At 47.7% G+C, this 63,154-nt stretch overlaps 1 long non-coding RNA gene across 1 annotated transcript; it reads left to right on the top strand.

Moving 5' to 3' along the window:
• The first annotated feature begins 39,641 nt into the window (after window positions 1-39,641).
• LOC103888834 (uncharacterized) lies at window positions 39,642-53,358 on the top strand. The gene is made up of 3 exons (XR_653202.3): window positions 39,642-39,875; window positions 50,246-50,326; window positions 52,030-53,358. It is a non-coding gene; the product is annotated as an uncharacterized LOC103888834 (long non-coding RNA).
• Window positions 53,359-63,154: the final 9,796 nt, after the last annotated feature.

The raw sequence follows: 63,154 nt of genomic DNA, 5'->3' as shown, positions 1-63,154 counted from the left end.
TGTCTCTTTGGGGTCCTTGGGGCAGGGTGTGGGAGTCAGGGGTAAGGTGGGCTGGCATAATGGAAATTAGCCTCCGGTTGTTGTTTTGATTATTGGCCCTTCCACAAATTTCCTAGTTCCACATGGTGTGCGTGAGAACACCTTTGGCTTAAAAGAACTAAGATGGTTTTTATTTCCACACTGAGCTCCAACCAATGCAGTAGGGGTCAATAAATGTGCATTCACTCATTCATCCCGTCTATCAGCCATTTATTGAGTGCCTAGTGTGTGCCAGACATACTTCAAGGCACTGGGGATGCATCATTGAACCAGACAGAACCTCCTACCCTCGTGGAGTTTACCTTGAATGGAGAAAACAGTAAGTAACCGAATAAAACAAACAACCACTTAAATAAAATAGGATCAGATTTCCAAAGCTATTATGGAGGAAGCAAAAGGCTCAGTGGTAGAAATTTCCAGGAGAAATCTTTAGATGGGGTGATTAGAGAGCGTTTTTTGTTATAAAACCTTTTTTTTTTTTTTTTGAGATGGAGCCTCGCTCTGTCACCCAGGCTGGAGTGCAGTGGCATGATCTTGGCTTACTGCAACCTCTGCTCCCAGGTTCAAACAATTCTCCTGCCTCAGCCTCCCGAGTAGCTGAGACTACAGGTGCCTGCCATCACACCCAGCTAATTTTTGTATTTTTAGTAGAAATGAGGTTTCACCATATTGGTCTCGAACTCCTGGCCTCAGGTGATCCACCTGTCTCAGCTTCCCAAAGTGCTGGGATTACAGGCATGAACCACTGCGCCCGGGCCATACGTTTTTGTGTTTGTTTTTGAGACAAGGTTTCTCTCTGTTGCCCAGGCTGAATTGTAGTGGTGCGATCTTGGCTCACTGCAACCTCCACTTCCCAGGCTCAAGTAATCCTCCTGACCCAGCCTCCTGAGTAGCTAGGATCACAGATGCATGCCACCACACCTGACTAATTTTTATATTTTTTGTAGAGATGGGATTTTGCCATGTTGTCCAGGCTAGTCTCAAACTCCTGGTCTCAAGCACTCCACCTGCTTCAGCCTCCCAAAGTGCTGGGATTACAGGCATGAGCCACCACACCTGGCCAAAATTCTTACTTTGCATTAGAGTTCACTTTATGGTGCACATCTTATGGGTTTGGATAAACATATAATGACATGTGTCCACCGTTATAGTATCATACAGAGTAGATTCACTGCTGTAAAAAGCTCCTGGATGTCAACGTATTCCCCCTCCCATCCCCCCATTGCCCCAAGTCCTGGCAACCACAGATCTTCTGTCTCTATACTTTTACTTCTTCTAAAATCTCATAGAGTTGGATTCCCACAGCATGTAACCTTTTCAGACTGAATTCTCTCACTTAGCCATATACATGTAAGTTTCCTCCGTGTCTTCTCATGGCTCGATAGCTCATTTCTTCTTTGTGCTGGATATTCCATTGTCAGATGGTACCAGAGTTTGTTCATCCATTGGGTCTTTTTATAAAGAGCCCATGCAACTGTGTGAGAAGTAGGCAGTCCGCTACCCATTGGCTGATTGTGGATCCGCACTTCCTGAGAAGGAGGAGGGCAGGTCGCAGAGCAGCAGAATGAGTCCATACCATGCTGTGCTCTTGCCCTCTGTGCCACTGTCCCCATCCCCCAACACAGCTCCATTCCCCAAAGCCATCACTACTGGGCGCAGCCAGGGACCCATAGGAGTCAGCCTGCAAATCCTCACAGCCTGACCGAGGAGGCTGGAGGCCTGACTTCACATGAGCCCCTGTGGAATGGCAACACAATGAGAAATAAAATCACAGAAGCGGCTCTTCAGGAGGAAATTGTCCTCGAAACCATTGCCACATTTTACAATAACACCCAGTCAATTTTTCCATGCTGGTGCCCAGCCCACAATCGTGTCCTGCTGGAAACCCGGCAGACCGGCCTTTGAAGATGCCTGTTCGGCTCTGGAGTGTGATTCAGAGTCGGGCTTGGTGGCTCTGTGTGTGAGCATGTTCTCAGACAGGCTGCCAGAAGCTCCGCATTGTTTTAGGATCCCTTCAAACGCGGCCAATAAATTAGACTCATTCAAAATGTACACTGGGGAGAAGCTTGGCCTAACAGGGATGGTGCTGAGCAGCTCTCATCACCACATTTCAGATCGAGGGCGGCCCAGCCTCCCCCTGCTTTTCCATTTTGCTAAACTCAATTTTGAGAGCTCGGGTGTTTGCCACCCAAGGTGGGAAGTAGGGCAGGAATAGGCTGGTTTGCAGACCAGGCTCAGAATACGCAGAAAGTGGGGAAGACACAGCCCCAGATGCCAGGGCTTTAGGTTTCCGACTGCAAAGAACCCACTCCTGGGTTGACAGCATAGCAGAGCTTAGCAGGGGCTGATGGAGAGGCGGGGACATGGAGGGGATCAGAGGGAAGCCCCCCAGCCAGGTACTAGGCTGAGGACCCCAGTCCACTGCATGTGACAGTGACCTTAGGGAAGTGGCTGACCCTCTCTGGGTCTAGTTCTCTGGTCTGTGAAATTGAATAATAACCATGGTACCCACCTCCTAGGGGTTGCTTGTTTTTTAGGGGGTGGATTTTGTCCTTCCTACCTTTAAGAAAAAAACAGCTTTATTGAGGTGTGATTAGGATATCATAAAAGTCATCCATTTCAAGTATGTAGTTCAATGAGCATCAGTTTGTGTGTGTGTGTGTGTGTGTGCGTGTGTGTGTGTGTATGTGTTTTTGTAGATGGGGTCTTGCTATATTGTCCAGGCTGGTCTTGAACTCTTGGCCCCAAGCAGTCCTTCCACCTTGGCTTCCTAAAGTGCTGGGATTACAGGTGTGAGCCACTGCACCTGGCCGAGCTTCAATTCAGACAGTTGTGCAGTCACCTCTCCAGTCCCATGTAGAACACCGCCATCCCCTGTCAAGTTCCTCCAAGCCTCTTTGCAGTCAATGGCTCTTCCCACTCCAACCTGAAGCAGCCACTCTGGTTTGTGTTCAGAAGGTGAAGCGTGGAGTGCCTTGCTCAGCCAAGTTGTCTGTGAATGTGTGTAGATACATTTTAAAGGCACCTAGAATCAGCAGGATCTTTTCTCAGGTAGAACCATTCACACTATCACCTAGGTTTGTGGAGTACACAACCTACACAATCATCCAGGGCAGCCTTGTTTTTTTGCTTCAGTCACTGTCAATGATTTTTCTCTAAAAATCATATTTCCTGGGGAACATGCCCCAATACAACAGAAATTGAAATGGGACTGAAAATTCTGAAAAAGTATGACCCTAATTTGCTCAAAAATGTGTATATATATCCCCACAAATAAAAAATAAAAGATTTGAAGAAAATGTACCAAACTTTTTACGGTAGGGTGACAGATTTAGGTATGATATTAACTTTTTTTCCTTCCTGCATTTACCACATGTTCTATAAGATACACGCAATATTTAGAATGGAATGTGTTATTTGGTTGAAAATGGCAATAATGCATTCATTCTTTTCTTCCATTTTCAATATGGGTGGATTAATTCCTATGGCAACATCATAAAAAATATTTGGAATCCTCAATTAATTTTGCTTTTGGAGCAAAGCAAGAAATAATAAACAAAATGGTCCATGCCTCTGTTCTGCATGTCAGCATGAGTGTGTGTGAACACATACACACACACACACGCATGCATGCACGATACTAGATAAGGCTTTTCCACAAGATGATTTTTTGAGCTTGGCCAAGTGAGATGCTGCAAGACAAATCTTAATTGTCAAATTGGATTAAATGTCCTTTCACTTCTGGCTTCTCCTTGACAAGTTCAAATATAAAAATTTCCTACTTCTTCAAAGGAGATCACCCCTCCATTTATAAGGAATTAGACATTTCCCTACTATAAATTCTCTGCATATGTCAGGCACTCGTAAAAATCAGTTTGATTGAATAAAATACTTATTTTTGAACTGTCTTAAAAGCAGTCTCTATTTCTGGTAGGGCATCCCCATCTGTGATTATTCTGGAACAGTTCTTCTTAGAGAGCTATTTTTGATTCATCAGCAAACATTCTTCAGGTCTGTTGGAAGGGCTTTCTTTATACCTGACATGCAAGAGTATCCTTCAGCAGGAAACTGATCATTGGATGAAAAAATAAAAACCCTAAATTTTTCAAAAGCATTTTTTAGTTAAATACAATTGGCAACATGGTATTAAATGTAATGCAATGCTAATTCTAATTAAGTGTAATGGATATTAAGAGGTAAGTACACACACAGTCTCCAACTACAAGGAATACAACATTAGTTGTATTATTATTGCTAGTCCTCTTGCTTGATTAGCTATTTTCTTAAAAAAAAAAAAAAAACACCATTATGTGTCCAATCTCATAAAGTATAGTTTGAGTTCTGTTTATGCTTGAGGGGATGTAGGGATCCTTCTCCCTCCCTGGGACTTTCTGGGACAGTAATTTCTCCTCAGGTGCTGATTTGTCCCCTAGGAGACATTTGTCCTGAGATATCTTTTGGGGAGAAGGGAACCAGGGACAGAGGAGGAGAGGTTTCTGCTGGGATCCAGGGGGTAGAGGTCAGGGAGGCTGCTGCGGCTTCTACAATGCACAAAAAAATCCCCGCCACAAAGTATGATCCAGCCCAAATGTTATTATGCCCAAGTTGAGAAACCCTGTGTTAAACCAAATGACAATTAATATTACAAAACCCATTAAAATCATAATTTTACTACCAACATGAGCATTTCCTGGAAGACAAAAGCATGTACTCTTGAAAAACTCAAAAATGACAACTGGTTTGTCTTGGGGGAGGGTCAAATATGCTTTTGGGGACTCAGTCCTAGCGCTATCCATTGATCTCATTAGAACTTCAACTTCATCCAAGTTCTCAAAAGACAAACAATCAAAAGCCCTCTGTTCCCTTCATACCTCATCTTTCTTTGCCCAACCAAACCAGGACCCCAAAGTGGGGGTCAAAATTCTGGGGTAAGACCCCAACAATCCACAAGAAACTTTGAGCTGCAGATGAACCCCATGGATGAGCTTATAACTCGGTTCAGGGGAACCTCCAAGAGTCTCTCGTCGTATCTGGACAGTAGGCGATGGAGGGTGTGGATTTTCTCCTTTCTAATTATCTGCATTTCCTAAACTGCCTGCCACAAACATGTACTACTTTGCTAAAAAGAGGAAAAGGCCGTCAGCCTAAACCCCTCTTTCCATTTCCCAGCCAACTCAAGAAAGAAGGAAACTCCATAAAATATTGCCCCAGGCTGGTAGCAGAAGGGTTAATTTCCTTCCAGTAGGCAACAGGGTCAGCGCTGGCACATTCAAGTTCATCCTGCCAGAAGAGACTGGGCAGTAACACAGGCTTAGCCATTCAGGTCACCAGCTACGGAAAATCCACAAGCTACAGGGAGCTCTGCTGGTGTTTGGTTATCGTGGAAATAACGTGTAGGGAGCAGTCACTCACAGGCCTCAGACACGGTGCTGCTGCTTCACTGAGGTGTTCCCGGGGCCTTTCGTAAGACCCTGCACAGCAGGAGTCAGGCACTCCACTTTACAGCCAGAGGCATCAGGCTCAGGACAGAAATGATGTCTCTTGCTGAAGGTCAAACTGTTTCTGCAAATGCCTGGCACAATGTACAAATCTCAGCAATAAGTTTTGAGGAAAAAGAGCCCTTTCTGAATACACTCCACATGTTGAACACTGAGACAGCCCATGACGGGTTCCCCATCTCCAACCCTCCTAGAAGGCTGCTCTGTCAAGCCAGAGTTTCTCACGTGGCCCAGCCCCATGAACATGGCCTGGATGGCACGCCCCGGGGTGGGCTGAGGTGTACATCAAAGCAACGAGCTGTGTGGGTGACTCTGATGTGGCTGAAAGCCGAGGACCCCTGGAATATGTCGAGGTCTTTCCTTTTCAGCCCAGATTTCATAAGCTGGTGACATATCCGTGTCTCTGTGTCCTCATCTGTCAAATGAGGACAATAACAGCATCTACCTTAGAGAACTGCTGTGGGAACACAGCACATGAATACACATCAACCCTTTAGAACAGGACCTGGTTCACAGTAAGTGTCCAAGCAATACAACCACTTTAATAATGATTATTATTCTGATAATCTCTTACAGGGAATCCACTGCCAGTTTCAAAGGGGGTCCTCTGGGCCCCTCATTTCCTCTCACCACTCTTCTTTCCTCCAGCACATTCTGTTCCTCCTTGTCTCTTTTTAACCAGGACTCCAGCTGCCCCTCTCCTAGGGCATCTAGATGCCCTTGTCTATCTCAGCTTTGGTGCCCAGGAAGGGGAAAAATAAAAAACCTTCCCCATGCAAGCAACCCAAAGGTCCACTGAAGGGTAGATGGAAGAACAAAATGCGCCCACTAATGCAATGAAACATTACTTAGCCTTAGAAGGGAAGGGAATTCTGACACATGCTAAACATGAATGAGCCTTGAGGACATTATATTAAGTGAATAAGCCCAACACAAAAGGACAAATGCTGTATGATTCCACTTACCTAGGGTTTTCGAATTCACAGAGACAGACAGGAGAATGGGGGTTGCCAGGGGAGCGGGAGGGAGGATGAGAAGTTAGTGTTTAATGGGTTTGCAGTTTCAGTTTTCCAAGATGAAAACAGTTCTGGAGATGGGTTGCACAACAATGGGAGTGTGCTTAACACTGTGGAACTGTACTGTTCAGAAGTGGCTAATGGTCAATTTCATGTTTTGTGTATTTTACAACAAATACAAATAAAATGAAGAAAAAAAGAACAAAACAAACTTCCCCACCAGATGCAAACCCCTGACTGTCAGCAAAGGGCCACAGTGCTCCTGAGAGCTTTATATGCATGTATTTGGGGGTTCTGGGGTAGAGGCTGCCACGCACAGGCACAGACACCCCCAGTCTCCTCTGGGCAGCCTCAGGCCTGGACCTGCTCTAAGGGGAATGAGGACACACTGACGTTTGCAGGGGGCAAAGGAGGGCCCTGTGCAGGTGGGTGTGGAAATCTGGCTGAAGCTGCTCCCCACGAGGAGGGGGATGGGGACGGGAAGGCGAGGGGGACGGGGAAGGGCTGGGAGGGGAGGGACTGGGAGAGAGCCGGCCTCTCCAGGTGTGCTCCAGGGATCAGCAATGTGAGGTGGAGCCTGTTCCAACCCTTTTTAGGGTTTGCCTGGGACTGAGGGGTTCCCAGAACCTGGAACTTGTGATGCAGAATCCAGAGGAGTCCCAGGCAAACAGGGACGAGTTGGTCATTTTCCTTGCTCAAGGCCACAACACTTTTCCCAGACAGCGGTGACTTGAAACCGGTTCCCACCCACTTCCCTTCACCGTTCCCCCTCTCTCCCGCCCCCAACCCGAGGGGAATTCCAGTGTGAGAAGCTTGGGGTGGGTGAGGGGGAGTGAGCTGCATTTCCTAATTCCTGTTGTGTTGAGAACAGCCCCTGTGGTCCTGGTTCAGCCTGTGCCCAAGCCATTCACTTCCTAATATGGTCCTTTTACATCTACTCGCTTCTGAAACTTTAATAAACTTAGCCCTGCCCATTAAAAAAAATAGATAATTGTTCGGTGAAAAAATAAGCATCCGGGGACACTAGCGAAAGGTCCCGTGCCAGCAGCCCCCAGTGGCAGGGCCCAGAGAAGGGGCGAAGGAAACTGTGATCATCAGGAGGCAGCTTTGAAACTGATGAGATAAAAGGGAGTCCCGGGGCAATGAAGCTTGAAGGGTAGAAAAAGGGTTCGGGGAGTATGGGGTAGGAGGAGCTGCAAGAAGGAGCAAAGGGGAGGGAAGAAGGAAGGTCCAGGGTCCTGGGTGTCACTGTGGCTGGGGCTCCCTGCAGGAGCTCAGAACAAGTCCAGGAATTGGGGGTGCACCCCTGAGCAGGGAGTCTCTTCCTTCACCACCTGCTCCCGCTGGAGCTCAGAGCTGGGGCTCAACACCCCACCTCCCCCAGGGGACGCAGGAATATGGGACATGCTTGGCTGGGGAAATGGAATCAGTTTCTTGACCAAGACAGGAGCTTCCGTGTGTGGGGGGCACATGGGCTTCGTCCTCAAGGAAGGAAGGCCCTTGCCCTCCCCGTGCTCACTGCGTGGTGAGGGAGGATAAAGAGTGAGCAAGGAAACCGATCAGGCGTTTCCCAACAGCGCTGCACAGGGATGAGCTACATGCTTGCTGCGGTCGCTGGTGGAGGACAGAAAGGTCTTTCTGAGGGGTGACATCTGAGCTGAGAGCTGAAGGATGAACAGGTCCCTCTGAAGGAAGAGGGGAGAAACCCTACAGAGAAACTGTTTCTTGGTCAAACACTGACATTCACTCAGGGCTTAGGGTCCAGTCAGCACAGAGGCAGAAGAGCAAAAAGGACAGAGAGAGGGAAAGGTCAGCGCCAAACGTGCGCTAGGGTTGTGGCAGGATTGGCTACGTGATTTGCAGAGCCTCTCAGGCAAACTTAGAAAGAATTTCAAGACGAGACAAGATAGCATTAAATCAAGCATGGAGTCCCTCTGTGCAACTGCCCAGGTTGCTTGTCCATGAAGCTGCCTCTGGGTGCAGACCCTGCAGACCCTTGCAAGCTCAGGAATGTGGATTTCATTTTAAGGACAAGGGGAGCCCTTAGAGGGACTGAGAAGGCAGGGTCAGGTCCTGACCAGGCCCTTCTGGGTAAAAGGACGCTTATGGGTAAAAGAAGGCAGAAAGCAGGCAGGAGAGGGTGAGCTCTCTGGAATCTATGGCCTTTTCAGAGGGTCCGACATGGTGACTTTGACCCTAATGGTATGCCCTTGTGAATCTGCAGTTGTGGATTCTGTAGCCATGCTCAAGGGTGTTTAAGGAAGGAGCCCTTCTAGACAGCACCCATGGGACCAGGGCCCCACAGGACATGCTGTGGGAAACCCTAACTTGGTGTAACAGTACTAGGAACCCCCATAAAGAACGTGTCATACGGGAGAAACCAAGGCCCACAGAGGGGCCAGAGGTCACCCAAAGGCACCCTGCAAGTGTTTGACAGAGGCAGGACCTGGGTGGCAGCCTTGGGATTCCCCACGTGGTATTCTTCACTGAGTCCAGGGCCAATACCCACGGAGCATGTGCAGGAACAGGGCCTGGAAACTGGCCAGGTGGCCCCAAATGTCACACTATATAGGCCACACGCTCAAATGGGGGCAGGAAGGCGGTGATCAGAACATCTGAGCATCAGGACTTTTGAGAACAAACAGATGCCGTTCAGAAAGAGGCTCCAGCCCGCTGCCTCTGAGCGAACTTGGGTGTGTAATTTAAATCTTATTAAATAATGAATCTGAATCTGGGTCAGTGGTAATTTATAGATTACCTTCATTAACTGGATAAAAATAATCACCAACTCAACAGTGAGTCATAACAGCAATTAAAAAAAAAAGCTACAGTTTAGCACTAGTTGGGGTGTGAGGACATGTCTCCAATTATTTCCCAAAGATCCTGGAGATTGGCAAAAATCAACATGAATTCGGCTGGAGACAACTCCCTTTTTTTCCCTTTAACTTTTAAGCCCTTCAGGAGAAATGTAATCCATATGTTTCAGATTTGTTTACATTTAAACCATCAAAACAGTGTTTGTAAGAAACATTTGATGTCCAGGAACCCTTTCTCCTTTCTTTTTTAAGGACTTTGGTCTTTGAACCAGGAAGTTGTCTTGTGCCAAGATGAAATGAGGCTGCCCCCGGTGGGAACACTGAACGGGTGCCGTCTCCCACCTTCTCATCTGCCCTCTGGCCATGGAGGTCTGTGGGATACCAGGGGATCTTCTCAACCCTTGAGTCTCTCCAGAGGACGAGAAGACAGCCCTAAGGAGTTGGCCTTGCCAGCGATGACCCACCAGGCTCGTGTCCCATATGAAATAACAGCAGCTTGAGATTATTGAGCACCTACTATGTGCCAGGCCCAGGTCTGAGATATTATCAACAACTCAGTGAGGTAGTGCTTTTAACATCCCCATTTTATAGATTGGAAAACAGAGGCCAATAGAAATGAGGGAGATTGCCCATGAGCACAAAGTGGAGTGCAGCTGGGTTTGCAGGTAGCATTTTAGATAAGCGAACTGAAGCTCAGAGAGTTTATTAAAACTGCCAAATGGGTTGGAATAAAGGACGGGAAAGATTCCGGAAGATCCTAATTGCGATACACACATATGATGGCTTAATGTTACTGCAGCAATAAGGAGTACTGGCTACTCCTCCATCTCTTGTGGGCCTCCCTCCTTCCCGCTCCCTTCTCCTTTCCCTTCCTTTTTCCTTCCTTTCTCCCTCCCTCCTCCCCATATGTACAGATTTAAATTGCTTCCCTGTGACTTTTTTGTGCATTTTCTCTCAATAGAAACATGGTATTTATTTTTGCATAATTGTAATCATTCTGCACATACAATTTTCCATACCTCTTTTAGCCACTTAATGTTATTACCAAGAATGTTTCTGTATTACCAAAAAAAATTTCTTTTTTTTGAGATGAAGTTTCGCTTTTGTTCCCCATGCTGGAGTGCAGTGGCATGATCTTGGCTCACTGCAAACTCTGCCTCCCAGGTTCAAGTAATTCTCCTGCAACAGCCTCCCAAGTAGCCGAGATTACAGGTGCACGCCACCACACTCGGCTAATTTTGTATTTTTAGTAGAGACAGGGTTTCACCATATTGGCCAGGCTGATCTCAAAGTCCTCACCTCAAGTGATCCGCCTGCCTTGACTTCCCAAAGTGCTGGGATTACAGGAGTGAGCCTCCTCGCCGGGCAAAAATGTTTTCTAAATGTCCCTTCAGTGGCTGCACGTGATTCCCTTGCACCATAAGGTCAGTGACCCACCCGTAGGGGTGAGCATTGGGTGGTTTCCATGTTTTTGTTGTTGTGCTGGAACCTGACGGCCCAAAAACCTCACTGTGCACAGAACCAAATGGAGAATGTGCTTTGACCTTGGTTTCGATTCTAACTCAGGATCTCTGGGGACACATTCCAGATTGGTTTAAAAAAAAGTAGCTAATATTCATGGAGCACTTACCAGGTGGCAGGCTCCCAGCTGAGTCCGTGTAGTTACTACCTCATTTAATCTTCACCACGACAGCACACAGGTATGGCTAAAGTCCCATTTCTCACATGGGAAGACTGAGGCTGAGGGGTAGAAGTAACCTGCCTAAGTGCAAGCCAAATTGCCCCAAATTGCCAAAGCTGGTACGTGGAGGTGGGCATGCCATATTTATTTCTTCGAGTGGCCATAACAAATCTGGTGGCTTGAAAAAAAAAATTGTTTTCTCGCCGTTCTGGAGGACAGAAGTTGGAAATCAAAATGTCAACAGGACGGGTTTCCTCCAGAGGTGGTGAGAGAGAGTCTGATCTATGTTTCCCCCTAGCCACTGCTGGCTGCTGGCTTTCCTGACTTACAGATGCACTGCTCCAGCCTCTGCCTCTGCGGCCCCACGGCCTTTTCCTCATGCCTCTCTGATTCTTCTCCTTTTCCATCTCTTATAAAGACACTCGCCATTGGACTCAGGGCCACCACGCTCCAAGATGATCTCATCTCAAGAACCTTGCCATTTGCAAAGATTCTTATTCCAAATGGGCTCACATTCTGAGGTTTGGGGTGGTCGTGTCTCCTGGGGGAACCCTTCAACCCACTGCAGATGCATGGTTTCAAAGTGGGCTTCTTGGAGGAGGGAGCAGTCTAGCCATGACCTGGAGGGTGAGAAAGGTCGGTCCTGGGAAGGCAAGGGGAGACGTTCTGGGCAGAAGGCCTGGTGTGATGCTGCTGTCCCCTCTCCTCCCTTGCTCAGTGGCTGGACAAACAGCAGCAGCAGCAGCCCCGCCCTTAGGTGGCCACTCTCAGCTCTGACAGTGACACTGAAAACCAGTGGGCAGATGAGCACGCTGTGGCCACCAACGAGCCAGGCAGCTCAGAGTGCTATCAGTCTGAATTGGGGCCATTGTCCTGGGGTAGGGGGATGCTTGGGTTCCAAGAGCAAACCAGGACAAGCATCCCTAAGTGGGGAGCCTAGCCTGGCGACAACCCCCTCCTGTCCCTCAGAGCTCAGAGTCCCTGTGCTCTATCTACAAACTCTCAACAAGAACATCATGTCAGCCAGGCACGGTGGCTCACACCTGTAGTCCCAGCACTTTGGGAGGCCAAGGTGGGCGGATCACTTGAGGCCAGGAGTTTGAAACCAGCCTGGCCAACATAGTGAAACTACGTTTCTTTTAAAAATACAAAAAATTAGCCTGGCGTGGTGGCGCACGTCTGTGGTCCCAGCTACTCAAGAGGCCGAGGCAGGAGAATCGCTGGAACCTAGGAGGCAGAGGTTGCAGTGGGCCGAAATCGTGCCACTGCACTCCAGCCTGGGCAACAGAGTGAGACTCCGTATCAAATAATAATAATAAAAATAAAGAACACCATGTTATTGTGTGTTGGTGTTCTCGTGTCTCTTCTACCAAAATGCATTCAGGACACTGCTGGAGGAAGTGCAAATAGAGGAGGCCTTCAGGGAAAGCTCTTAAGCAGTGTACTCAAAATTTAAAATGCACGTCTCTTTCACCCCCAACACGCAGAAAGTATCCAGTGGCTTTTCTCCCACCAGTGTGCAAGGACCTGTGGGATCCTGAATGTTCATCTCAGCAGCGTTTGAAGAACAAATCCTGCTCAGCTACCTAGAAAGATGTGACCTTGGCCAGCTACACCATAACCTTTTTGGTCTCAGTTTCCCCATCTGTAAACCAGGGTAATAATGGAATCCACTTCCCAGAAGTTTCAGGGGAATTACATGAGTTCATGGGTGTAAAGCGTTTAAAGCGAGCCTGGCGCACAGCAGGGCCTTGAAGATGCTGGCTCGGCACAGAGGTATTTTCTCATTCAATACACACTTGCTGAGCGCCTACAGTGAATGGAGCACTGTCCTCAGCCAGGAAATATACAGAAGGGAACAAGACAAGGCACTTGCCCTTGGGGAGCTTCCAATCCAGTGCAGCAGACAGAAAATAAATAGGGCTATGTGCTGCGGGCTATCAGGGAAGGCCCAGAGGATAAGGGACAGAGAGTGCTGGCATGGAAGGAAGGGCGCTGTTTCAGCACAGCAGTCCAGGAATTGCCTCTTAGGAGATAACATTTGATCAGAAACTGGAAGGAAGAAAAGAAAGAAGGAGGGAGGGAGGGAGAGAGGAGACAAGGAGGAAGTTCTAACCCAGTAGTTTTCTTTTCTTTTCTTTTCTTTTTTTGAGATAGAGTCTTGCTCTGTCACCTGGGCTGGAGTGTGGTGGCACCATCTCGGCTCACTGCAACCTCCTCCTCCCAGGTTCAAGCAATTCTCCTGCCTCAGCCTCCCAAGTAGCTGGGATTACAGGTGCCTGCTGCCACGCCCAGCTAATTTTTGTTTTTGTTTTTGTTTTTTTTAGCAGAGACGGGGTTTCACTATGTTGACCAGGCTGGTCTCAAACTCCTGACCTCAAGTGATCCACTGGTCTCGGCCTCCCAAAGTGCTGGAATTACAGGCATGAGCCACCACGCCCGGCTCTAAACCAGTAGTTTTCAACTGGGTGACATTGTCCCCGAGGGGACATTTGCCAATGACTGGAGACATTTTTTGTTGTCACAACTAGGGCCCCCAGTAGTGAGAAATGTTGCTGGCAACTAGTGGATAGAGTCCAGGGATGCTGCTAAACATGCCACACAAGACATACCCCCATAACGAAAAGCTGTCCAGCCTAAAATGTCACTAGTGCTGAGGCCGGTAAGGCCAGCTCCAACTTCCATTTTTTTTCTATGCCTATATATTTTTTAGTAACAAAAATGACGTCATACCATATGTTATAATTTGTAAACTGCAATGATATATTGGAATTGTATGTATCAAAAAAGCATATTGATTTTATAACTCTTTAAAAACTGCATCACAGTCCAGGATATGCAATGCTATGTAGTAGAATTTACTGATTTACTATTGATGGGCTTTTAGGTTAATTCCAATTTTTCACTGTTGAAAACAACCCTGGCCAGGCACCGTGGCTCATGCCTGTAATCCTAGCACTTTGGGAGACCAAGATGGGTGGATCGCTTGAGCCCAGAAGTTTGAGACCAGCCTGGGCAACATGGCAAAACCTTGTCTCTACAAAAAAACAAAAACAAAAACTTAACTGAGCATGGTGGCACATGCCTTGGCTCCAGCTACCTCAGAGGCTGAGATGGGAGGATCGCTTGAGCCCGGGAGGCAGAGGTTGCGGTGAGCTGTGATCATGCCATTGCACTACAGCCTGGGTGGCAGAGTGAGACCTCGTCTCAAAAACAAAATCAAAAAACAACCCTCTGATACACAGCCTCATCCCAAATCTGCTTACCCATCCATAGCTCTTTCCCTAGGATCAATTCCTATAGAGAGAATTGTTGGGTTGAAAGTAAGCAGGACTTGAAGGCTGTTGCTGCAAACCCGGCAAGGCTGTAGTGTAGACCCCAAGCAGCCTGGGTTTGTATTTACCAGATACTTGACCTTGGGCAGGTTACTTCATTGTGCCTTAGTGACCTTATCTGTGAAATGGACTTAAAGATAGTTCCTACCTCTTAACGGTGATTTGGAGGCCTAGTGAATGAATGTAAGGCCCACAGCACAGTGATCAGTGCCCAGCCTGGGTGTCGCTCTGCAGAGAACCCCCTAGCTCCACCTACCTTACCTCCACTTTACACATTCAAAATAGTGAGGATCAAGATGGCCCTTTTCCCTCCGTAGCTGCCACAGCAGGAGTTATTGACCTCTTTCATCTTTGCCAATCAGATCACCAAAACTGATATCACATTTTAAAAACTGGTAATGTACCAAGGGGCCCCCACCAGGCATGTGAATAAAGGGGTAATTTGACAGGTGGCAAGGTGAGGTGGGGGGAGTTTGTGCAGGAGCAGCTGTGTAATGGGCAAATGTCCTGTCTGGAGTATCTGTATCTCCTCCAAGCAAATGCCTAAAAAAGCATCATCTGTCAAAAATCCAGAGTCTAACGTGATCACATCCACTGGTTACATGATTAAGATACACAGCATGCTATCTCTCAGTCACTGAAGGGCAAGTAGGTTTATGAGCTGATCTGCTCAACTGTATGTTGTAACATTTATGGCTGCCTACTTTAGTCAAAGCAATGAGTTTTTCTTCGGAGTGTAAAAGTAGACCTATTGAATAAATAAACTGAGATCCTTGCCTCACCTCATGTGGCAAAATGTATTCCCGGTGGACCAAAGATTAAAATGTTAAATAAGCAAGTAAATAAATAATGTAAATAGTGAAACTAAAAGGAATAGAAAAATAAGTATGAATGAATATTTTATAATCTTGGGGACAAAAAGAGTCTCAAAGCATGGAACTAAGGACTAAAACCATAAAAAATATTTTTAAGTACCTAAAAATTAAACTCTGAATAGCAAATAAAAAATTATAAGCAAGTTGAAAAATAACTAAATTGGGGAAATATGAAAAAGGTGACAAATATATGGTGTAGAGCCTTAATATGTAAAGAGTAATTGCTAATCAATGACAGAAAGTCAAATATACTAATAGGGTGTAAACAAGCAAATACCTAAACGAGAAATACAAATGACAAAGGTACATGAAAATATAACCACTTCAATTAATTCAGTGCCCACCACATTGTAGATGTTCGGTAAAATACTTGTTTGTATGTGAATCTGTCCTGAGTCACATAATATAAGCTCAGTGAGCCCTTATCTGGAGATCCAGAGAGTTAGGACAAGCACAAAGCTCAGCTCTGTTCCCAGGCCTGCAGAAAGTCACTGTGGCAGCCACTGAAGAAGTCCTTGCCACTTACTAGCTGTGTGACTTTGGCAAGTTCCTTAACTTCTCTTTGCCTAAGAAGTTGAGTCAATGAGAATAAACAAGGATAGTAATAATGCCTACCTCATAAGACTGTTGCAAAGATCAGCAAGTTAATACACGTAAAGTACTTAGAACAGTACCTAGCTCATCAAAAAGACTCAACTGCAAAGTTCAGAAATAAAGCTAACTGGGAAGCAAGGACACACCCATCCATTCATTGATCCGCTCATTCAACAGTTAGTCAGTGCCTAGCGTGTGCCAGGTATTAGCATGGCCATGATGGGTGCTCATGCCACAATAAGACAGAAACTGAAGCAATCACAGTAAATGAGAAATGATCTCTGATAGGGAAAACACCTTGTTGGTGAAGGAACACCAGACTGGGTGCTTGACCTAGTCCCTCCTCTGGGGGAAACGTTCAGGAGAAGGAGCTTTTAGAACTGAGCCCTGAAAGTTAAGTAGGTGTTTTCCAAGAGAAGAATGTTCCAGGCATAGAAAGCAGTCAAGCAAACTCTCAGATGTGCAAGAGAATGCAAAGCAGTTTCAGTCCATGTCTTCTCACAGTGTAGCCCTGTCATTAAGGGGGTGGGTTTGGAGTCAGACTGTCCAAAGTACATCCAGGCTCTACCAACTTTCCTGTGTGGTGTGTGTGTATGTGTGTGTGTGACCACAGACTCTTGCTCGATTTTTCTCTGTCTCAGTATTCTCACCTGTAAAATGGGGATAAAAGTGGTTTGTCTCCTGGGAGTTGAGAGGTTTGCTGATTTCAGACATGTGACACACTTATCATGGGGCTGGCATGTCAGGAAGGCACCTGGACAGTCCACTAGGCTGGAAAGATGACCTTTGGAGGGCATTTTAAATCAGGCATAAACTGACTCCTAAAGGCCACTGCTCATGAGTGAGGAATTTCCACAGCCAGAAGCTGGCCTTCTCAAATCACCCTCGGGATGATTCTGATTCAAGTTTTCTCAGCTACCTCACTGTTGACATTCAGAGCCAGATTATTCTTTTTTTTTTTCTTTTGAGATAGAGTCTCACTCTTGTTGCCCAGGCTAGAGTTCAATGGCATGATCTTTGCTCACTGCAACCTCCGCCTCCCGGGTTCAAGCGATTCTCCTGTCTCAGCCTCCCGAGTAGCTGAGATTACAGGTGCCTGCCACCAAGCCTGGCTAATTTTTATATTTTCAGTAGAGGCGTGGTTTCGCCATGTTGGCCAGGCTAGTCTCAAACTCCTGACCTCAAGTGATCCACCCACCTCAGCCTCCCAAAGTGCTGGGATAATGGGCGTGAACCACTGTGCCTGGACAAGCCAGATTATTCTTTAACTTGGGGTAGGCTAGGGGTTGTCCTGGGCACTGTAGGATGTTCAGCAGCATCTCTGGCTTTACCCCAGCTGCGAGTATTGAGCGCACCACCACCACCACCAACAACGACGACCCACTTTTGATCACCAAAACTGTCTCCAGGCATTGCCAAATGCCTCCTGTGGGCAAAACCACCCCATTGGGATCCACTCCTCCAAGCCAGTGCAGGATCTTCTGGGAAAAGCCCAGCTTGGTAGGGTAGTCCCTTCTGCATCAGAAAGAAATGACTACAGTGGCGATCGACTGCTCACTGGATGTCCACAGGCCAAATTCAAGCCTCACGTGTTTTGTTTGACCCAGGAGACATTTAACAATCTCCTTCAATGAGCTGACAATAGATTCTTAAAAATCAAGCCATTTCACATAAAAATCCAGCTTTCTGGCTTCTCTTGAAAAATGAGGATTCCTGGTAACACTGGATCAGCATTCCTCATGCAGCAGGAACGAGGTTGCATCTGCTGCACTCAGGGGCACAGGCTTTCTGTTTGCCACAGTCCTCGGCACTCTCTACTATATGCGCACTATATTTGAAGGACCAGATTCACTTTCTTTCTATCCCATCCCATTTTCATATTTATACAACCTTGCTGGCCGCTGAACATGTTTGAATTGAGATCTCCTGATCTAATGTGCTTGCCTGCACACACACACATTTGCACACATTACATATACACACCCACACAACCATATAAATATATAAACACATACACACACGCACACATGCACATGCGTATACATATAACAACACATACACACATATGCATACATGCATAGACACATAAACACACATACACACCTACATACATACACATGCACACATGCACACACATATATACATGTGCACACATGCATACATGCATGTACACACATATACATATACACACGTGAACACAACCTACACATATGCACACACATACATATACACACAAACGAATATACACATACATACACACATGCATATGTGCACACACCTATGTGTATAGACACATCTATATGTACACACACATGCATGCACACAGACTCACACCCACGCAGACACCATGGCTCACCTCTGCCGTCCACTGCAGCCCAGGACACACAGCATCCCCGATGCACACACACCTGGATGTCAGGCTCTGACCTTTGAAGTCACGACTCCCACCACGGGGGCTCTTTGCATGTCACGCTGGATTGATGGATGGGACAGCTCAGCTCTCAGAAACTACCGCGTGTGTTTATTATGGCCATGAGTGTGGGCCGGGCCTGCTTCTGGCTTGTGTAAGTGTCAACTGGTGACAACATGTGCTCTACAGAAGGCAGATGTCAAGGGGCTGGGGGCAGTGGAGTCACCGCCCGCACTGTGGAGACCACCCAGAGGCAGCACTCACACTGGCCCTGGCTTCCCCGGCCTCTGGCGAGAGAACTAAAGGATAGAGAGGGAGACGCGGTGCCACCAGGACAGGCCTGCCACGAAGGCTGCAGCCCGCCGTGAGCCAGGCCAGGAGCAGCCAGACATTGCCCCCGAGAGCTGCTTCTGCCTGGAAGACTCCACCGGCTCCAGGCAATAATTCACTTCCATTCTCTCCAGAAGATTCCCAGGCCCTGCTCCTGTCCCCCTTGAGGCCACATTTTCAATCAGAAGGACAGTTCCTCACCTCTGCTTGAATAATGGTGACAATGTACTGAGGTCTGATAGGTACCAGGCACTTTCTGTTCACTTCAAATACATGATCTTGAGTTTTCACCATAACCTATGAAGAAGGTGACTTATTATCCTGATTTTGTTGAAGCCTAAAGAGTTGTCAGTAACTAGGATCTATTGAACACTTAGTATGTGCTGAGCACAATATTAAGCACTTAGCAGACATCATATCAATTCATCTTTTCTACAACCTTTTGAAAGATGATCTGTTATTATTCCCATTTTATTTTTTCTACTTATTATTTTGTTTTGTTTTGTTTTTTGAGGCACAGTCTCGCTCTGTCATCCAGTCTGGAGTGTAGTGATGTCATCCCATCTCATTGCAACCTCCCCCTCCCAATGTCAAGTGACTCTCATGCCTCAGCCTCTTGAGTAGCTGGGATTGCAGACGTGCACCACCACGCCCAGATAATTTTTGTATTTTTAGTAGAGATGGGGTTTCACCATGTTGGCCAGGCTGGTCTCTAACTTCTGGCCTCAAGTGATCCACCTGTCTCAGCCTGCCAAAGTTCTGGGATTACAGGTGTGAGCTACGGCGCCCAGCCTTATTCCCACTTTATAGTCAAAGAAATTGAGCAATGATCTCAGATGATCTCTCTTTTTGTTGTTCTTTGTTTTGTTTTGTTTTGTTGAGACAGGGCCTCACTCTTTCACCCAGGCTGGAGTGCAATGGTGTGATCATGGCTCATTGCAGCCTCAGACTCCTGGGGTTAAGGAATCCTCCTGCCTCAGCCTCCCAAATAGCTGGGACAACTGGTGTGCAACAACATGTCCAGCTAATTTTTAAAATTTTTGTAGAGATCTGGGTTGCCCAGGCTGGTCTCGAACTCCTGGCCTTAAGCAACCCTCCCACCTTAGCCTCTCAAAGTGCTGGGATTACAGGTGGGAGCCACTGACCCGACCAGATGATCTCTTTCTTTTTATCTCCCCCTCATTTCCCCTTTTTTTCTTCCTCCTTTTCCTTATTCTCTTCCTCTTCCTCCTCTTTCTCTTCCTCATCCTCTTCCCTATCACCATTATGAAGGCTGAGACTTATGGAGCCTTCCATATAACAAGCACTGTATCATATAGAAGATGGTGCCAGACACTTGACTGGTACCATCTCAATTAATCCTCCCAACAGCCCTGTGAGGCAGATGCTCTTGTCACCTAATTCTTAGATGAAGGAACCAAGGCTCAGCATCACACTTGGAAACCCCCGTTCCAGCTGGGACTCAGGGGTCAGTGGAGACTCTGTGTGTCACTAGCCTCAGGAGCTATGGGGTTCTCAATAAGCATGATCAACAGAGCATCCTCTGGACCCAATCTAACCCCAGGCACTCCCTCAACCAACGCCCAAAGACCAAGAGCACCTAGAAAGAGTGCAGAGTGGTGCTGAAGCAGGCATCAGGCCTCCAGGAGGCATCTCCACTGCAACTTAGACCAGGATTTCAGGAGCCTCTCCTGGGAAATCACCAGGGGTCTCCTTAAAAGATGCTAAACCTTACATTGCAACTTCTAGAGTCTGTGAATTTGGCCTTGGAGAACGGCCATGGTTGCAGAGAGACCAGATACCAAGCACTCTAGAGAAAGAAATAGAAACAACAAGAAACACAAAGACATTTGTTATTTTAACACCATGGGGCATTTTTCAGGGTCCAGGGCGTTGGGAAGACCTACGCATTGCCAGAAGCTACAAACTGCCTTCCACATTCCACTCTGAGGATGTAGCTGGGATGGATCTGGCCAGGGCTGGGGGGCTGTATATGTGCCTCTCCTTTGGCCAAACCCAGATCTTTCCAGGAGGCAGGATACCATAACCAGGCTCCGGAGTCAGCCAGATGAGGGTGTAAACCCAAGCTTCACCATTGACTTCCTAGTGGTATGGACTTGGCAAATTATTTAGCCTCTAGAAGCTTACGTACCCCCAGGTGTAAAATGGAGCATAGTGTGGTCACGAAGATGCAGCGAGCCGAAGATATCACTCAGCCCAGTGTCTGACGCAAGAGGCAGCTGATCATTGCTGGTCATTGTTCATGCTGGCTGAGGTTTCTCTCTGTCCACCCCTTTCCTGGGCTAAGAGGCCCCTGGTAGCATTCACAATTGATTAGAAGACATTTATGTTATTCCAAAGATGGGTGTTTTCCATTTCCCACTTCCTACCTCTTTCCTTCAAATCTGCAGCTTTTGTAAAAACTCAATGTTATTATAATGAACACTGCCAACTAGAGTTTTAGGATCTAAAAAAACGGAACTAAGTGAATGTGGGCAAAGGAGGGAAACTTCTCCCTGAAAGACAGAACTGTTCAGAGAAAATTTTGGAAGCTTAACTTTATTCCTAATTGAGGCAGAATTTTCTCAGCTTCGCAGATATTTATCAAATAATTATAGCTCAACTGCTATAATTCAGCACCTGGACTATGGTGAAATTATTTTTTAATGCATCACTTGAGCTGTTTGATGTTTGATTTATGCCTGGATGTCATGGCACTAAACAGAGATCTAACACTGCATCCCTAAGGCAGCTGCTGTTGCCAAGTTGAGGGGGGTTGGTGTGTTAGAGACTAGAGATCACTTACCAGTGGCATGACCAATCACATCAACTATCCTAGTTGCCTGGAACCAAGGAGTTTCCTGGGATGCAGGACTTTCAGTACTAAAACTGGAGAAGTTCCAGGTAAACCACAATGAATCTGTCACCCAACTTACCAAATATGTAGTCTGGCCTTTTTTGAAACAAGCAAAACCATATTTTAATCAGGGTAACAATGCACCCTACTAAAAAGCTAGATTTCCCAGCTTATCTTGCTGCTAGAAATGGTCATGTGATACAGTTCTGGCCAGAGATATGAGTAGATGTCCCAAAAGGGGCTCCTGAGGAAGCTCTTTAAAGGGGGATAATTCAGCAGGTACCTGTCCTCTTTGACCTTCCACTTCCTTGTGTTCTCACCTAGAATGAGGATATGATGACTGGAGTTGCTGCTGCCATCTTGGCATGATGAGGTGACCTTGAGTGTGGGTACTATGCCTCTAGGATAGCAGAACAGAAAGCAAGGAGCTCAGGTCCTTGATAATATTAAGAAGCCACCTTCCAGTCCTGGCCTTTTCCTTTTACGTAATTTCTTTAAGCCACTCTTTTACAGGCTTCTATTCACAGCAGCCAAATCTGTAAAGTGACAAACTATCCTCGTTTGCCTGGGATTGTCCCAGTTTTAGCACCGAAACCCCTCAACCCCTGGCAAACCAGGACAGTTGGTCAACCCAGAATGCAATTCCTAACACATACAGTTAGGATTTGAGGACTGGGTGGATTCATGTGGGAGGAAGTTTCTAAGGAAAAGCTGATCCTGATGAGGCCCATGGATGTGACAGGATGGGATGCCACCTCTCCTGCCCTCACCAAAGGGGCTACAGGCCAGGCCATAGAGAACACACATTGCTCTGTGCTGGCGTAAAAATAAACATCATGAGCAAGTGCAGCCCCTGACAGGTAGACAGCACTTACTCAGCACAAAGCACCTGGAAAGCAGGGTGCAAGACCGTCAGTCTCCTTCCCTCCCTGAATAAATGGTTTTCGAACACCTGCTATGTGCCAAGCATGGTACTTAGCTCTGGAAACAGAGTGGGATGTGAAGAAATCAATGCTTCTTACTCTTCTTAGGGAGACAGACAATGAAAGATCAATAAGTAAATATATACATAATTGCAACTAGAATAATGGTTGTAAAGAAAAAGATGTAGAGGTATGTAGAAGAAGCAGGGGATCAGAGCACCCACTTAGATGAGAACAGGGAAGACTCCTCTCTACCTAATGAGTGAGTAGAGATTGAAGAGCATGAGTCAGTCTGAACAGTGCTCCAAGCAGAGGGACTGGCACAGGCAGAGGCCTGGAGGCCAGAAAGGGCTCTCTGAGTTGAAGACACAGAAAGGAACCGTGGCTGACACTAGTGAGGGAGAGGACAGGGAGGGATGAGCTTGGAGAGGGAAGTGGCCACATCCTGCCAACTTGAAGGTCTAATTTTCGATTCCCCCACTTGTCAGCTGTGTGACCCTCAGTAGTTAGTTAACCATGCTGAACCTCAGTTTTCTCACCTGTAAAATGAGATCATCATGAGGTGGTTTGAGGTGAAGAAACTAAAATACAAAGTACAGGAGCCACAGAGAAAATGGTAGCTATCATTACTGTCTATCCCCAAAAGGGAACAGTTTCCTCAGAGGAACGTTATTCAGTCAATGATATAGAGGAATAAAATGAACACGGCCTTGCCAAAGCAAGACTTCCTACAGGGAACCTCCTGGAAGCTGAGCTCATCTTTACGGTCCTGGCAAGGGCCTCCCCCAGTTCCTTCCACTGTGCTCTGCCCCCAAGTCATGGGAGGCAACCCCTAAACACATAATTATAGCTGTGAACAAAAAGGAAGGCCTATACTTCCCTTTTTCTTTATTTCTGGATTATTCCCCATCCCCTACAATTAGCCTCCCTGGGAGCAAACGGGTGGAGTCTCTACCAATTGTCAAATGGACACTGGGAAAGGCAGGGTGGAGGCCAGGATGTCCTTTTGATGACAACTCTGCTGGCTTAGGGGTCACAGGATCCTTAGGGGTCACTTTCTCAGCTTGAAATCTCTGTGGCCCGTGGCTCCTTTGCCTCAGTTTTGCTCAGGCCTGCTGGGCTTGTTCCACCCATTCAGACTGGCAGGCTGCTCTCTGCTCCTGCTGCTAGCCCAGATGCCACGCGAGCCAGGCATGGAGTGGTGAGGGTTGTGTGAGTGAGCATGGAGTCCAGCCAGGCATGCTTGCTGCAGCAAGGCAGGTGCCCCGGGCACCAGCTCCCTGCAAGGCTGCAGCTGGACCAGGCATACTGCAAGCAGCTTCCACTGTGGGCACTGGGGAACGTGGTGGTGCCTGGAAACTTGGAGACGCCAGGAACCATAGAGACTCAAAGACAGTGTCACAGCCCTGGCTTGAGTAGTTCCTATGTCTGGGATCCCCAAAGAGTCACAGCTCTTTTCTTTTTCTCATTGCCTGCAACGTGGCAAGTGGGGGGCATGTTTCAGTCCTGTTTGTGTTACAGATTTTTCAGTCCTGCCATTCCTCAGGTCCCAAGTGCTTATCCCACGTCCAGGGAGAATGAGGTATGTGGACAACCGCAGAGTGAGCAAAGCAGAGAGGAGCTTCACTGAGTGACAGAACAGCAGCTCTCAGGAGACCCAAAGTGGGTAGCTCCTATCCTCAGGCAGGTTGTCCTGATGTGTGTCCAACTCTCAGCAGAGAGGAGACCCATAGTGGGAAGCTCCTTTCCACAGGCAGGTGTTCTGACAGGTCAAGGAAACCCAGAGCGGGTAGCTCCTTCCGGCAGCTGGTAGCCCCAAGTCTCTCTGAGTCCGGCTGAGTCTGGGGTTTTTATGGGCTCAGAGGGGAGGATGTGCATGCTGATTGGTCCATAGGTAGCCACGGGCAGGCCCGGAAAAGCACCATAAGTTTTCTCTCCAGACCGCAGACTCCACCTGGAGCTGGCAGCTTGGCCTCCAGGCTTCACGCAGTCCCTGGCTTGGAGGTTTCACTGGGACCCACCCCTTTCCACCCAGGAATGTGTCTGCCTCTTGCCATCAACATGCCATCCACAACACCCAGGCTATTTGCACTGAGGGGTGCCTGCAGGCCTATGCTGAGCTACCCTCAGCCCCACACCAGCCTCCCTTCTGTGCTCATCGACACCCAAAGTCTGGAGGGGGCCGAGGTGGTGTGAGGGGCTGGCATGTCAGTGCCACCCCAAGCATGTGCACACCCAGCTGGGTTGTAACAGCACTCAGGTTCGGCCACAACTTTGCTCTGAAATTGGAGTGGGCACTAGGAGCAGGGAGACACCAGGGAGTAACAGCAGGCACTTCCGAGCCTGCAGGGGCAGGGGTGAAGGCGGGGGCATGGCAGGGTGCTTCACAGGTCCCCAAGAGAACAGGAATGCCTGGGTCTGGAGCTATGGCTGGGCAGCTGCAATTGCACCTGGGAACTGCCAACACGGTAGTGAGTGGGGCTCCCACCTATTCCAGGCTGCTGTTGGCTCTGTGGAGCACGCGGCCCCAGCTGCACCTCCGTTGCTGCAGCTGGCATCCCCACAGTGACTGCTCCAGACAGGCCATGGCTGTCATCAGCTCTAATACTCAAGCCAGCCCTGCCCTGCACAGGACCTGCTAGTTTTCCCAGACACAGGATGGCATTAGCCCAGCTTCTCTGCAGAAACAGCTCAAGCAGCAGCAAGAGCTCACAGCTTCACTCTAGCGTTTTTCTTGTAGTCTCTACTGAACCAAGTGCAACCATGAAAAGTTTCTGAAATAAATTATAAGCCCAAACTTCTCTCACTTTTTCTCCATACAGGACTTTATGAAATCTCTCTAAATGTGCCTGGCTTGCCTTTGCACCTCAGAGGCTGGATTTTGCTTTCTGTGGAAGAAGAAGCCTGGATGGAGATCTCGCTTTGGTAGTTACTCACCCGCAATGACTCCATGACTCTCGGAGCCCATGGTCAGCTGGACCCCTCACTATCCTGACTCTGCATGCCTCTGCCTCCTCCTCCAGACACCTGTCTCTGGCTTTTCTCTTCATTCCATCGTGTCTGCCTCTGAACTCCTGTACATGGCTTTTGTCCTAGGCTGGGTTCCCCAGAAGCAGACTCTGACACCAAGACTCAGAGGCAAGTGATCTATTAAGGACACTTAATAGATCTCTCAGGGGAGACCCCTGGAAAGTGAGGGCAGCAGGCTAGGAGTGAGAAGAAGCCAAGCAAAGGCAGCCCAGGGAGAGTGGCTGCAGCCTGACCCCTCAGGGAACTCTGGGCCATAATTCACACCAGGGAGCTTTCCTGACCAGGCGCCGGGAGTCAAGCTCTCCTAAGCCCTACCAGTTATTCTCTGGGTAAGGACCACCCTGAGGGTGTAGACTCCCAGGTACTTCTGGATCTCTGGACCTGCCCCATGTAGTTCTGATAGCCTGAATTAGTTCTCCAAGGACTAGTCATTGGAAAGAGAAGCGCAGAGGCAGTGATGCAGGACAGGTGAGCCCTAAATTTAGGCTTAGCCCACCAGGATTCTTGGCTTCAGCCAGGAAAGTATTCAATGGTGAGCCAGTGGTAGGATAGAAGAAAACAGCTTTATTGAAGCAGCTGTGTTACAGCTCTGTGCCTGCTCCTATAGAGCAGGGCTATTCCATAGACAGAGAGTAGCATCTCAGGGCAGTTCTATAGTCAGATTCATACCTACTTTTAGTTGCATGCAGGTTAAGGGGTGGTTTACACAGACATTTCTAGGAAAAGGATAATAACTTCTGGGTCGTCAGGTCATTGCCATGAAAAGAGGCAGTAACTCCCGAGTGTTGCCGTGGTAAAGGTAAACTGATGTGGTGCACTGGTGGGCATGTCTCACAGAAAGCTGCTTCCACCCCCGTCTTTGTTTTAGCTAGTCCTCAATTCAGTCTGGTTTCCAGCCCTATCTCTGGAGTCCAGTCCAGCCTCCTACCTCAGCGGAAGCATGTGGAAACAGTAAAAGGGATCTGTAGTGATCTGGGTGGAGCACCACTCCCCTCCAGCTTCCTCCCACCTGGACATTTCATGAGTGAATATTTGCCCTCACCTCATGCAGATTGCAGGCTGTGAGCTCCATACTTACATCAGACCATTTTATCTTCTCCATTCCAGAGCCCAGCTGACCCTCAGTCAGTAGTGAATGAGGAAATAAATTTGTCAGAGAGGGTGCTCCTGAGACCTGGGACTGGCTGGGGTCAAGGGCCCATGTTTTTGGGGGTGCTCCTAGCCCAGGCCTGCCTTATTCCAACTGAGCTCTCCTCCCTACCTTCCCATTCTTTGTGTGTTTCACAGCTGGACCATGAGGGCTGTGGGAGAGCACCAGTGAGGTAGGAGGCAGGACTTTACTCCAAATCAGATTGGAGACTGGCTGAAACAGGGAAAATGCAAAAGCCCCTCTCCATAAGACACGCCACCAGTGCCATGTCAGTTTACCATTGTTACAGCAACACCTGGAAGTTACTGCCTCTTTTGATGGCAACAACCCAGAAGTTACCACCCTTTTTCTAGAAATTCCTGCATAAACTGCCCCTTAATTTGCATTTCATTAAAAGTGGGTATAACTATAACTGCAGAACTGCCCCTGAGCTCCCCACACACTGCCTAGGGGGTAGCCCTGCTCTGCGGGAGCAGTCACAGAGCTGTAACACTGTTGCCTCAATAAAACTGTTTTCTTCTAGTACCCACTCACTCTTGAATTCTTTCCTGAGCAAAGCCAAGAACCCGCCCAGGCTAAGCGCCAACTCTGGGGCTTGCCTGCTCTGCATCACCAGGTCTCATATTCCTCTAGCACTGTGGTTTGCTAAGTGGGGTGCCCAGATCAGCAGCACTAACATCATCTGGGAACTTGTCAGAAATGCAATATTTTAGCCCCACCCCCAACAAGGAATCAGAGATGCTGTGGGTGGGCCCAGAAGTCTAAACTTTAACCAGTCCCCAGGTGATTAAGGACCATGGCTCCAGCACAGTGTCAGGGCCCCAACAGGGATAAGGGGGTCTCAGTTAAGATTGTTGCAGCTGAAGTATCTGCAGTGGTGGGTGTTAGGGGCATCTGATCCCACGTCAGACCCTGCCTTTCCACATCCTCTCCAAAGCCCACCCATGCATCCACCCATCCACTCACCATCCATTCATCCATCTTACCCATCCATTCATCCATCTTACCCATCCATTCATCCACCCATCCATCTCACCTACCCATTCATCCACCCATCCATCTCACCTACCCATTCATCCATTTATTCATCTATCTATATCACCCAGCCACCCATTCATCTTTATCCTTCCCTTCATCCACCCGTTCAAGCACCCATCCATCTTACTCATCTCCCTACCCACCTATTCGTCCATCTTACTCATCTACCCATTCATCCATCCATACATACATACACACATCTCACCCATCCATTCATCTCACCCATCCGTTCATTTATTTATCCATCCATCTCACTCACCCACCCATCCATCCATCTATCCATCCATTTTACTCATCTATCCACCCATCTATCTATCCATCTCACCCACCCATCCATTCATCCACCTATCCATCCATCTGCCCATCTACCCATCTATCCATCCATCCATTTCACCCACCCACTCATCTATCCATCCTTTGTATACTTATGTGCCAGGCACCATCCTAGATGCTGGGGACACAGTGATGAACAACACAAGGGCTGGTTCCAGGTGTTCTGCTCACACCAATTTTGAAGAAGGAGCAGAAGCCCACTCAATCCAGCTCAAGCTAAAGGGACATTGTTGGGGAATGCACAGATTCTGAAGGCAAGAAATACACTGCACCCTCTTGAACTGGGACTGGAGGCCAGGAGCCAACCTACTCTCTATGTGTCTTAGGAGTAACATGTTCTCTCAACTCTGACTCTGTCCCTCCTGGATTCCTTCTTCATCTCTCTCTCTGTTTCTCTTTCTACTCTGCTTATCTCTGCCTACCTGCTTCATTCTCTCTTTTCCCAACCAATTTCCTCAACGTATGTATCTTCAGCTTGATCCAGCCTTGACTTCCTAGACTTATAACAACCTCATCTTTCAGCACAAGGGTCTACCCTACATGGAATCTCTTCTCTGAGTCTCTTAGTTCAAGTTTCCATGAGAGGAAATTTTATTGGCTTGGCCAGACTTATGAACAGGCGGTCTCGAGGTCAGATGTTCACCCCTTGACCAGCTAGGTTGGAATGTGGGATTATTCAGACTAGTTGATGCCCACTCAGCAAGGACTGTCTCTGCTTCTAAGCTTTTTCTCTTACACCCACAATCAGTATCTCTGTCACGAGGCCTTTGGGCACAAGTTTCAGGAACCCCTAACTTAAATAAAGGAATGTTATTATCTCCATGGCATGAAGTTGAGAGATAGGGTGTTTCCAAGTGCAGAAGGAACATCTCAGGGATGACATCAGACCCTGGTTCTTTCTGTTTCTCTGCTCTGCCAGCCTCAGGGTCTTGGCTTTGCCTTGGGCAGTCTTCCTTGAAAGCTGGAGTGAATTTGCCACCGACCTCTGGGTGGTCGTGAGATGGCATTTCATGGGTGGTCAAGAGATGGGAATTTCAGGTTCAGATCTAGACAACCATATTCAGGGAAAGGACTAGAACTCTGCAGGCTGACCCTCACAACTCATAGCAAAAATGGTTTAGATGCACTTCCTTCATCACACCTTGGAGGAGGCAACAGGGCCACCACAGCAAACCTGCCACAAGACCTAACTTGTTTCTCTCAGTGTTTTCCAAAGAAGCACCCTACTTCCTCAGCCGTCCCCTTCTTGTCATTGTTTGTGATAATGGCACAGTTCTAAGCAATCCTTCCTGCCTTCTGTCTCCCATCCTGCAAGAGGCAGTCAGACCAGTCTTCCAAGGTTATTGTTCTATATGCCACTTTCCTGCTCAAGAACCAACTATGACTTGCTGTTACCTACTGCATCCAACTGCAACACCCCTGTTGAACTTTCAAGACCCTTCAAGACCAGTGACCCTCAAACACAACCTGTCTATTGGCAATTATTTCTGGCATATCCTTAGTTCTACTATTTGATCAAAGCAGACTATTCCCGGATAGTGACTAAACACTGTGCCAATTTCTACTTCCTTGGACTTTTCTCAATCTTTTCCCTCCACCTGAAACACCTTCTCCTCTTTTCTATCTACTAAAGACCTATACTCATCCTTTAAATATGGTTATAAGAGGTGCTGGACACAGGACCAGCATCCAGGAGATCACACAGGGGGAATGGAAAAGACTTTGAGGCACCATGACTTGGGTTTGAGTCTCGTTTTTACCAGGACTGCGTGATCAAGGCATGTCAAAAACCTGAGCATAAGTTTTCTCATTTTTAAGATAGTGACACCATGACATATTTCATGGTGCTACCTTGAGGGTTAAAAAAGCAAAACACATAATTAAGGAGTGTGCAGCACATATTAAACACTCAATAAACAGCAAATATGATAAGAAAGCTCCCAAAGAAGCAAACTTTGTCATGATTGTCTCTGTTGCTATTTCTATTGGGAGCTCTCTTTTTCCCAGCCCAGTTCCTGATTTCTTATTTCATCTGCCTTGGAAGCTGGAGTGAATTTGCCATGCCTCTGGGTGGCTTTGTTCTTGGGTGTGAAGCAAAGAAGTTGCTGCCTAACAGATGCACCAGACCTGTATTCACACTTGGGCTTACCTGAGAGCCTGGCTAAGGCATGGGGTCTCCAAGGCTGTTTGACAAGTGAGATGTGTACCCAGCTTGGAAAGACCCAGCTTCTCCACACTTCCTGGCAATTTGCTCCCCTCATATGATTGTCTCTGGATGTCCTTTGCCCATGGTCTGCCTCCCAGGTCTGCTCAACCGGGTGACAATTGCAGGCACCAGCTCTGAAATTCACTACGAATAGCAACAAGGAAAGACTCCTCCCTGGGAAGCAACACTGAGCAAGAGCCCTGCTCAGCAAGGCGGGGTTCTTGGTTCAGGTGGCACTGCCAGCCCTGACCATGCTCGACCCTCTGCAAAGGAAGACAGAAGCTGCCCATCTCTGGGACATCCCGGGGTGGAACAAAGGCTTCCGGTTCTCACTTCTCTCACTACTGCCCACAGCCCACCTCAAACTCAGAGGCCAATGAAGACAAGCATTTTGGTGCCATTAGCCCTTAACATCAAAAGCTAAACATTACTACTAGAGATCTTGCCTAAATGGGAAGATTCAAGACTTATGAAAATGCCCTCAAACCTAAAGATCTCCTTGGGGATCTTCCTGGCCTCAGCATCCTAAGCCCATGCTGAGAGCCTTTCAGTGTGGTTGGAAAGGAGGTAAGATGGGCTGAGGAGGCACAGTTGATACAGGGGTGATCCAGAACACAGCCCAAGGCTTCTAGCTCTCTGGGAGACCATGGGCTCATTGTTTCAGCTGGCAGAGTCTGCATGGTTGGATCACAGCAGGAATGGCAAGCAGATTCCACCTCCCCTTCCAGCTCGGATTCAATAGTGACTGTCTGGTGCTCTGGGCTGAGATTTCTGTAGCTGAATCTTGGGTTGGCAGCACTGCTGCCATTGCTGCTAGCTACCACACATGGAGCTGTGCTAGATACCAGACAATATCAAGTGCTTTACACATATTCCATTTTACTCTCACAACAACTCTGTGAGATAGCATTATGTATGTCTGTTTTGTAGATAAGGGAATGGAAGCTCAGCCAGCTTAAACAACCTGCCTTAGGACACATAGCTTGAAAGTGAAAGATCCTAGATTCAAAGCCATGCGGTCAGGTTTTGGAGCAGAAACTTTGTAACCTCTGTACCCTGTGGAGTGCTAGAATTGATTAGTGATGTCTGCCACAAGTGCCTACACGGCAGTAGTAGAACATATGCTGTGAATTTGGCATATCTAGATTTTTCAGTCTCTGATTCAGGATTCAAAGGCCCTAAGACTTTGCATCACCCTTAGATCTGAGCCACCATTTCCATCATCAGCTATTTCTTCAGTAACTCCATTTATATTCAATCCAAATGTCATTTTTAGCATTACTGCTTTACATTTCTTAGCTGCACTTTCATCTTTGTCCGTGATTCTCTCTTTGGATTCCACACTTTTATAAAATGCATGTGGGCTTATCACGGAGAAACAAGGAGGCAATGCAACTTCAAGCTTTGCTGTCTGTGTATGAACTGAATACAGATGGGCAGTGACCAGTCTTTGACAGACTTTGAAGCGGTGACACGATTGGTCACGGATCGCGATGTTCACCTGTTATTACATAGTAATTTGTGGGCTGTCAAGCTAGCAGAGAAGTTTGTAATTTATGCAATTATGCACAGTTAACATACTGTGGTAACTTAAAATTGAACCGTGTTGTTGGAGAACTGGAGTTATTTAACTAAAACGTGGTGACCGACATCTGTGCACGTTGGAACTTCACAAAACGAGGACCTTCCCAAAAGGAGCCCATGGAAAAAGACCAGCTCCCAGAAACAAATCTGACAAGGAAGGCTTGCCTTGCCTCTCTCTGCCTGTCCACACTCTGCCCTGACTCCAAGATCACCTAAGCCCTGCCTCCTTCAGGAAGGCTTCCTGGCTTTCTCTATGATCTTTCCTTTTTCACAGCCCTGCAACTACTTCCATTCAGAAGCACTTGGTGTTCTCAAGAGCAGCCTCATTGTCTTCTGCCTCCTTAGATCAAGGCACACCTTCACCTGGCACAGAGGGTGGTATTCACACCAATGGGCACATGAGTTAATTTCTAGGTGTACCCTGATTAACAACTTGTTTTTCTTTTAACAATTTTTCAAATTTATTTTTATGACTATCTTATATTTGTGGGAACTGACGATGGTTTTCCATCTATGGTGGTGATAGAGTAGTTCTTTTGAAAGAAATGCATTTATCTGAGAAAGGTGAGTCAATTATTAGACTAGGTTGTATGAGGAAACCGAGAAATTCCTGAAATTCTAAGTGGATGGTAGAGGTGGGGAAATATGGCTCTTGACTGATTATGGAGGGGAAGCAGTTTGTCTCATGCAGGATTTAGGATCAGTTCCTTTCATCATCAAGCTCTCTACGACCTCCTGGCTCAGTGCTACCCACCCCCGCAACAGGCCCAGCTGGAGCCCCTGCTAGGATGACCAACTCATCCACGTTTGCCCAGGACTTTTCTGGCTTTAGAACCGAACAGCCAGCCACAGCCCAGAAAAGCTCTGAGCCCTGAGCCAGCAGGGATGGACGGCCACCTGAGCCTTTGGCTTTGACCCTCCTTTTCCATCAGTTTCTCGAAGCAGCTGGGAGGCTGACCTCGCAGTGGTGAAGAGTGGAGGCTGAGGAGTCCCATCATCTCAGTCTCATCCAAGTGCCCTGTGTGATCTCGGTAGGGTTACCAGATTTAGCAAACAAAAACTCAAGAAGCCCAGTTAAATGTGAGTTTCAGATAAACACGAATAATTTTGCAGTATAATGATTTTATAAATTGTATTTGTCCTATATTTTATCTGGCAACTCTAGGAGTGTGTGATCTCACAAAGCTTCCTCTCCGTGATCTAGAAATGTAAATTAAGTAAGTGAATTCCTAATCTGGTGAAAAGTAAGTGATGTGACCCTCTAATCTGGCAAACAGTAAATTCCTGGAAAACAGTAGATGCTCAATAAGTTATTGACTTTGATAGTTCTGCCACTCCCTGAAGGTGTGAATAAGCGCCTACAGGTTGTGAGTGGGTTTTATCACCCTTCCAGGCACAAACAAAAAGTTCATGCAGGCTTTATTGGTTGACTCACTGAGTGGTTTGCAGCAGGGTTGGGGATCACAGCCTTTTGCCTGGCTAGAATTTAAGGAGACTGAAATAAATTATAGTTGAAGAGCTACCAAGACATTTTTCTCATTACATGCATAGAAACGCGTCTTCCTAGGACCCGGCCAATGACCACATGACCAAAATGATCACTTCGCAGGGCATGATAAGGTCGGGGAAGATGTTGTGGGAGAAAGCACCTGATTATTAGCTCTCTCGCCTTGGGCAAATCATTTCAACTTCTACAGACTTGTTTTCTTATCTGTCAAATGGGGATAAAGGAGGGTTGCCCAGCCTGCCTTGTAGCTTAGATGAGCATGATGAGGACTGCCCTAGAGGGAAGAAGTGAAAGCACTTTGCAAAATAAATGTTCTGACAAACACCACTTCCCTCCTGAGAGAGGCAGGCAGAAAGCACGTGGCTTCAGAGGGCCGATCACTCCTATCTGCTTTGTGAATATCTATTCTTGCGCACGTAAGACTCAGAACTTAACAAAGGTCACTGCTGTTTGTTCTGGAGCCTTGCACTGTTTCTGGCACTGTTGAACAAATGAATGAAATCTAGAATCAAAGATTCAGTGGCAGCACAGAGAGATCCACCCAGGGCCTTTGAGGTCATCTGTTCCCAGGCACTGGCTCTGCACTGGGAGAAACCAACACCTGGAGCAAGTGGCCTGCCCACTCAAGAGGACCCGTCTAGGTAACAGAGAGCCCCTGGCAGCATCCTGGTGCACAGGAGGGTGTGGCTTTAGAATCAGGCAAATAGTAACAGCAGGAATTCCCCGGGGTGTGCAATACTGGGGAGCCAGCCCGCTGTGAAGTGCTTGACATAGATGACCTCACTGGAGCCTCATAACCCCACAGTGAGGAAGGAACTGTTATTATCCTCATTTTGCAGTGAGGAAACTGAGGCACAGAGAGGTTAAGTCATTGCCTGAGGTTGTCCAGCTGGGACATGGAGCCTCACTTACTGGAGATGCCCAGCCCCCTGGGGCTCCTATTCTCCACTGCATTTTTGTGCCTCCTCCTTCCTGGAGCTGGGGGCCCATTCTGTATGAAGGTTCTGTCAGAGGCATGTAAATAAGAGCAACTCCATGTTGAATAGGAGCTGGGTAAAATGAGGCTGAGACCTACTGGGCTGCATTCCCAGACAGTTAAGGCATTCTAAGTCACAGGATGAGATAGGAGGTCAGCACAAGATACAGCTCATACACACTTGCTGATAAAACAGGTTGCAGTAAAGAAGCCAGCCAAAACCCACCAAAACCAAGATGGCGATGAGAGTGACATCCTGTCGTCCTCACTGCTACACTCCCACCAGTGCCATGACAGTTTACAGATGCCATGGCAACGTCAGGAAGTTACCTTATATAGTCTAAAAAGGGGAGGCAGCCGGGCACGGTGACTCATGCCTGTAATCCCAGCACTTTGGGTGGCGGAGGTGGGCAGATCACAAGGTCAGGAGATCGAGACCATACTGGCTAACACAGTGAAACCCCGTCTCTACTAAAAATACTAAAAATTAGCCAGGCGTGGTGGCAGGCGCCTGTAGTCCCAGCTACTCGGGAGGCTGAGGCAGGAGAACGGTGTAAAACTGGGAGGAGGAGCTTGCAGTGAGCCGAGATTGAGCCACTGCACTCCAGCCTGGGCAACGGAGCGAGACTCCATCTCAAAAAGAAAAAAATGAGGGGTGAGGCATGAATAATCCACCTCTTGTTTAGCATATCATCAAGAAATAATCATAAAAATGGGCAACCAGCAGCCCTCAGTTTCTCTTACTCCTTTACTTTCTTAATAAACTTGCTTTCACTTTACTCTGTGGATGCCCCCTGAATTCTTTCTTGCCTGAGATCCAAGAATCCTCTTGTGAGGTCTGGATCGGGACCCCTTTCCTGTAGCAGCTCCACTCCTTCTTGCTGCACGGCCTCCAACTGGGATGGGATGCTCTGAGTCTCCCTGTCCTTGCCTGTACAATTGGGCAATAATAATGCTCACATAGCAAGAGGACCCAGGATCGAAGCCAAAAACATGAGCACTGGCTGGGATCCAACCCTCTACTGTCCTACACCGGAGCCTGGAAGGGATCAAATCCTGCTGTATGACTTTAGGCACATTACTTAACCTCTCTGAGCCTTACTTTTCTCCTTTATAGAAATCAGAACAATCATAATGTTACAGGAAATGGGTCCCAATCCAGACCCCAAGAGAGGGTTCTTGGATCTTGTGCAAGAAAGAGTTCAGGATGAGTTTACAGAGTAAGGTGAAAGCAAGTTTATTAGGAAAGTAAAGGAACGAAATAATGGCTACTCCATAGACAGAGCATCCAAGGGCTGCTGGTTGCCCATTTTTAATGGTTATTTCTTGATGATATGCTAAACAAGGGGGGGGAATTATTCATGCCTTTCCATTTTAGACCATATAGGGTAGCATCCTGATGCTGCCATGGCATTTGTTATCTGTCATGGCGCTGGTGGGAGTGTAGCAGTGAGAATGACCAGAAGTCTCTCTCATCGCCATCTTGTTTTGGTGGGTTTTGGCCGAATTCTTTACTGCGGACTGTTTTATCAGCAAGGTCTTTATGAGCTGTATCTTGTGCTAACCTCCTATCTCATCCTGTGACTTAGAATCCTTAACCATCTGGGAATGCAGCCCAGTAGGTCTCACCCTCTTTTTACCTGCTCCTATTCAAGATGGGGTTGCTCTGGTTCAAACACCTCTGACAATAAGTGTGCACCCCATGGGCAGACGTGAGGATTCAGTAAAACACTGCCACATCCAGCAGCAGTGTTGGGGCCAGAATGCAGCTTGGACAGGGCAACAGGCACACAGTGGACTCTGGAGGAAAAAAATGTCCATTGCATCCCCCACCTTTTTGTTTTGTCAGATGGAGTTTCACTCCTGTCACCCAGACTGGAGTGCAGTGTCATGATCTTGGCTCACTGCAACCTCCACCTCCCGACTTCAAGCGATTCTCCTGCCTCAGCCTCCCAAGTAGCTGGGATCACAGCCGTGCTCCACCACGCCCAGCTAATTTTGTATCTTTAGTAGAGATGGGGTTTTGCCATGTTGGTCAGGCTGCTCTCGAACTCCTCACCTCATAATCGGCCCTCCTTGGCCTCCTAAAGTGCTGGGATTACAGGTATGGGCCACGGCACCCGGCACCCCCCTTTCCCTTTTCAGGCTTCTCAGCTAAAGCCCTTTCCTTCTAGCACCCTGTCTCCCCACACAAAGGAGGAGACTCCCCTCTACCCCTTCTGCTCAGTCTGTGGACACAGATGTGTCTTTCCGTAGATCAAACACTCGTTCCCTCTGCATCTTCATTACAATTGCTATAGAAGAAACAGTCAGATACCTTTAAGTACTCTAACAAAAATGTTTAGAAGATTATTTTCTAACAAATTTTAATATGTCTATGGTATTCTATTGACCAGGTAATTTTAAGAGCAAAACAAAATATTTTGTTGGAAATGCAGCACCCAGGAATGAGAGAGGTTTTTAAATCTGAACGCGTTTTCATTCGAATGGGAAGAATAAGTGACTCTTTGGAAACTGTTCTCCATCCCAGCGCTCAGCTCTCTTCTAATTAGCACCGAATAACAAAAGTATAACAGTAGCACCTCTCCTCCCAACTTTTCTAACAGCCTGTCAGAGACGGGACAGTGTGAAAAACAGCTCGGTTTATGAGCGACTTTGTCATTTTTTTCTGTTTAAAATAAAATGTGCCCACCCTGGGGGAAAGAAAAAAGTCCCTGAGGATTTAACTGCAGAAAAATGAGCCCGGGGTGGAAACTGGGAGGTGTGGGGGTGGGGAGGGAGGTGTCAGGCAAGGGGCAGGGGGCGGGTCACCTCCTGGATGTGCTGAGAAAATTCTCACTGGCTGTGTGACCTTGGACGGGTACCTTCCTTCGTGGAGGAAGCTCCCTCCTCTGGAGTGATAGGAGGATGGATGCAGGGATGTGTGGAGAAATGGAAACCTATCTATCACGCCTGTCTGTGGCAGGCATGATGGGACAGTTCTAAGCGTGTTACCTGCTTTGCTCCAGTTAACGCTCATGCCGCCCTATGAGGGAGGCCCTGGTGTGTTCCCCGCCTTAATCACAATGTCAACAGCAGACCTGAGGCTCCGACCCTGCCTGTAATCCTGCCGTCGATGCTGCTGAGACAGGAGGTCACTTCAGCAGTGGCAGATGTCCTGGGGAGGCTGAGAGACACAGCCCCACACTGAGCTTTCTGTTGCTTTGGGTTCTTCAGAAACTAACATCATCTTAAATATTATTCATTCATTCAACACTCATGTACTAAAGTCTTATTTGATTTTTATTTTACTTATTTGCATTAAGTAGAAACCTGGGGGTTCAAAACAGGTAAGACAAGGTGCCTGCCCTCCAGGGACGGAAGCCAGATGTGTAAATAACTCATTCATTCGACAAATATTTATTGAGCATCTACTGTGTGCTCAATCTAGGTGCTGAGGACATGGCAGTGAGTGAGGATTAAGAGTCTGTCTCTGTGACGCTCACACGGTGGCAGGGTTACCAAGTGGGCAGGTCACTGTGGATGGTGATAGTAGCCCCGAGTGAAATAAAGCATGGCAGCATGATAGGAAGGGCAGCTGCTGGGACGATAAAGGAGGGCCTCCTGGAAGAGGTGGCATGGGAATGTGGATCTGAATAGCAAGGAGCGAGCCACAAGCAGAACTTGGAGAGGGTGTTCCAGAAAGGGTAAACGCCCTGAGGTGGGAGCTGGGTTTGGCGGGACCCAGCTTGGAATTAGTCACTGTGCAAAGGTGGCTGGATGCAGAAAAGCGGGAATCACTGCAGTGATCGTTCATGAAAAGCTTCTCAAGGAGGAGGGTCTTGCTCGTTTTTTTTTGCATCCCATAATGCCCTTTGTCAATTTGCCCATGCATCTTTCCTTCTGTATATCCGCCCATCCACCCCTTTACTTACTCATTCTGATTCCAGCTCCCCAGGCCTCTGGTTTACCCACCAGGAAACCAATGTGAGGGAAGATGTGGCCTCTGAACCTGAAGACATTGTAGTTCCATTGAAGAAATAACAGCAGCAGAATGTTACAATTCTACTCAACGTTTACTGAACACTTAGAATGGGCAAGGCGTCGGGAAACTATCTCACACGTGGATCAGCTGGGCTGCTTGTGCCTTGTGTGGCATAGACCCTCAACTCCAACCGATTTGGGTAAAGAGAGAATGCATTGGTTTAGGCACAGAAAAGTCCAGAGGAGGAGATGGCTTTGGGTACAGCTCCATCAAAAATCAACCCTGTTTTAGCTGTGCTTGGCTGGGCGGCAGCCGCTCTGATCTTACAGCTTCCAGGCTCAGTTGTGGGGATCAGGACAGGAGCCTCTCTCTCAAAGTCCCAGTAAAAGCTACATTGTCTCTCATTGGCTCTGCTCAGATCACATGGCCTCCCTCAGCCAATCCTTGTCCCTAGAGAAATATGATTCTCTGATTGGTCAAGAGCCAAGGGTGCAGCCCTCACCCACCTCCCAATACTGGAGTCCAAATGGGAAGGAGCGAGCGACCCCCCTAGAGGCTCGGGCTTGAACAGGGCAGGGACTGTCGCACTCAGGCATTCACCTGCACAGCGGCAGCCCACTCTCATTGGATCCTTTTATTGATGAAAGGGGACAGACATCATGATCCCATTTTACACTGAAGAAAGTAAAGCTTGAGGAATTTAAACCGCCAAGAATGGGGCGGACCAGAAACCAGACTTGTTCTTTCTCCTAAGTCAGTGGCTCTCCCGCGTCTTTTGCAGTAGAATTGCCACATTTAGTAAGTAACAATACAGGGTGACCAGTTGAATTTGAATTTCACATAAACACCAAATCCTGTCTTACTATAAGTGTGCTTCAAAGTATGTAAGACATAAGACAGAAAAAAATATTCATTGTTTATCTGAAATTCAAATTTAACTGAGCATCTGTATTCTGTCATTCAACTCTACTCGCGGGGGATATTCAGCAATATCTGGAAACGTTTTCTATTGTCCCAAGTTGGGGAGGGGAGAGTGCCCCTGGCGTTGTGGACGTTGCTACACATCCTGCCCTGCACAGGGCGGCCCCGGCAGCAGAGAATTCTCCTGCTCCAGTTGTCACTGGTGCCCTTAAGTGCTACGGTCACCGTGTATAACTCTAGCATGGAAGACAGAAAGGCAATGGGCAAAGCAGCCCCACGCCAGTGGCCTTGCCTTTGCTGTGTGCATGCAACAATTCATGAGGAGCTGAGCAAACCCCCGCCGCATCATGAATGGGGCCTTCAGTTGAATTATTTGGGTTTCAATTTGGAAACGCTCAAAGGAAGCTAACGAGAATCTTTGAACTGGGGCTTAGGCATCCACACCCAGCCAGGCTGAGATAAATAGGATCTGCTGATACTCACTGGAGAAAGGAGAACATTCAAAGGGAATTTTAAAAGTTGTGCTTTTCTATTTGTTGTCGACATCTCCAAGAGACGGCTCTGAAATGAATCACCCTCTGCTGAGGAACGTGTCCCGACCTCTCCCTCCTGGGCTCATCACAAGCCCCTGTGTCAGCAGCGGATACGCTCAGCCTTGTCCCAGGCCGGGCGGGCGGGGGTAGGCGGCAGGTGAGGAGGATGAGGATGGTCGGGCCCTCCCTTCCAGACGAACCCACCTGGCCAGCTTTGCTTTGGGGAAGAACAAGGGAGCCGATCTTTTAGGCTGGGCTGGTGAGTATCACTCTCTCAAGGGCTGGAGAACTATTTATCATGTCTTCCATCAGACTTACTAATTTTGCCTGGTGTTTCACAATGCACAAAAGCCTCGTGTTGTAACTGGGGCTGTGACACAAGGTTTCAAACCCACAGAGCCATCCCTGATTTGCTAAGCAAACTTTTATGAGTTCGGATTCTGTTTTGTTTTGTGCTGGTTAGGTTGTGTCTGGGGAGAGAGGGGATGGAGGGACATACTTGTTTTGTGTGCATATGTTGCATAGATGTAGCTTTCGTCTTTGAAGTTTAAGACCAGTTGTAAATTCCTTGAAGTTCGTCCTATTTCCTTTTATATGAGCATGTTAACAAGCTTTGGAAAACTGACAGAGCTTACAGGAAAGCATAGCTGGGTTGCTCCCTGAGCTGGGGCTTTAATTCAAACCAGAACCGGGGCCGGAGCACTGTGGCCTGGCTGGTGTTTACAAATGCAGCAGGAAGAGCCCGCTGCACAGTGATGAAGCCGTCAACCTCAGATGCTTTCTGTAGACAAAGCCCCAGTTGGGATTAATTAAGAAAGGAAATGCCGCAATACTCCAAATTACTTCTCTAGTGGAAATCTTTGCACCAGATGAAATTCAACAATAAAAATGGAAGAAGAAAAAAAGCAAAAAAGTGAAAACACCTCCCAGAAATGTGTTGAACGGACGCTTAGGTTTTTGTCAGTGAGGGCAGCCGAGGAAATCAGCTTCCAGTTCCTTGCACAGGAATCATGTGACATTTTCTACATACTCAGGAAGGAAAAGGCACCGGATAGGAGGCAAAGCGCTCCACTCCCAGTTAGAAGCAGACCTCCTCATCCAAGAATACACTCTGAGCTCCCTCATCAAAAGCACTTTGGTGGGAGAGAATCAAGGTGCGGAATCTTCTTCCCATATGACAAGTCTAAAGGAAGGGCATTCTTAGCTGAAGACCATGTGCCCAACTGACATGGCAGGGGGGATTTAAGAAAAATGTGGTCCCACTCATGGTTTGTCTTGGGTGCACGGTGAGTCTTACGGTGTCTGGGGACAGATACATATGAAAGTGAAATACTTGGCATAAGCTGCGGAAATTAAAGGTAAAATTTTTTATTTTTATTTTTTAGAAATGGGATCTTGCTCTGTTGCCCAGGCTGGTGTGCAGAGGTGCGATCACAGCTCTCTGCAGCCTTGACCTCCTGGGCTCAAGTGACCTCCTGCCTCAGCCTCTCGAGTAGCTAGGACTACAAGTGTGAGCTGCTGCACCCAGCCTAGGTCAAAATTTAAGGGAGCCATGAAACATGGATCCCCCAAGATTTGCCTGACTCCACTTGACAGTCAGTCTGCTCCAATCCGCTGTCTCTTGGACACTTGCTCTTCTCTCCAGAGGCCATCTGGTTTGGAGGAGAGAAAGGCCCCCTGCCCTCCTGACAACAGTCCATGCACCCCACCTAGCCCCGCCCTGCCACAAAGTGCCATTGTGCTGCTCTTTGTCCCCCAACTGTGAATTACGTGCAGTGTACCTCCCACACATCAGCGAGGGCCTCGGGGCAAGCTGGTTGATTTTTATTTTGATGAGATTTCAGGAAAAATAAATAAGTAAAATGTAAATCCTGATGGCGAACATATACTTTCTATACAGCCCATCTTAGCCAACCACATGCTGAGTCTCACGAACCCTTGGACTTTTTGATTGTTACTAAAATTCCATGTGCACCTGGTTATAGGGCCAAAATATTCCACCAGAAATATAAACAATGGCAGAGGAGAGTCAAGCTCATTGGAACCATCTTGTTGAACAGGGACCTCATTTGGGAGAAAGCTGTGGGACTGGAAGTATCTGTGTGACAATGTGTGTCTCTAGCAGAGGGGGGACTTCATGTTCAGGCAAGCAGTTCCCTTTGTAATGGCCTCTACCCTGAGGATCAGGAGCGAGTGGTTCAAGGCTTGGGCCCCTGAGTTGGACAGCTCTGAATGGAGCCCGGACCTTCCCTTACTGGCTGGATAACAAGTAACTTTCCCTGGGTCTCTTATGTAAAAAAGTAGTGGTGACAAAATTTACCTTGAACATCATATTGAGGACTAAGTGAGGGCATGTGTGGGCCCCTCTCTGGGTTGGCCATGGAGGGAGTGTTTAGTAAATGGCAGCCACTCCAAAGCAAGCCACTTGGATGGCTGGATAGTGACAGCATCCACAGATGCTGGTCAAATGAGACTTTCTAAGGCTGGGTACGGTGGCTCACGCCTGTAATCCCAGCACTTTGGGAGACTGAGGTGGGTGGATTGCTAGAAGCCAGAAGTTCGAGACCAGCCTGGCCAACATGGTAAAACCCCGTCTCTACTAAAAATACAAAAATTAACTGGGCATGGTGGTGCACGCCTGTAGTCCCAGCTACTCAGGAGGCTGAGGCAGAAGAATCGTTGATCCCTAGAGGCGGAGGTTGCAGTGAGCTGAGACCATGCCACTGCACTGCAGCCTGGGCAACAAAGCGAGATTCTGTCTCAAAACAAAAACAAACCAACAAGCAAAAAAACAAAACAAAAAACAAAATCAGACTCTCTAGAAATAATGCCATTTTTATGTGCCCAGAAACCTGAGAGTATTCTAGTTCTTCCACACTGGTGCCTCTGAATTATGAATCAAGGGAGATGAATATGGAACCTATTCAGGCAAAATGAATTTGAAGCAGACAACAGGACTTCCTCTACTTTCCCCCAGCACATCATGGGGTTGCTTTTTCACCACGTGTGTCTGTGTGTTTGAAATATAGTTATTGAAAATAGATATTGTAAAAGCCTTGCACATGCATAGAAAAAACTCAACATTGACCAGTAGTGTAGAAGATCCCCTCCCATTACTTGTTTCCCCTCCCAGTTCTTATTTTCACGGCAAACACCCAAGGTAACTCTTATGATGCAAAGGGCATCTTTGCAGACCGTGTCTGTACTTAAAGAAGCACACACACAACTTTGTTTTACAAAAGTGAGATCACTGTTTTCATTCAATCATGTATCTTGAACAACCCTTACATTCATCCGTAGACTCTACCTCATTTGAAAAATAGATTGTAATTCTAATTTTTTTATTTATACACATATTTTTAAAGAGTTGGGGTCTTCCTCGGTCTCCCAGGCTGGAGTGCAGTGGTGCAATCACAGCTCACTGCAGCCTCGACCTCCCTGCCTCAGGCAATCATCCCACCTCAGCTTCCCAAGTAGCTGGGACTACAGGTGTGTCCCGCCACACTAGACTAATTATCTTTTAAATTTACTTTTTGTGGAGACAGGGTCTTGTTATGTTGCTCAGGCTGGTCTCAGACTCCTGGCCTCAAGCAGTCCTCCTGCCTCAGCCTCCCAAAGTGCTGGAATTACAGGCGCTTGGCTAAATTATAATTTTTAGGTCAGTTTTGGATTTACAGAAAAATTACAAAGATAGTACTGGGAGTTCCCATGTACTCCACACTCAATGTCTCCTATTACTAACAACTTCCATCAGTATGGCACATTTACTATAACTAATGAACCAATATTGATATATCATTATTCACTAAAGCTGTACCTTATTCAGATTTCCTTGGTTCTTTTTTTTTTTTTTTTTTTTTTTTTTCCCAAATGGAGTTTCACTCTTGTTGCCCAGGCTGGAGTGCGATGGTGCGATCTCGGCTCACCACAACCTCCGCCTCCTGGGTTCAAGTGATTCTCCTGCCTCAGCCTCCTGAGTAGCTGGGATTACAGACATGCGCCACCACGTCTGGCTAATTTTGTATTTTTAGTAGACATGATGTTTCTCCATGTTGGTCAGGCTGGTCTCGAACTCCCGACCTCAGGTGATCCGGCTGCCTTGGCCTCCCAAAGTGCTGGGATTACAGGCGTAAGCCACCGTGTGCAGCATCCCTGGTTCTTATCTAATGCCCTTTCTCTGTCCAGGATCCCATCCAGAATCCCACATGACGTTTGGTCATCACATCTTCTTAGGCACTTCTGGGCTGTGACAGTTTCTTATGCTCTCCTTTTTTTTTTTTTTAAATGATCTTGACAGTTTTGATGAGTACTGGTCGGCTTTATTTTAAGATGCTGCTTTATTGAAATTTGTCTAATGTTTTCCTCATGATGAGACTGATTGTGGGTTTGGGGGAGGAAGACCACAGAGGTAGGGTGTCTTCTCATCAGATCATTTCAGAAGTACATGATATCAATATGACTTTTCACTGTTGCTGCCCTCGATCAGCTGGCTGAGGTCTACCTTATTTTGACGCAGTTGCCAAGTGTCTCCTAGTGTAGGGAGGTATAATCAATCATCTTTTTAACCAATTGAGCATTAGTTCAGGTATTGTTTTTAAGTATTAGAAATTATGCCAAAGTGTACATCCTTATATTACCCTATTTGCTCAGTATTACGGTTGTTTCTGTGCTATGATTCCTAGCTCATTTTTGAGGTGTAACCTTATTTTAATTTTTCAGCAAGGCACGTTGGCTCATGCCTATAATCTCAGCACTTTGGGAGACTGAGGTGGGAGGATCACTTGAGCCCCTGGAGTTTGAGACCAGGTTGATCAATATAGCAAGAACTCATCTCTACAAAAAAAAAAAACAAAACTAAAATTAGCTGGATGTGGTGGTGTGCACCTGTGGTCCTAGCTACTCGGGAGGCTGAAGTGGTGAGAGGATCACTTGAACCTGGGAGATCAAGGCTGCAGTGAGCCATGACTGCACCACTGTACTCTAGCCTGGGCAAAAGAGGGAGACCTTGTCTCTCCAAAAAATAAACGTTTGCCATATCCTGCCAAATTGCCATCAGAAAAGATTGTTCCAGTTGGCCCTGCCTTGAACAGGTGCAGTTTCCCTTTGTCTTCCCCAATGGCGAGCTTTGCCGTCTTTTAAATCTTTGTCAGTGTCATAGAGGGGGAAAGACGTACATTGAACTCAGTGACACTACATGCTGAGACTCTTTGCTTTACATCCATAGGGTGGTACCCCAAAGTCTATTTTTCAGAAAAGATTAGTTGCAGGGGCCAGTCCCAAAAGAAAATATACTCAATGCTAAACACCTGGAACAGGTAGGAGAAACATGGGAGCTAAAATCAAAGTGCATTTTAATCTAAGAGTTTCAAAGCACCAACTCTCTATTTCTAAGAGTTTCTTCTTTGCTAATGGGACGATGTGTCTGTTGGGTGAAGGACACATTTGGTCTTCCTTCCTTGTCCTCATTGATTCCATCTCATCTCCACCTTTGGGATGCAGTTCCCATCTGAAAGGTCTGTGTCTTCGAAACCCCGGCCTCATCCCTAGGGTGGAGAGAGACTGGTTTTCCATGCGTGCGGCCTCTACTCTGTTTCAAAATTTATACAAATCACAGGGAACCAGTCCTTTCAAAACTGAAGATTTGACAACTATTTACATGCTGAATGAGAGCCAAGCTATATCCACTTTTAAATGTTTATATGGGCTCGACAGCCACTCTAAAGCAAAGGGAGCGTGGGCACCCTAGAGGCCTCAGCTCCAAGACCGCCAGCCCCGACATCCCCTTTCTCCACGATTTGGTACGTGCCACTGGGGGAAACAAAACTGAATTCTTGCTGCTCCCCTAGTGCAGACCACCATCATCTCAAGTCTTCGGGATGACCCCTCAGGCCAAAACAGCTCTCGCTCCCACCATCACCTCTGCCCTTACACTACGATATTTTCCTTTAGAACGCTCACTGAATCCTGTTTACTTTACTGAATATATGTACTTGTTTATTTGATTCCTGTCTGCATGACTACTAGAATGCAGGCTCCACGGGGAAAGGTATGATGTTTTGGTCACTCTTGAATCCCCAGTGCCAGGAACCATGCCTGACACATAGTAGGTGCTCAATAAACACACGGTCTCCTCCCATTTATTCTCTATGCTGCAGCCAGTGTCACCTTTCCAAAATGCAAAACTTACAGAGAAGCTCTTTTCCCCAGCTCAAACCCTTTGGTGCCTCCCTGTCTCCCTCTGGGTAAATTTCCAACCTCTGAGCCTGCCCCACTGGGTCCTACTGGATTGGACCCACCATGCTCCACCTTCGGCGTCCTTGCTCACTCCTCTCGCCTTCGGGTGCTCCAGCCACAGGGAGTCTGCTGGGTTCCTTGAAGGTAGATTCCCTCCCTCTTCTGGACCTTAGCTCTGTGCCCCTGCCTGGCCCCAACTTCTGCTAGTAAGGTATCAACACCTCCTCCAGGAAGCCTTCCCTCTACCCCTATCCTGTGTCTCCCAATATGCCTCCTGCCACTCTTCCCTTAGCCTTGTCCAAGTAATCAGAGCCAACAGGGAGCCAGAGAACCAGGCTGATATTTCCCTGGGATGGTTGCTAAGACAACCTGAGATTCAGGGAAGCCCTTAAAACACAGAGGTCAAGAGTTCACACTCTGGAGTTAGAACCGGGCTTGAGGATTTCCAAGGCACTTTTTTTTTTTAATTCTCTGAGCCTCAGTTTCCTCATCTGCAAATTGGGAATAACACTTTTTTCTTGTAGTATGAGAAACATTAAGTTGGGTTTTTATCACTTTTTTAATGGAAATTTTTATTGAGGTAATTGTAGATTCACATGCAGTTGTAAGAGATAACACAGAGCCATCTCTTTTACACTTTGCCCAGGTCCCCCCAGAGGTAGTATTTTGCAAAACTGTAGTATAATATTTCAGTTGGAATGTTGGCATGGATGCAATTCAGGAATAATTCACAATGAAAAGTTGTGAGTTTTTTCCCAGATATTTGCATCAGGACATTCAGTTAATACGGCAGTGGTGAGCATGAATTCAAATCCGGACTCTCGTCTCGGTTCTGAGGTAAGTAGCTGTTGTTTTTGGCTGCCAGCACCCATTTCCCCATTCCCCTATTCTCTATATTTTGGTAATAGACCTTGCTTGCCTCCATGACACATAACTCAGGCCACAACAGGCAGAGTGGCTTATACTGTGGCCTAAGTATTGCTCAGAGATGTGCTTGTGATCCGAGCAGAACCAATAAGAGTCCTTCCTTGGGAAATGTAGGAAGCTCTGTTTCCAACACTATGGCACATGGGATCTGGGCTGAGGGATGTCCTCCCCGCTATGAGATGAAAGGCTATTTCCAAAGACAAGTGGAAGAGAATGAGAGAAAGAGACAGAGAGACAGAGAGGGAGGTAGCAGGTAGCAAAGTGCAGCTCCTCTTCTTCTTTCTTATCTCTTCTTGCCTTTCTTTGAGCCTATAATAAATGTTCCAGTCCTCTGAGCCAACACATTGCCTTTTGGTAAAGCAAGATTTTCATTATGCTGGTGACATGTGTGCCCAAGAAAGTCCAGAACCAACATCATCATAAGCAAGTCACTCTGAGACTTAGTTTTCTCACCCTTGACATGGACAGTCATTTTAAATTATCAGTATAACTCTGCAAAGATTCCCAGATAGCTTCTGAGGACCCATTGTGTTCCATCTACATGAACTCAAAGTAAAATTGGCATTCATTTATTATTTGTATGATGAAATCCTTGAAAGTTACAGTAAGATTTCCAAGACTTGTTAAGAGGAAAGGGGCACGGTCATATTTTTCTTCCCTGTGAACAAATTAATGGCACCATGACACTGCAAACCTCAGTTTTATAGCTTCAGTGGGAACTTGGATTGTCTTTTTCCTTTGTGCTCCACATTACCTTCGATGCAGATTCTTGAAGACGAGCTCTCCTTCATGGTTGCCAACTGATAATTTAAGGTGAAGAATTTAAGAGGGAGGAAAGGAACTAGATGCTTGGCTAGCTCCACCTGAGGTCATATCCCAACTTTCTGAAAGAGTGGGATTGTTAAGAGCAGTGCTTCTTAACCGGGTGATTCTGTCCCCCAGGGGACACCTGGCAATGTCTGTAAACATTTTTGGTTTTCACAACCAGGAGGGTGTTACTGGCATAGAGTGGGTGGAGACCAGGGATGCTGCTAAACATTCCACAGTGCACAGGATGGCCCCCACCACCAAGAACGATCCAGCCCCAAATATCACTAATTGTCAAGACTGAGAAGCCCTGATGTGAAGCGCTCTGGCAGCCAATTGTTCAATTTCGCCTTAAGACATGGCCTATCTGTTCATTAATCACAACGGGAATGATCAGATTAATTCCAGTAGGCGTTGTGGCAAGTCGGGGAAAGTTCCTCTCCCAAGAAGCTTGACAATCTGAAAGCAAGTATAGAGTAGAGGCAGAAAATAAAGCCAAACATAAATTGAGGTTTACTCTGGCTAGGGTGTTTGCTGTTGCCAATACGGCGGGCTTTCCCACCAAGCAAGGATGAGTGCTTTTACTAAATAAGTTTAATGGCACCAATGAAGACGGGACCTCGAAAGGCTTGTGGCTCATTTCACCAGATGTAAGTGGGAGCCTGCTCTGAGGCAAGCCCAATTCTAGGAACTGAGTACCTTGCAGTGGAAACACCGGGTGCAACCTCCCAGCCTGCTGTTCTTGTTGGTGAGTGTTATGGGGGAAGAGAGGGAAGAGAATGAGTGAAATGAGTGGGGGCGGGGGAGGGGATGGATGCTGTATTATCCACTCGGTAACTTCACGACTCACCCAGGTGATCCTGGTTCTAGAACTCTCATTTACCGGAGGTGGGGAGGAGTGGGGGGAAGGGAAGAGAAGCTCACATTTATTGAGTTCTATTGAGGGCCCAACACTCTGTCTACACAATCTTGACTAATCTCACTAACCCTCCTCCTACCTCTATGAGATAGACACCTTATTTGGTTGGGACAGAGGAGGAAACTGAGGGCCTGATAAAAAAGGAATTACTTCTATTTTGACACAACTCCATTTCAACTTTGTTTACAATGAGAAAAAAAATTAGACACAGGTTGCACTCCAGCCTGGGGGACAGAGTGAGACCCCATCTCAAAAATAAAATGGGCAGGGGTGTATGGGTGGGGTACCCTCCTTCCTTCCCCTCTTCCTCCTTCCTCCCTTCCCTCCTCCCTCCTGTCACCTCTCTGGGGAGGTGACAGGAACAGAGACCTGAAGACAGAACAACAGCAAGCAAGGGAGAGGTGGTGACAAGTGGTGTGATTCAGGACATGGGTCTCAGCAGAGCTGGCAGGATTCGCTGAGGGATCAGACAAGAGATGGGAGAGACTGAAAGGTGTCAAGGAAGATGTTCATTTGTGCTGACTATGAAAGAAATACAGGAGCATCTATTTTGTTCACTCTTGTACTCTCAACATCTGGCACAATATTTAGCACATTGTAACACAGAAAATGTTTTGTGAAAGTCCTCTTGCTTCTTCTCCTCCCTCCTAGTTAGCTGCCTGGAATATGGGTGTGATGGCTGGAACTCCAGCAGCCATAAAGAATCATGAGGTGACATCTTTCTGAAGCTACATACTAGGGACAGTGGAGCAGAAAGACAGATGGTGCTGAAATCCCTGATAAGTGTAGAGTCTCCATCCCAGCTCTGGGCTACTCATCTTCATACTTCTTTCACACAAGAAGATATATCTCTGTTTCTTTTAAGTTATTATTTCACACTGGCTTCTGTTCCTAGCAGCTGAATTTGATTTCCAACTGCATAATGTTATGTCTAATTTTTTTTGAGATGGGGTCTCACTCTGTCCCCCAGGTTGGAGTGCAGTGGTGCAATAATGTCTAATTTTTTTCTCATTGTAAACAAAGTTGAAATGGAGTCATGTCAAAATAGAAGTAATTCCTTTTTTTTTTTCCAGGCCCTCAGTTTCCTCCTCTGTCACAACCAAATAAGGAGTGTATCTCATAGAGGTAGGAGGAGAGTTAGTGAGATTACTCAAGGTTGTGTGGACAGACTGCTGGGCCCTCAGTAGAACTCAATGTTAGCTTCTCTTCCCTTACCCCCAGTAAATGAGAGTTCTAGAACCGGGAGCACCTGGGTGAGTGGTGAAGTTCCAGATTGGATAATAGAGGGTCCTCCACAGCGGTGTTGCACACAAGTGTGACTCACAGAAATAATTTAAGTTTTTATAGTAGCTGCAATAAAAAATAGTAAGGAACAGGTGAAACAATTTTAATAATATATTTTATTTAAGCTAATATGTGTTCAATATTACCATTTCAACATGCAATCATTACTAAAAATTATTAATGAGTTGGGGTTTTTTTGGTGCTAAGTCTTCACATCTGATATGTGTTACACACTCACAACACATCTCAGTTTTGACCAGCCACATTCCAAGGGTTCGGGAGCCATGTGGTGTGTGGCCACTCTTGGATATCATAGGTCTAAGCCCTGAGGTTCACTGTACCCAAGTAGATGATGACAGCTACAGACCCTGGCAGAACCAGCCCACGCTGAGCCCCTTTTGCCACTTGGAACACCTTGAAGTGGTCATACCAATGAATTCTCTGTTCACTCAACACAGAGAACAGTGCTGCGTGGGTCCAACAAGACTTGGAGCGTCCCTAAAGGAGACAAATGTCCTCTACGGACCCAATGTGTGCAGGTTTGTTCATTCATTTACCCAACAAGTATGTGCTGATTGGGGACACAGCAGTGATAAGACCCTTCTCCAGTGTGGTGGTTGTCAATGAGGGACAATTTTTTCTCTCAGGGGACATGTAGAAATGCCTAGAGACATCTGTGGTTGTCGCAACTGAAGATGGGGGAAATGCTATTGGCCTCTAGTGGGTAGAGGCCAGAGATGCCAATAAACATTTTGCAATGCCCAGGACAGCCCCCCAACAAGAATGATGCAGTCTCCAATGTCAGTGGGGCTAAGGTTGAGAAACCTTGTTATGGTGAGGGAGCCTTGTAATCACCATAGCATGACATGTTTATAATGAGAAAAGCCAGGGGGCTTGGAAGCACATAGGAGAGACCGTTAGCATGTGATGTCTGCACTGAAATTAGAAGGATGAACCATGCTGTGGGCAAAGAGAGAAGGCAAAATGTGCATCAGGCAGATGTCATGGCCTGTGCAAAATCGGGGGATGAGAGAGGGCTGATTTTCTTGGAGGAAGCAGAGGGGGCTGTCTTGCTGGAACGGACAGTGCAAGGGGAAGAATGGAACAGATGAGGTCAAAGAAGCCATATACAGAGGTCAGATCATGTAGAGCACTTAGTTAAGAAGCTTGACTCAATCTCAAGGGCAATAGGGACCCATAGAAGGTTCTGAAGTGAAGTGAGGGTTTGTGAGCAGAACAGATTTGTCTCTTAGCAAACCAGGCAAGGAGACCCTTTTGCAGGCAGTTATGGTATTCAGTGGTATTTAAAGACCTCAGAGTGGGCTGCAGGGCTCACACGCCTGTAGCCTCTAACCAGTTCTGCCTGTTTTGCCACTGCTGCCGCTGCTACTGCTATTGTCTATTTGATGCATTTGGTGAGGGGTGAGCCCGCGCTTCTGCATTTCCCCTTGAGCAGCATCTGACCATGACTAGCTCCCTGAGACTTTGTCCTTCTGAGGAGGTGGGAAACCAGAGTGCCATTCTAATGGCCCCTTCCTGTCCCTCTTCCCCTCCATGCCCCTCCACAGACTGGCTGGGTTTGTCACTAAACCAACCCTCCTGAGGTCCCAGCCTCAGGAACAAAAGCCCCAGACCATTTCCAGTAATGCAATTTCATGCTCCGAGGTCTTTCACCACTCTCGGAGCTTTTTTTGGGGTTTCTTCTTCCAAAAAGTGCGTGTTCTCGAGAAAGACAAAACAAAGCCCAGCATTTCTGTTTAGTTCCAGTAAACGCTTTGAAAAGTCCCAGCTCTCCTTCTGACAACTGTGCTTCCTTTGTGGCCACTGCCACCAGATCTAATTTTTTTGTTTGTTTGTTTTGTTTTTCTTAAAAATGAGTTTCCAGGCTGGGCGCGGTGGCTCACGCCTGTAATCCCAGCACTTTGGGAGGCCAAGGAGGGCAGATCATCTGAGGTGAGGAGTTTGAGACCAGCCTGGCCAACATGGTGAAACCACGTGGTGGCAGGAGCCTGTAATGCCAGCTACTCCGGGGGCTGAGGCAGGGGAATCACTTGAACCTGGGAGGCAGAGGTTGCAGCGAGACGATATTGCACCACTGCACTCTATCCTGGGCACAGAGCAAGACTCTGTCTCAAAGACAAAAAAAAAAAAAAAAGAGTTTCCTTTGGTGAAAACTTCTAAAAAAAATTTATGGATCCCCTCCCCCTCCTCCTCCTCTCTTCTTTCTCACCTGTCTTCCAAGGTGACTCTAGTTTGCTCCTGCTCCTTTCCGAGCAGGAATAACTGCACTCCAGGAAGGACAGGAAGAGCGGCAGGCAAATGCTGATCGGGTGTCAAGCTGCCTCTAAGAATGAAAGTGGGCGCTCTCTTGGCTCCAAAGACCTGTGCCCTGGAAAGAACCCAAATGTCCATCAACAGATCAGTGGATCAACAAAATACAGAATATCCCTACTAAGGAATATCATTTGGTCTCAAAAGGAATAAAATTTGAACACTTGGTGCAACAAAGATGAACTCTGAAGACATGAAGCTAAAGTGAAAGGAGCAGACGCAAAAGGACAAACACTGTGCGAGTCCACTTTCCGGAGGTTCCTAGAGCAGGTAAATTGATAGGGACAGAAGATAGAAAGGAAGTCGCCAGCAGCGCAGGGGAGGAGGGGGCGGGGTGTTAGTGTTTAATGGGAACAGACTTATAGTTTGGGTTGACAAACACCTGGAGTTATAGTTTGGATGACCACACCTGGAGACAGGTGGTGGTGATGGTTGTACAACAATGCAAATGTACTTAATGCCTCTGAGCTGTGTACTTAAACATGGTTAAAATGGTAAGTTTTATATCATTTGTATTTTACCACGATTTTTTAAAAAAGTAATTTGTTCTTGACATGTTTTCCACTCAAGAGTCCGGGTTCCAAAGGAATATAAATCATTCTGTCATACAGATAATGCACATGTATGTTCATTGCAGCACTATTCACAATAGCAAAGACATGGAATCAACCCAAATGTCCATCAATGATAGACTAGATAAAGAAAATGTGGTACATAGGCCAGGCGCGGTAGCTCATGCCTGTAATCCCAGCTACTCAGGAGGCTGAGGCAGGAGAATCACTTGAACCCGGGAGGTGGAGGTTGCAGTGAACTGAGATGGTGCCAATGCACTCCAGCCTGGGCAACAGAGTGAGACTCTGTCTCAAAAAAAAAAAAAAAGAAAAGAAAGAAAATGTGGTACATATACACCATGGAACACTATGCAGCCATAAAAGAAACAAGATTATGTCCTTTGCAGGGACATGGATGAAGCTGGAAGCCATTATCCTAAGCAAACTAACACAGGAACAGAAAACCAAACACTGCATGTTCTCAGTTATAAGTGAGAGGTGAGCAATCAGAACACAGGGAGGGGAACAACACACATTGGGGCCTGTTGCAGGGGGAATGAGGGAGGGAGAGCATCAGGATATATAGCTAATGCATGCGGGGCTTAATACTTAGGTAATGGGTTGATAGGTGCAGCAAACCACCATGGCACATGTTTACCTATGTAACCAACCTGCACATCCTGCACATGTATTCTGGAACTTAAAATTAAATTTAATTTAATTTAATTTAATTTAAAAAAAAGAAAAAAGAGTCAGGCTTTGCCTTTCCTGAAATTGCTTCTCTTAGAGAAGCCCCAAGCAGTGGAAGTGTTAGCTCTGATGTAGTTTGGATCTGTGTCCCCGCCCAAATCTCATGTTAAATTGTAATTCTCAGTACTGGAGGTGGGGCCTGGTGGGAGGTGATTGGCTCATGGGGGTGGATTTCTCATGAATGTTGTTGTCACAACTGAAGGTGGGGGGAATTCTATTGTCCTGTAATGGGTAGAGGCCAGAGATGCCAATAAACATTGTGCAGTGCCCTGGATAGCCCCCTAACAACAAAGAATGATGCAGTCCCCAACGTCAGTGGTGCCAAAGTTGAGAAACCTTGTTCTGGAGAGGGAGCCTCGTAATCACCACGGCATGACATGTCCATAATGACAAAAGCCCAGGGGGCTTGGGAGCACATAGGAGGGACTGTTAGCATGTAATGTTTGTGCTGAAATCAGAAGGGTGCACTGTGCTGTGGGCAAAGAGGGAAGGCAAAGAGTGCATCAGGCAGATGGCATGGTGTGTGCAAAATTGGGAGACGAGAGAGGGAAGTGCCATTCTCTTAGTGCTGTCCTCACAATAGTGAGTGACTTCTTGCAAGATTTGGCTGTTTAAAAATGTGGCACCTCCCCACTCTCTCTCTCTTGCTCCTGCTATGTGACATGCCTGCTCCCCCTTCACCTTCTGCCATGATTGGAAGCTTCCTGAGGCCTCCCCAGAAGCCAAGCAGGTGCCAGCATCATGCTTCCTGTAAAGCCTGCAGAACTGTAAGCCAATTAAACCTCTTTTCTGTATAAATTACCCAGTCTCAAGTATTTCTTTATAGCAATGCAAGAACGTCCTAACATAGCTGCCAAGTGTACTTATTGTAAACTCTGTTGTGTCTGTCATTCCTGCTTCTTTTAATAGCAACTCAATTTTTCTTGAAACCTCCCTCTCACTCCCAAACACACACACATGCATTTACTACATTTACCATCTTAGCCCACGTGGTTGGGGTAGAGCTGGCCCGGCCTCCATACCAAGGACCCTGGTCTTGTTGATCAGCATAATCCATCCCCTTAGTTACTGAACAGGTGCAGGAATGGGTACAGGACACATATTGGTGCAATCATAGCACTCCCAAGACCCAGGAACAAAGGTATCAGCCCTTTGAACCTGCTGAGACGATGGGACATAGGGCTACATCCACGTGCAACCATGGAGGGGAAGCTTGACTGAAAGTAATGGCAATGGGAGAAAAAGAGACAAAAGACGCATAGAGATCCACTCCTGATAGCTGAGTCCCTGGATCCAGCCATGCCTGAAGCCAGATACTCTTTGACCTTTCAGGCATATGAGTCAAATACTTTTCTATTTTGCTCAAACCCGAATTGAATTTCTGGACTGACAACTTAGTAGAGTCCTGAGTAAAATCCTTTCAGCAACCCCTTGGGGTGACCTTTTGTTTTTTTTTTTTTGAGACGGAGTTTTGCTCTTTTACTCAGGCTGGAATGAAGCAGCATGATCTCAGCTCACTGCAACCTCTGACCCCCTGGTTCAAGCAATTCTCCTGCCTCAGCCTCCCAAATAGCTGGAATTATTGGCACCCGCCACCACACCCAGCTAATTTTTATATTTTTAGTAGAGACAGGGATTAGTCATTTTGGCCGGGCTGGTCTCGAACTCCTGACCTCAGGTGATCCAGCCACCTTGGCCTCCCAAAGTGCTAGGATTACAGGCATGAGCCACCATGCCCGGCTGAGCATTTTGATAATCAATACCCATTTTACAAATCTTCCAAGGTTGAATACAATTAAGTAATTTGCCCAAGATCATCCAGACAGAAAGTAATAGAATCATAATTCTATCTCCAGAGTTTGCATGTTTAATCCCTGTCTTGTGTGGCCTCATAAGAGGATGTGAGGAAGATTGTTCTAGCATCAGAGGGTGGTAAAAGTATGTCTTGTAACCTTGAATCCCTTACTATTTCCCCCCAGATCTCTGTCCTGTTCTTTTGTCCTTACTTTTCTTATTTTTACTGTATGATCTTTTCTGTTTCTTCCCTCACTGGTCTTTACCTTTGACTTTCTCCCTTTCTTTCTTAACCTCTTTTCTCCACTCTCAGACCTCCTGGCCAGAATCCGCTTTCAATTCCCTCCTGCTGTTGACCTTAGAGGATACTAAACAGGAAATTTTTCTTTGTGTACCGGAGCTTCTTAAGCCCTCCCTGCCCCAAATTCAGAGGTGAACCAGAGCAGAGGAAAGGTGGGATGTGAGGGGAAAGGCAATATATCACCTAGAAAGTAATAAGTCAAACTCAAAATGTTTTAAACATAGGTTATTATTTCACTGAAGTTATTATTTCACTGAAGTAGGGTGTTATTATTTCACTGAAGTAGGGTGTTATTATTTCACTGAAGTAGGGTGGGCCCAAGGTTGGATAATCCATGGCTTATTAACTTAAGGACCAAGATTCTTCCTCTTTTTTTATTCCACCATCTTTGGGTTACTCCCCTCATAGTCACAACATGGCTGCCATTGCCCAGTTATTATCTGCTCATACAGCCTCATATGGAGGCAGTAAAGGACTGCATTTTCTTGATAACTTTTTTCTTCCTTCCTTTTTTTTTTTTTTTTTTTTTTTAATGAGACAGGGTTTCACTCTGTCACCCAAGTTGGAGTTCAGTGGAGTAATCTCGGCTAACTGCAGCCTTGACCTCCCAGACTCAAGTGATCCTCCTGTCTCAACCTCCTGAGTAGCTGGGACTACAGGCATGCACCATCACAGATGGCTAATTTTTGTATTTTTTATAGAGACAGAGTTTTGCCACGTTGCCCAGGCTTCTCTTGCCCTTCTGGGCTCAAGTGATCTGTCCACCCACCTCAGCCTCCCAAAGTACTAGGATTATAGGCGTGAGCCACTGTGCCTGGCTAATACTTTTCTTTCAAGAGCAGGAAATCTTCCCCAGAAGTCCCCTCGGTAGACATCCCCTCACTTCTCGTTGGCTGGAGTTTAATCCCAGGCCCACCCTCAAACCAATCTCTGGCAAGGGGAATGAGCTTATCAGACAAGCAACCCAGTTACTATAGCTGTGTAACAAATTATCCTCAAACTTAGAAGCACAAACATTTTTTATGCTAATGGATTCTGAGTCAAGAATTCGGATGGCAGAAGCAGCCTGTCTCTGCTTTAAGATGTCTGGAGCCTCAGCCAGAAGTCTTAAAGGCTGGGGCTAGAATCATCCGAAGGCTCATTCCCTCCATATCTGGTGGTAGAGGCTGGCTGTTGGCTGGAGGCCTCAGTTTTTCTCCATGGGCCTCTCCACGTGATCTACCCATGTGGGCAGGCTTGGGCTTCCTCCCAACGTGGCTGGGTTCCAGGGATACAGTGGGTGGGGGAGAGTCAGAGACAGGCAAAAGCTACATCGCCTTTTCTGACCTGACCTCAGGAGTCATTCAGGCTCACTTTCACCGCATTCTAGTCATTGAAGCAGCCACAAAATCCACCCAGGCTCAAAGGACAGGAAAATCAATCACCTCTGCCACTTAACAGAGTGTGGCAAGGTCCCAGAAGAGCATGTGAGGCCAGATGGATCATTATAGCCATTTGGAGAAAATAGCTTCAGCCACACCAGGGTTGGAGCCTACCTCTCCTGAAACTCACCCTCCCTCGGGGCTGTGGGGGAGAGAAGCAGGGTGCTGTTGGTTAGGTGGGAGAGGGGTGAGCAATTGGTGAACAGGGAACTGCATCTGCTACAAAAGGGACAGGACCTATGTGCTGGCTCCAGCCACGTGAGCCTCCGTGCATTCCTCCCACATACCAGGTTCTTCTGCCTCGGGGCCTTGGCACATGCCGTTCCCTCTTCCTGGAACATACTTGCATTCTTGGCGCGTCTGATTCTTCCCCATCTTTCTGAGTGCAGCTTCAAGGGCATTTTCTCTGACAGTCTTGCTGATCTCCAGCCTGAATCAGGTTCCCTTTCTAGAATCGCCCAGAGCAGCCCCTGCTGTTCGCTCCTGGCCTTCTCACGGCGATTAAGAACTCATCACAGGCATGCGAGGTCCTGGTTACAGGTGTGGCCTCTGAACCAGGCACTTCGTATTCAAATCCAGGCCCTGCTCCTCACCGGCTGTGCAACCTCGGGCAAGTCTCTTGACCTCTGTCAGCCCTGGTTCCCTGATTGAGGATCCTAACAATCAACCTATGGGATCAGGTTCTTATGAAGATTAAATGCGATACTAGAGGCAAAGCTCTCAGGTTGAGTGCCTGGCACATGGCAGGTGCCTGGTCTGCCCCTATTCTCGAATCTGCTCCGTGTCTCTCTCCCCTGGCAAACTGCAGGAATGTCTGCGATGCTCACCCCCAGCCCGTTCTTCTTAATCCCCAGCTTGGCCACATGGCCCACGTGGTGTAGGCAGTAAATCAATATTTGTTGAATGAATTAATAAATGAATAAATGAGTAAGTCTTCTTCCAACAGAAATGACCTTAGACTTGATTTCAACTAGAAGCCCAGATGAACACACCTGCTCAGATCGTGCATTTGCCCCAGTGTGTGGACTCCTTATTAAGGGCCTTAAGATTCCATGGGAATCCGCAGAGCACAGATGTGTGTATGTGGGGTGCGGGGGGTGAGGTGTGGGTTGGGGGATGCTGGGCAGGAGCAGCGGCTGCCCAGCCTTTGCCAGGGAAGGGCTGGTGGCGTGGGTGGAGCCCATCTGCAAGGCAATCACACTTCAAAAGCAGAGGCTGGTGGCAAGTGGAGACTCGTTCCTGCTAGCTCCTGAGCCTCCAGGGCTTCCCAGCTTCCACCTCTGATCTCGGACGTCTTTCCTCTTCAAGTGGGGGTGGGCAAGGGGCAGCTGGAGCTCCCAAGGTTCTCCACACCCCACCCTCACTTCAGACCAACACACAATAAGTTATTGTACCAGGACACTTACCAGCAACAAAATGAGTGAAGAAAGTTTTTTTTCAGCAAGCAAGTTATTTCATAGAGGGAGCTCTGGAAAGGGGCAGAGAAGCCTCTGAAGGGAACAAACAAGTGGGGTCAGGTTGGACTCTGCCAGGCTCCCACCTCCTCTCCTCACTGTGCACACAGCACCCTGTGCCCAGGAATGAAATCTCCCCAGGAAACCTGGAAACAGCACCCGGGAGGCAGGCTGGCCCTGGGACAGGCCCCCAGCCATGGGTGGGGATGGTTTGGCTGGGTCCTTCGTTGATTCAACTCTTTTAATCCAGCAGCTCCTAGAGGCACACATGAGGATAGACATTACCTCTGCAGAAAGGGCTGGAAAAAACTTAGAGGGTTCACTCCCACAGCCCGTGGAAAGCTCAGCAGTCCGGTCAGGTGTGAACTAGGGAAGAGGAAGCACTCCCCTGCCAGGAAAGCCAGAGAGCCCAGCCTCACCTCGGCCCCAGCCGCCTCTCTTCCGCCTGAGACACTCACTCCATCTTAGAACCATCTTTCCCGCTCACGCCTCTCCCCACTCACTGCTTTGAGCAATAAGATGTTAATCCCTTTCCAAGAGGTACAGGAAATTAAAAGCAGAAGCACTGAAGATCTTGTGAGGGACAAATTAATCCCACCATACCCGCCCCTTTAACCTGTTCTCCACCTCCCCAGGAGCGCTCCCCCGAATTTCCGCTGTCTTTGTGAGCCATGGTGTGTGCGTGGGGAGCTCTGCTGCCACGGTCTCATTTTGCAGATGAGTAAGTCGGGGCTCAGTGAGGTTAGGAAGTGATTTGGTTAAAGGTGCAGGGATGCAGGGACGTTTTGTCACCAGAAATTCACATCCCGTGGAGAAGGTAAGAGGGAGGAGATGACAGTCGGGCAAGTATTATTCCAGAGACATTCTATGAGTTTGCGAGGTCACTTGGCAAATGAGTAGGAGAAAGGGACAGGGATGGAGGAGAAACAGGGCTCCTGAGTTCAAGTTGAGCCAAAGGGGTTTCAGAATTTCTACCTAGGAGGGGCTCAAGGCTAAGCCCAGATGTAAGGGGAGCCTAGGCATGTCTGAAGCCTCCACTTACAGAGGAAGCATGGTTTTTACTTAGAGAGTATGTTCGTTCGTTCATTTGTATGTTCTTTACCCCTTGGCACTGCCCCTGAGATGAGCAATTCAGGAAACTGAGGCCCATTTGCATGCAGCCAGGGTGAGAAGCGCCTATGTCTGCCCTGGCAGAAAGAAGAACCCCGGGAGCTGCAGGAGGTCACAGGTGACAGTGTGTGCCCGGTGGCTGTCCTTATGGCTTTTTTTCTCCACTGTTAATCCTCTAATGAGCAAGGTGAAAAGAAACCCGCGCCTGCTCAACCACCCTGCAGGGAGTTGGCTCATGGGCCTGGGCCCTGGGCTCCACAAAATACTCAGGGAAAAAGAGAGGCTGAAACTCCTCCTCCTTGTGGAGTTGGGGTTTATAATTACGTTCTCCCGGGCTGAGCCAGCAAGGCCTGTCAAAAACGCAGTGGCTGGCTGTGTCCCTGCCTCGATCAGCTGTCCTGGTGGGCCCGGGGCTCCCTGAATAAACTGCTTTATCCCACCTGTGCCCTGCAAGTGGGCAGCTGTCCGGTGGGGCGTGACTGCCTCTCCTCACTGTCTCCTAATATCCAGTCTTACCCCCAATCCCTTGCCTCCCCCTCTTGGTCTACGTAGCAGGATTTGCTTCTCTATCTATCAGGGTTATTGGAAGTTTCTTCAGCACCAAAGTACTCAGTGCCTTCTGTGGGCTGACACACTGCTGCGCTCTGGGGAGACACCACGGAGGACAGACAGACCTGCTCTCACGGACCTTACAGTCTAGTGGGGAAGGAAAAGGCTAGAGGAATAAATATCAAGTTGTAAGTTGTGACGAGCTCAGCCAAGGAGGTAAAGAGGATGCTATGAGAGGCCAGTCACAGTGGCTCACCCCTGTAATCCCAGCACTATGGGAGGCCAAAACAGGAGAATCACTTGAGCCCAAGAGTTTGAGACCAGTCTGGGCAACATGGCAACATCCCATTGCTACAAAAAATGTGAAAATTAGCAGAGTGTGATGGTGTGCACCTGCAGTCCCAGTGACTCGGGAGGCCGAGGTGGGAGGATCACTTGAGCCTGGGGAGGTTGAGGCTGCGGTGGGCTGTGACAGTGCCCCTCCACTCCAGCCTGGGCTACAGAGCAACACCAGTCTCAAAAAAAAAAAAAAAGGAGGGTACTATGAGGCTCACAAGGACCAAGCTACACTCGCCAGGTGGCCTGGGCAGGCCTCTCTAAGGAAGGAGGGCCAGATAAGGGGCCGTGCTGAGGGAAGAAGGTGGCAGCCAGGGACAAGGTCCAACCTGAGGCAGGAGGCAGGGTGCTGAGCTGAGCCCCCGCTGTCCCCAGGGCTCTCTGTGAACTCACTCACTCTCCCGAGGGACGGGTGAGCCAGCATCATCCGTGCCCTGCAAGTAAGACGGCTGCAGAGAGGCCCAGCATTTTGCCTAAGGTTGCTGAGCTTATAAGTGGTAGAGGCAGGATTTGAACACAGGCCAATCACCCGGCCCCAGAGCCAGCGTGTATAACAGGCCACCTCACGCTGGGGGAGGCTTCCGACATGTGGCATCACTGCTGCAAAGACCCTGTGCCTCTGAGGCGCTGGCCACCTGCTTGCCTCTCCCACAGCAGGCCAGGCAAGGCTTCACCATGGATCAGAAGGCACCCATCTCCCTGCCCCGGGGTGTCGAGCCCGTTGGCACCACAGAAAGTAACGAAGTGAGGGGATTGAGTCAATACACATGGGGAAACTGAGGCTGAGAAGAGACTCCAGGTCCTTGGAGACTGGAGGGATGTGGGTCCTGATCCATCGGTCTGTGCCCAGCTGCCTTACCACTGCCTCTCTCCTGATTTGGGCTCCCCAGGCCCCGGCGTGGAGCCTGCAGCCTGGTGCCCGGTAGAGGCTTTTTGATTAATTCACTGACCATCAATTTACAAGGTTTTCCTCAGCTTGGACCACGAACTCTGCATATCCACACCTGGTCCCTACCAGGGTTTTCGGTGTGTGTCAAGGTCACAGTGTGTGTGAGGGTGTCTGTGTGTGAGTGTGTGGGGGGGAGGAAGTGTGTGTCTGTGAGTGTGTCTGTGTGTGTGTGAGGGGGGAGTGAGTCTGTGTGTGTCTGTGTGTGTGTGAGGGGGGAGGGAGTGTCTCTGAGTGTGTCTGTGTGTGTAGGGATCAGAGTGTGTGAGTGTGTCTGTGTGTGAGTGTGTGCCGGGGTTGGAGTGTGTGTCTGTGAATGTGTCTGTGTGTGAGTGTGTGAGGGGAGGGAGTATGTCTGTGAGTGTGTCTGTGTGTGAGTGTGGGAGGAGGAAGTGTGTGTCTGTGAGTGTATGAGGGGAGGGAGTGTGTGTGCATGTGCATTGGAATGAGAGTGTGTCTGTGTCTGTGTGTGTGTGAATGTGTCTGTGTATGAGTGCACGAGCATGTGTGTGAGAGTGTGTGTGCACGAGTCCCACCAACCTTGGGGAACACTGGCCCAGAAGAAGCAAGTGTATGTGTGTGAGAAAGCATGTGTGTGCGTGTGTGTTTGTGTGAGTTCGCATTTTCTGGGTGTGTGTGCGTGTGTGTAGAGGGAGAGTGTTGTGTGAGACTGTGTTTGTGTTTAAAAGTGTATGAGAGTGTGTGCTTGCATGTGAGAGTGTGTGTCTGGGTGTGCATCAATAACTGTGAGGGTGTGTGTATGTGTGTAAGTGTCTGTGTGTGAGTATGTGGATGTGTGCTGAGTGCATTGGCAGTGTGAGAATGCGGGTAAATGTTTGTGTGAGGATTGTGCCTGCTTGTGTTGCACGGACCTGTTTTCCAGCAGCTACCAGACAGGTCGGGAGTGTGAATGGGCCGATTGTTAACCTCAGACGCAGGGAAGGAAAGCAGCCTTTTGTCCTGCGGGGAGCTGAGAGCTAGGAATGCGAGATGCTAAAGGCAGCAGCTTGCCGGTGGGGGCTCCCCTGTTCACGCAGACGCCTTGCCTGGGACTGCTCACATTCCCGAGCATGCCTGTTGCCTTGGAATTGACCCCACAGAAGGTGAAATGCTTTCTAAACCATGACTGATCAAATTGCTGTGTTTTACCTGCGTCACCATTTCCTAAATGTAGAAAAGCAGGCTTTTCTGGAAGAGGGAACGTGAGCCTTGCTGTGGGGTAGACATCTGTTATGATCTTGATGAGCCGGGTTTACATAAGCCAAGTCATACAGTCGGCCCAAGAAAAAGGACGGGAAACACACGGGGCTCATGAGTTGACAGAGCTGTGAGTCAACAGGTCTCCACTGAGCACCCCCGGGATGGCGTGTGGAGGAAGAAAAAGGCTGAACTGGCCAGGCGCGGTGGCTCACGCCTGTAATCCCAGCACTTTGGGAGGCCGAGGCGGGGGCGGATCATGAGGTCAGGAGATCAAGATCATCCTGGAAGGCTGAGGCGGGCGGTTCAAGAAGTCAGGAGATCGAGACCATCCTGGAAGGCCGAGGTGGGCGGATCACGGGGTCAGGAGATCGAGACCATCCTGGCTAACACGGTGAAACCCCTATCTCTACTAAGAATACAAAAAATCAGCCAGGCGTGGTGGTGGGCGCCTGCAGTCCCAGCTACTCAAGAGGCTGAGGCAGGAGAATGGCGCGAACCCGGGAGGCGGAGTTTGCAGTGAGCCGAGATCGCGCCACTGCCCTCCAGCCTGGGCGAGAGAGCGAGACTCCGTCTCAAAAAAAAAGGCTGAACTGGTTATGACTGGTTTATAAAAATCAACACCTG

Source organism: Pongo abelii, chromosome 21, assembly GCF_028885655.2.
Source record: "Pongo abelii isolate AG06213 chromosome 21, NHGRI_mPonAbe1-v2.0_pri, whole genome shotgun sequence".
NCBI classification, from domain to species: Eukaryota; Metazoa; Chordata; class Mammalia; order Primates; family Hominidae; genus Pongo; species Pongo abelii.
Note: the sequence above shows the minus strand (reverse complement) of the source record. Positions and strands in the feature narration are given on the sequence as shown.